At 41.3% G+C, this 72,089-nt stretch overlaps 1 protein-coding gene across 1 annotated transcript; it reads left to right on the top strand.

Moving 5' to 3' along the window:
• Positions 1-49,869: 49,869 nt before the first annotated feature.
• On the top strand, positions 49,870-71,544 carry nudt14 (nudix (nucleoside diphosphate linked moiety X)-type motif 14). Its single transcript, XM_030772903.1, has 5 exons — positions 49,870-49,950; positions 61,006-61,049; positions 66,000-66,064; positions 67,720-68,041; positions 71,295-71,544. Exons 1-5 carry the CDS (start codon positions 49,870-49,872, stop codon positions 71,542-71,544), a joined length of 762 nt encoding a protein of 253 aa, XP_030628763.1.
• The last annotated feature ends 545 nt before the right edge of the window (positions 71,545-72,089 follow it).

Raw genomic sequence — 72,089 nt, 5'->3', positions numbered from 1 at the left:
AGAGAGGGAGAGGGAGAGAGAGAGAGAGAGAGAGAGAGAGAGAAAAGGCCCGTTGGAATTGATTAATTCTGCAGAGATTGGCTCTCATGGTATTTTTTCCACCGACCTGAGGCAGATTCCTCGTTAGTTTAATCTTTCTTTTTTTTTCACTCTTTCCCCCATCAACCACAGTGAGGTATTTACCCTCTCTATATTCTCCATACTCTGCTTTATTATGGGGAGCTGGTGTGCTTTTTTAACTTTGTAAAATTAACTGATGTCCTCTTCTTTTTTTTTTTGACACATCAACCTAAGTGGGCATCCTATTTCATTAGTTAAAACCCAAAATAATAAAATTTCCTGTCCATTTATCAGTGCACTGACAGTTCTTGGTACCCTGAATCTGCACCGTGCTGTCACATAATTTTGAGAGGCTGTGAATTGAGGTGATATCTCTTGCCCTTAATAGCACCTTCCCAAGAGACACATGCATCACCTGTCCCATTGTGACATCAAAATCTGTGCTGCGGACAAGGCTCATTAACAGATCTATTTTGAGAGTGGCACTTTTCTGATTGGATGGCCTTAGCTGTCACTCAAAGGTTCTTCCTTTCTCTGGTCCTTTCTTGTTCCTGTGGTGGCCCCCTGGGGAGGGCTGTACACAGTTCAAGTGGAAAATGACAAGACTTCTCATTAGCATTTGTTTCTTCTTCACCTCTCTGGGAACCCAACAACCACTGAACGCACTGTGATAAAAAACTGGCAAAGGGAAAAAAAACTCACAGAAGCTTGAGTGACTTTGGCCCCCCTGCTGTGAAGAACTTTGTGGGAGAGAAACATTTATACCACAGTGGGAGAAACACATTACTTTTATGTCATCTCTCACCACACACACACACACACACACACACACACACACACACACACACACTCACACACACACACACATTTACACTCACACAGGGAAAATGGAGCCCACACAGAGACCAAAGCTAGAAAAGTTTATGCCTCGTGCAAAAAAAATCCCTTGTCATTAGGCATGTTTTGACAGCTGAGCATGCTGTAAAAAGTATGAAGAAGTGACACAAGCTGTCTGTACTGTACTGGAGGGATACGCTGTCTCTCTTGGGCAGATTCCCAGACGGAAGGCATGATGCTTAGAGATCCTGTTCTGGAAATGAAATCTACTCTTCACTTCATCCAAAGAGTGCTGGAGGTTGAAATAAGATAGCAAGGTCATCAGAACATCAACTGCCCCCAGTGTCTGTGACTTCAGCTCCAAAACGCCAGCCCAAGGTCGACTGCTTTTAACTGTCATACGTCACTGTCAGCATTGTGTATTATACCCAGGGACAGCCCTTAGAGAGAGAGAGAGAGAGAGAGAGAGGGAAAGAGAGGAAAGAGAGATGCTCAAAATAGAAATGTCTAATCGAAGACAGCCAGTGCTGTGGCTAAATGGAGAATCTGCTCGCTGTCATGTAGACTGCTTTCTGGTTGGAATGTGAACAGGACTGACAGCCACAGCACCGAATCAACTTCCCTTGTGGCCTGTGTGTATCTGTGTGTGTCTCCATGTCTGTGTGTGTGCGCTTTTGTGTTTTGCATGGTGTATTCGAAACATATGTAAATTTGAATCTCTGGTACATTACGGGTTGTGTATCAGCACCATGAGTAGAGAAAGACAGACTATACAAAATACAGAACTATTGCACCATGTCCTTCCACAGCCCGAGGAAAATGTGCGTTTAAACTGAACATTTTTCAAACTGGATACTATTAGGACTTTCAAATTTTGTTGTTAACTCTGTGGTGGTCAGAATGTCAATGCCGCCTTAGTCGTTATAGACTCTGGACAGTTTTAAGGGTGAATAGGTCAGAAACTGAACTGGCATAATGAAAGTGCAGAGATCTGATGTCAGTTTCAAGTAGAAGGTGACCCATAATGGCCTATTTAAGACCCATCTTTAACAATTACCTCAGTGAGACACAAACGTCTCTGGAACCCTACGTCTATACTAGCAGTGGAGCAATGTGAAACTTGCATACCTGGGTACTAATGAGATGTTTTCCCAGTACCAGGTTGAAACATGCTCATCATAGACTGCCCACCTTGTTTTGACTGACTGCATTAATTTTTCCACCTTCAGTCCTTCCTGACTGAGAAGAGTGCTTCTCAAGAAAAAGAGCAGGTCAAAGCAGAGTTGGAAGTTTCTGTGGTAGATAGACATGTTTAAGTTACTGAAATTACTGACATTGCCATAATCTTTTTGATGTTTGCCCTTAACGCAAAGTTCACCTTTTTTTTTTGAAGATCCATTCTATCACTTGTCTGGGCTGGTTTTCCAATTAGCAACTTTATATTTTAGTTTGTTTTTTCATCCATATCCTAAGTTTCTGGATTGACCTAAAACTACATAGATGTAACTTTGTCACTTTCACTTATGGTGGTGAATGTTTCAACAATAAACTTCCACATAAATGAAAAAAAAAAGCAAAAACAATTTTTGTCTGTGTCGGGTGAACTGTTTCTACACTGGGTGTTTTTGTGAATCAGACGACAGTAATAAAGAGTGAACCCAATCCTAGCTAACAGAAGGTGATTCATATGGTGCATCATTTCTTATGCTGTTCTCCTTCCTCACATGATGCTGGATAAAGTGAGTTAGGACGTAATGTTGTTTTTGTTCAGTCAGCTTGTAATAGTCACACACTAACATGCGTTCTGTTTTCCAAAAACATTGGTAAATATCAGTCCATTGCGGTAACGTTTCAGGAACAATTTGGGTGGAATGTTTGGATACAAAGAAAATCACCTCCTTGTAATTAAATGTCCTTTTATATTTTGAAAAGTTTGCTGCTTGTTCTTAGGGCTGACAGTGGAAAAAGTGCTGTTATCAACTGTTATAAGAAGGTTGGTGTGTTATGTGCAAGCTTCAGTGTAGTGCCAGCAAGAAACCATAGTCCCAATCTCATTGACACCAAAATATATGTCATATTCCTATACCAGTATTGTAGATGTGGTGTTCCTCAAAGTGAACCATAGAGCTATAAACTCTCCTTCTGCAAAACTTTATGACATCAGAGAGGGAGAGAGAGAGAGAGAGAGACCAAGATAGCACAGTTCATCTTTAGATATCTGACTGCTGCAACAGCATGATTTGCACCTGCAGGTGAGGAAAGGAGAGGAAATTTAGAGATGATAGTGCAGTGGAAGAGAGCAGAGTAACGAGCGGAAATCCTTTCCGTGTTTCAAACAACCCTTAAACTGTATTACGTATTACATTATTTATTAGCTTAACATTAAGACTGTATGCGGGTGTCACTTACGACAAGATACTGAATATTCCAACAGTCATTAACCTCAATCCAGCACAACACAGTTACAGAGTACTACCCCTGAACTCAGCTCTGTTTTGGCCCTAAAGGACCAAAGTCCCAACAACAAACGAAAACTAACTTCTTATGACATACATCTGTATTTTTACTGTGTTCATGTAGAGTTTTCTTAGACTGCGGATAGAGTGTTGACCTTGGTTGGGTTGTCCTGTCAGGCTGGTTTCTTGAGTCTGCACCGAGTGTGCAGGAATGCTGTAGTGGGTCTGTGTTGAGTTTTGTGGTATACTTATTTCTGGTCTGCCATACTGTACAATAGTCTCTGTGGATCACACCACATTGCCCCCATTTGTCAAAGCTGTCAACAGAAACACACCTCAGCAAACAAGCAAAATGCAATTGCTCTACATTCTCACACATAACTCTGGGCGAACTTCTCTCTCAGAGGTCAACTCAAGGGTAATGGATTGGCTGAGTATTGAATATACTGGTGACACTCTAATTAGCTCTAGTTTACTGCCTTCTTGATATGTAATTTATATTATAAACAAACAAGCGAACATAAGGTCACCTCAAAACAGTGCCTAAAGCTTTGTCGCCTGTTACCTGCTCAACTGAATAAAGGAAATAGTAAAACGATAATAAAAAAAAAAATCTATATCAAATTACTATGATCTCATATACACCAAATTATATTTTTCTACCCCCGTTTCCTTCTGTCTATTTGCTGCTAATATTCTGAAACCCTCTCATTTTCATTACTTAATACTTTCCATCTGCTGCTCTATTATACTTGAATTAGAGAGACTTATCAGCGGAAATGGATGATGCTAAAATACAAATCTAAGCCACAAGAACATCCTCTCTTTTAAATGACCACAAAGACTGTCTAGGAAAATTCATTCTGGTAATGAAGAGCGCTGAAAATACAAAATGTTCCCACCATCTGGTAGACTCACAATGACGACCAGTATTCAATCTTACTGCCTGATGAGACTGTCACTGAGGGCAAAAAAGTCCCTTTTATAAGCCTTTGATCCTCTTTGAGTGACATAGAGCGGCAACAGAAATATTACTTAAATTCCACAGTCCTTACGCATTGCTTCCCTTCATAATCACGCCTAACGCTTCATTAGTAGCTTTTTTACAGGAAGCATGTTGTCTCCTTCTGCTAATCCTTTGCAGAAATGTTCAAAGATGAAGAAAGACTCAATTTGAGCTGGTAAAACACTATCATAAAGTGTCAAAACTCTCTGTAAAAAGCCTAAAATGACATATGACAGCTTCTTAATGCGTTATGTGTGTAGACTTTGAGTGACATGTTACTGAGATATGTTCTCTTGACCTTCATTCCAAGCCAAGCGACCGAAACGTGTCTTTTTCCCCCCACTGGACAGTATGGAAAACCCACTGACAGAGGGCAGCTGAGTTTCTGTAAGTGATATCTACAGCTCTGACAAGTCTATAATAATGAATTACTCAAGTGGAGCTCAGAAGACTGAGCTGCTAGAGCTCAGTGTACTTTGACTGAAAGAGACTGGAGGCCAGTGTCTCGTGAGAAATATTCTTCTCGTTCAGTTTCTTAAACACAAACTGGAAATCTTCCACGTGTGACCACTATGCTCTCATGTTGTTCTGTCAGAGGTAATACTGAGGAGTGAAACTGAATCTTAATCTAATTTCTTATGTTTAAGTTTACAGATCAGAAATTTTCACTATATGGTAGGAAATAATATAAAACTAAAAAAAGTTATCTATGCACAATAAAGAAATGGTAGCATCCCGTCCTTTAAACAGATCAACCGAACCCCCAAATCTGAACCATCTCCAAACAGTGTCATGGTGACCGTTGCAAGGTTAATAATCCTTGAGCTATGGGAGCTCTCCGCCATGTTTCATTTTTCATAGTGACATTTTCCATCATTACAGACACCAAAAGATTCCCCATACGGTTTGTTTTGTGTGGCTTTGGGCTTTTTTTTAGTTTCTGTTTTTTTCTTCAGTGCACATGGCATGAAACATTTCTGCTCACTGCAATGGTAAGAATACTGGGACACATGCTAGGGAAGTCTGAAAGCAAGTTGCCTTTGAAGTAGCTATAGCATGAGACTATAGAGTCAAATGCTGTACACTAACAGTATTTTCCAATCTGGCCCCCAAGGGCCTGTAATTCTGGACACTTTAAATCTCTCTGAGCTTTAACTCATATGATCCAGTTTACCAGAGCCATGATAATTAGCTGATGAGTTGAATCACATGTGGGAGAGTTGGGAGAGTCATCAACTGTGTTGTGTTGTGGGCCCTGAGAGCAGATTGAGAAACAGTGATCTTGTATAATAGAGAAGATTTATTGCTATATTCACATTATGTAACCTCCCCGTTCCCAGCCCCCACCTTTGACTGAACAACACTTTTATACGAGGAGTTCTGTGTTATTAATAGTTATAAATGATGACCTTTGTCCTTGTGTTCACAGCTCCAGTATTTGGTGAAAATATTTGACTACTTTAATGGGATTTAGTCGTTTAATGAAAATAAGAGTTTAACTGATAGGTGAGCGAGTCTTAGGTCTGTCTCTGAACCTCTCCACTCTACTGTGCACTGTGAGATCTGTGAGAGATTTATTAGTTTGGATGCCTGCTCTTACCGAGAGGGCAGTAATTCTGATGATGTGTGTGGTCTTGAGTTTCTACCATAACTGGGGCCTTCCTTCAATGAGTCCTTGCTGATTTAGAGGTTAGAAAATCAGTAACCAGTGAATTACTGGTTTGTCTTACCAAAATTATATTGGTCTGAGTCCTTAGGAGCATTGCTGTTATGTTCTTACACATCACACTTACTCTTAAAATGGGATCATGTGACTTCCTGTCTACCACATCCATGAAAAGAACCAAAAAGGTGATTGACACCACATGTTATGTGGAATTAGTATGGGCACAAATATGTCTGACCCTTTTAGAGTCAGCGTGTGTTTCTGTATGCTTATACATGTGTTTTTCCAATTAACCATACATTATGTTGTGAATAATTCATGCAGAAACACAGATGAGCTGTTTGTTGATACCCTCAAGATGAAAGTTGTCTGTAGTGATAGGGTGGGTCCACTGAGGATGTGGGCTTTGGCTGAAAAATTCTATCAGTGCTTTGAATAGACATGTTTCTGTCACAATTAGTGTTCCTGTGAATCTTTGGTTACAGACTCACACCTCGGGGCATTCTTACACAATACATGATGTTTTTAAATATGTTTTTACTGAAGTATACCACGGTCCCACTCAAAGGCACTAGTTTAATTAACTCAAGAGCAAGCTGGGGGTCGCTCATTTAAACAATTCATTTTTGACTATAAACACAACATGTTGGCTGAAACGATTTGGGGGGTGGGGGGGGGGGGGGGGGGGTGGGGTTCAGGCCCGTGGAGAATTTGTTTCACACTCCATGGGCCTGAACAGGTAGTGTACAGTGGACAAGTAACTTCATCACTGGACGTCTCGCTTGGTTTCATTTGTCAAAACTGGGACTTTGCTAAGCAGTAAATACAGCTAACGTTTCGTCAACAAATTTATGGGCGCAGTAGAACTCATCTCAGCAGCAGGCAGCATGTCTTGTAAATTAAATTAAAAAGTCAAGTTCTTCTCTCAAAGTAAACTAAATTACTCTCATGGGTCCTTCCAGAGGACAGATTCATCATTTGACCTTTGAGATTTTGTTACATCTCTAGAGGCCACAAAACTGTCTGTACTAAGGCTTGTGTTTTTGCTTAGGAGACTTTGATTAGGCAAATGGGGTTTATAATTAGGGGATGTAATAAATGTTTGCTGACGAAAAATGTCTATATTTACTCCCAGTTGATATGATGATGCTCTGTTCATGTCACATTTTCACTGAACTGCATTTTCTTCTTTTAACAGTCATTAATAATTTGCTTGTTAAGTTGTGAGTGCCACAGTAAAGTGGTACATTGCAGGACTAGGCTGCAATCTATCTACCCTGTTGTATTATGGCAAATCAATACTAAAATCCGCTTTAATGTGATACAAAGTAACCCAGCTTTAGACACTTCTGATTGCCTTGGGCTATGTTTATGAGATTGAGCGTGTGTATTTTAGTCAACCGCCCGTCATGTGATCATCAAGCTAATCAAAACCAATACTATTGTTCAGTACCATGATGAAGCAAATTAAAGATGACCTTTGACTTAATTTCATGGACACAAAATAGTTTAATGTAATTCTGTGTCCTTACAGCAGTGCTCTAGTGAATGTTGGTGATGACCATCCACCACTTGTTGGTTTACTTAACTCCAAAAATGGGAGCAGCAATAACATCAGGAATCCCTGCATTTTTTTTCATGATCTGCATACAATGGGCTACCTGCTTCACTTAACATATTTAAAATATCTTAAAGTATATAACATACTCTCTCTCATTTATATGCTGACACTGCCCCTGTGGATAATGTCACACCAAGTGTAATTTTTCATAGGTGTTTGACAGCATATACTCATTTTTTTTTTAATTCTTTAAAGCATTATCTATATCATGGTGTAATGCCACAATATCCACACTGTTTTTGCCCAGAGGGAATTCAGTTAACTGTAAATATAAACCTTTGTCTCTGGTCGTAAGCTACCTTTGTTTCAGCCCAGAATGAAACTGCACAGCCCAGTGGTAATATAGCTAAGGGCATTACTGGCGGTAATGCCAAAAGCATATGTTATATATTTTAAAGCATATTTGTGTATTCCAGGATGTACTCGATATGGAGTTACCTTCCTTTTAGAGACACACTCAAGTCTTGGCACTGTTTGCTGGAACCGAACTGTTGGCACCAGAGAATGAATACGGTCCATTCCACTGGGGAAGGCCACATCAAAGCCCTCTGGATCACACCCAGGTTTTCTGTTCAAAGTCCCTAACACTAAAGGTTACATTAGACACCCAGTGGGCCTACGCTCTTGTTACCAGGGATGTGGACCATGTGTGCCTATACAAGTGGAGCTCATTAAGAGAAACGTTTGGGTACCTTGTCTAATGGGCTAAATGAGCTCATGACTACTGTCCTCAGCACTAGTGAGTAGCGTAGTGTCCTTATATCGCCTTTTAATGACATTAGACTCAAAGCCATTGGATTCAGTTTGCAAAAGATTGGAATTAAAACGATTCGTATCTGGATTCTAATTTAGGTGGTGCCGATTTTGTGTCACTTAGTTCTGTGTTTCTAGATGCAACATGTCTCAAACAACACAAAGACCTAGATTTCATAAAAACACAGTGTAGTAAACAACCTGGAAACATTGCTCTCTCATACATCAACGCTAACGAAATTCAGTTCCCCTAGAGGGAAAGTTACGAATCAGAATGAGGCAATAATGACATTCTCAAGCACTGCTAAATTCTTTTGCTGTTTATTATGTTTGTGGGCAAGGAGTCTGCTCTGTGTGCACAATATCGTCATCTTTTCAAGCCTGTTCTTCTATTTTCACAACTGAGACAAAGGTTTAGCAGAGCCAGACACACTGTCTTCCTTCAAAGAGATCATACCCACATACAGTGACAGATAAACACATCTTTTCCACATCCATGATAACAGATTTGTCAATGGTACAAGGCATCAAAACACTTTTAATGACATTTAACAAGTTATGCTGACACAACAGTAGTTTTTTTTTACATGTAAACTCAGATGTGTTGTGCTTACTTAGATTAAAGAAGAAGAAAGCCAGTGCTTTTATATCCCCCTCATCAGTCTTCACAATGATCTGGCTTATTTGTGACCGGCTCCATCATTGAGGTGGGCAGATGAGAGTTTATGAAATTGCTCAGATGGACCCAAGGATTTAAAATGCCTGAATTGGTTGTAACCCCGGTGCCCTCATCTGTGTGTCTAGCTTCAGCTGCTGTCACTCATACTCTAGATTTCTGAGAGAAAGCTTTTTTTTTTCTCTGACAGTGTAAGCCGGCATGCATCTCTAATTAACTCCCCCTGTTCACTTCCTTCTAATCAGGGTCTGCGTGGCTTTCCTTGCACCCCTCCTGGTTGTGAGTGTCAGTTTGGCATAAATAGTCTTCAAAAAGAGGCTAATATCCTATTTCCCTGTGTTTTAAGTGGCTTTCGAAGCCAATCAGACTGGTTGTGCATGTCACTCAATTAGGGGCTACTTCTCATGGGAGAGTCACTGCCAGCCCCCAGCGAGCCATAAGGATTATAATTCAAAATTCATTTCAATCTGGCATTAAGTGCTACACTCACAAGCAATTTAAATATCAAGCCTGTCAACGTGAAACATACTATGTGTATGCCTTTCTGTGAATGTCTATATTTACATCTTTTAAATAAACACACCCATGCATGACGTGTTTGAGTTTAATGTGCATAGATTGTATGAATTTTGTTACATGAATTTGGTTATGAATATGGATACGCACTGATTGTACAAACACTCTTTTCAGAGATCGCGCATTATTTTGACATACATAACACATAACTGTGGGCATGCCATTTTTGGTTGCAGTCCAGACACATAGTTCTCTGTAACCAAAGACGGTGTCTGTGTCTCTAAGGTGAAATAATAGGGATCTTAATGACTTTGTAAATGGAAAGTGAACAGAGACCTTAAGTAAGATCCATGAGGATTGTTCTGGAGGAGTGGGCTAAGAGCTGTGTTATTCTGCCGTAATGCCTGATTGATTGGGGTGCTGCATGGTGCTATACTAAGTCCCATTAGTTTTGCTGGCAATGTTTGGCCTAGCTCATGTGAGATTAAAAGCCAGCGCTATAACTTACACTACGACCTCATCAATCACCTGCGTCCTTCCAGTATCAGCACCGTTCAATGCTCTTCATTCAAGCGAGTCATTGAGAACGTCCGTCTATGTTGCAAGGATTTGTGTCCATTAAGAATGGAGCTTATCAGAATTTTCACAAAAGATCTTTTAAGAGCATCTGCATTGATGTTTTATAGGTCCATCAATCAAATGCTAAACACTTCAAATCTAGCAGCACTTCCAGCCAATAGGCAGAGAAGCAGGAGGTAAGAGGAGGGTTTTTTTTTATCTGTCCCCTGCATTGCAGATCTGTCATGTAAATGAAAGACAGAATGGATGAAAATATTCTGCAAAGGACAGCTTTTTCTGTGACCTCTCCCTGACCTCTGTATGAATGTAGTCAGTTTTGATAGAGTGACCACTGAACACATGCAACATTGAATTTTTTTACATTTATATTATAAGTATACTGGAGATAATCATTTACAATGCATTATTTCATTTATGTGTGAATGGTCATATATAAGATTAGTAACATTGCTATCTTTGATAGAAATTCAGTGTAGGGGCCCTTTTAATCATACCTCGGATTGTATGAGTGTCATTAGTATGAATACGATTTTTTTTAGCATTGGTACTATGAGGAGAACACAGCCTCTGTGAATATTCAATGACAATCTTTTCTTCTTTGAATGCCTTCGTAACCTCCTAGAATCTCAGTTGTAGAGGAAGTATAAAAGAGTGTGTCAGTGACATGACGCATTCGACTGAAACAAAGTTGTTCTTGATTCCAACCTAATTTGAATTTCAAAACTTGTGTGTGTGCTCACTTGCTCCCAAAACTCCGCAGCTGAGGTTACGTAACACACAGAGATGGAACACACTGAGCAGAATATCAAGAGCACAGATTTGGAACACATATCACCTTGCTACTGTTGGTGTTAACTGGTAAGAAACAGCAAAGAGAACTGACTTCCCAAAACAGGCAAAAATCTTATCAACCGACATCAAAACGTGTAGCTGAATAATGAGCAGCTTAAAATGAATAAAAAATGCAAAAGGTTACGGCATTCTCCTCTTCAGTCATGGGTTATCTCTAACCTACCTCTAACACTCCTGTTCTAACTTTCCACTTAGCACCAAGCTGAGAATTTCTTAAATAGAGTCATTATTATAATCATTAGTTTTAGCCAACAATTGTCTGTGGGGCAAAAATTGTATGACAAAACTCAGCAGGCATGTTGAAAGGAGGGCCACTTTTCAGGTTATCAAACTCAGCCACGACCAAGCTGATTTTGGAGAATTAATATATAAAAAAACTTTTTAGGCCCAAAAACAAAATTCTTTTATCTGTAGATTCCTTAAGCTCAGATGAAAAGCTCTCCAATTGCCATGTTTATTTACAATGTGATATATTTTTTTTTTCTCAGCCAAAACCATTACAAGATACTTCCCAGAGTGCTGTTTATGACGAAATATGGTTCAGTGGTGCAATGAAAAAAGGTTTATTTAAAGACAGTCAGGTATTTGAACTATACAGTCCGGCAGTTGCCAGTTAAGAACTGACTCCCACCTACTTCATCCCACCAATTTCATCACCTACACTAATTGTAGTAAATGTAAGCAAATAATCTCTCAAAACCCATTAGACAGGCCTAGCAATTGCAGACTGTCATTAAACTTGGCATGTTTACTGCACGACACAGTAGCACAATGTGAAATGTAAGGCTGGCTGCTAATGGAGGCAATAGGATTAAATCAAGCTTTGCACAAGTGTAACTCTAGCTACACTCAAAGGAAAGCCTTCTTCTTCAAAGAATAGGTACTTCTCGTTTTTGTGCTTCAAGAGTCCATATCTGCTTCCATCCCAGTTTTCATTTTGAATTTTCTCAAAAACCTGTCAAAGATGTTGCATTGAAAGCATTTGTTCACATTGTCATAAAATTTGGTGTATGAGATACCTTGTCTTTGTTTAAAAGTCACAGAAATCTAACCCATCAATCAAACCATACCACTGAAACAATATAATCAGTTTTACCAGGCGGCTTATAGATTGCCAGTTATAACTCATAGTCTTATAAACCAGCTAATTAAGCAGTAAGGTCAAATACACTAAAGCTAGAGTGCAAATGAGTGTCAAGCAGTAGTTTTGTGCAAACAGTTTTAAAAAGAAACATTCATCTGAAGCACTGGTAGAGACATCAGAACAGGTTTAATCAAAACTTGCCTGAATTTTTGCTTATTTTATGTAAATAAAACTGCAGTACAACACTGCACTCGGCCCTAAGCTCATTGCTTTGTGGTACAGCTAAATCCACAGTGACCTAGACTATGATTCTATTCAAATCTAACCAATGCGCTTGCTTGAAAAGCTAGACTATGAGTGAAAACATTTCTTTGTTTGCTTTCAGTAGGCTTATTAGGATGATTGACATTGGACATTCAGGTCTGTACAACATTAATGAGCTAGTCCAGTGCAGTGCTCTCCAGTTGTTGAAATAATGGTATTGTTGCATAGGGAACCAATCAGAACTGAAGTTGTACTAAGGATACAAATTTGAAAACCAAGACTGAAATTCTTTGGATGTAGAGTGTCTGGAATTTATAGTTGGCTTTTGCATTTACAATTCTGTAGGCCAGATGAAACCAACACCTGCATTTTTAAATTCATTTTCAACAAGGTGGTAGAGGCACAGTTACAATTCAAATTAGTTCATTACATGTAGAGTAATGTTTTGCCAAAAAAGTGAAAGGATTTGGCCATTTATATGACAACTTTGATTGATTATTTATTGATTTACAATCTTGGGCATACAGCAATTAGTCACTATGCTCTTGCCGTCATCATATTTGTGCTAGAGAGTTGAATCAGACCAGGTTTTGAGAGCAGAGTCAAGGTTGTGCAGAGGGAGGAGGACAGGCATAGAATATTTCTTTACCCAAGTGACTCACTCCTAGAACAAGTAACCATTGTGTATGTCCCATATTGTTATCGTTATCGTTAACTCGTGCAGTATTTGAGTGTGTGTGTTTGTGTGTGTGAGTGTGTGTGTGTGTGTGTGTGTGTGTGCCCACATGCATTTGCGTTTTCCTTTGTGTGTGTGTGTGTGTGTGCGTGCGCGTGTGTGTTGTTTGTGAGTGTGTGTGCGTGTGTGTGTGTCTGTGTCTGTGTATTTCCATTAATGTGTGCATGTGTATAGGTTTGTATTTATGTTGACATTATGCCAGATTGCAATGAAGGAAATAGAAACTCAAGATAGTGTGCTAGGTCATGTGGTATAAACAATTCAGTGTGGATGCTCCATTTTTTAAGGCATCAGAAATAGCTGTTAGCAAGTCAGTGAGCCACAGTTTGTGCGTCACAGTCTGCATATACCACAAAGAAACCAGGGACACTGATATATAGCTGTGTCCTGGCTAGTCTTATGATGTATGCATTTAATTTCTCTCCCTTGTCATAGGTGCATTTTTTCCAGGCTATTTATGACGGGGTGTGGTGTGGGGAAAGATATTTTGGTCTGCATCAGGTGTGCATTTTTTTAATCTTTGTGAATGTGTGTGTGTGTGTGTGTGTGTGTGTGTGTGTGTGTATGTGTGTGTGTTTGTGTATGGATGTGTGTATGTCTACGTACGTGTTTGTGTGATGTCCAAAATTGTGTGTGTGTGTGTATGTGTGTTGACGTGTGTGTGTATGACTGTTAGCATGTTTATGTGATGTCCAGATGTTGTGTGTGTGTGTGTGTGTGTGTGTGTGTGTGTGTGTTGTGCAGGAAGCTTTCCCTCATCACTGTTTAGTCCGCCTGTCGTCCCGGATGAACTCTGACACTTTCATAAATATGAGCCCAGACAGACAAAGGAAAATTCAATTTATTCTCAGCACAGGAGACCTTCAAAACACCTCTCCCTCTCATCACCATGATGGACATGTGTGAGCTTTGTCTGTGTGGGCCTCTGTATGTACACTGCCGTCACAAAACAATTACACCAGAACTTTTTAGAACCACTTGCTGCACCATTACCAAAAGATATTTTGTTTTTTTGTCGTTAGGGAATGCTTTGCATATTATTAAGTTAACATAAGAACTTGTCTTTGTTTGAGTGTGTATTTGCATATGTTTTTAATGACTGTGTTTGTATGCAAACAGGTGACCATTGAACCTTATCACTCTTTCTCCCCCCCTCTCTTTTTCACTCTCCCTTTCTCTCACCAGACACACACACACACACACCTATGTGTTCTGTTTACACAACCCTGATCAAGCACCTTTAAACTGCATTCTGTATCCATGGCTGATTCACTCATTTATCATACTGACAAGACCATGGTGGTTGTGGTGGCTGCGGTTTGTGTGTGCATATGCGTTCGTGTATGAGGGTGTTTGTGTGAGTCAACGTTTGTTTAAGCGTGTGTGTGTGTGTGTTTGTGTACATTTGTGCGCTGTACGCAAGCTTGTGTGTGCTTGTGGGATGATTGTGTTGCATATTAAAGGTCCTTATGAGCCCTTAATGAAATCTACAGTTGAGGTGACATGTAACACAGAATGTTTGTTTCAGTGAATGATATCTCCAGGGTTACAGGAGTCATATATAACAAAAGGAAAATGATGGTGTGACAGCTTATCTGCTGTATATCAGCTGGGTGGTTCTGTAGGCACAAGCACTCTTTTCACAGCCCAGTTACGTAATATTTTCACAGTGTGAATTCAGAGGAAACAAAAGAGAGAGAGAGAGAGAGAGAGAGAGAGAGAGAGAGAGAGAGAGAGAGAAATGTACACAAACACATCTTTCTTTTGTTGTTTGTTAAAGATTACAATGCTATAGATTTCCAGCTATTTACATGAACGCTAGTGGGTGGTGTTTGTCTGCTGTGTGCTGTGTGTTTTTCACTGATGTGATCAATAATTGTCACAGTAAAACCACATTGATCAATCACTGGCCATGTTGCATGTACAAGTTAAAATCATTTGCAAATGTTAAAGGTTACTTTCATTAACTCTGATCCCGTTATGTTTTAAAGTATGACGTGAATGTATTTCTATTGTGCTTATTATTGTATATAAATGCGTTGATTGATGGTGCAGCTTTGTTCATTAAATGATATCACTGTATTGTCTCTTTTCACCCGAGCAGAGTATTAATGTGGTGCTTCCATGCTATCACACACACACACACACACACACACAGACAGACAGACACATATACACACACATACACAGACACACACACACACACACACACACACACACCTGCATTATTGTCTTCCAGTCTCTGCGGAAGGAAGGAGAGTTAAGATGTGACTGAGTCATTATTAAAGTCTATGGCTGCCTGCACCTGCAATAAGATGACTGGGAGTCAGAGGCTGTTCAGACGAGGAGCATGTGTGTGTGTGACAGCCACTGTCTAATGACAGTCCCTCTGGGCTTCTCCTGGGAAATTAAAGCCTAACTCCCACTGTGGACCCGGAGGAGGTACGTCTCTCTCTCTCTCTCTCTCTCTCTCTCTCTCTCTCTCTCTCTCTCTGTTTCTTTCTCTCTTCCTATGTTGTGGTTTTGGAGAACAGAATCACGCTGGCCTGACAGTGCTTTTAATGATCATCCACAGGGGCTGGCCTTGCCCAAGCCTGTTGAAGGGGGCTGATTTTGGGGGGTTAAGTGGTACCTTGAATGCATTTCAACTTTTCAAAATTGCGTCTCCCCTCCCTGTGCCCCCCTAACAGGGACCTCTCTTAGAGGTCCAGCCTGAGGCAAAGTATTTAGAGTGAATCTGTATTCATTTGCTGTGTTCTCTGTTGCATCTCAGATTCACAGCACTGAGGGACTACAAATACCTATCTACCCAGAGTACCAATGAAAATACACTCTAATTTAGTCTGGTATCCCCTTCAGGGCTCGAGGTTGAAGCTTTTGGGTTAGTTCTGTAACAATTTCAAAATTGAACGTGTGCAAAGTAGGCTTTGTGCATATATATAATGTCTGGAGATTGTCTGGAGACCAATCGTTTATTTTCATATGCATCTTTTAATTGGGTGTGTCTGTGTTTACAAGAGCGTGTCCATGCTCTATGGAAATACTATCCCGTTTTTTAAATGAATCTTCTATCCTATCTTACCAAACAGATCTGTTATTGAGGTGGCTCATTTTAAAGATGAAGTAAGGGTGTTTAGGAGGACTATGTATAATGTTTGGTGTTAAATGTTTTTGCCCCACATAACAACTCATTGACTGGTGGAGTTAAGTGTAGTGTTGCCGGGTTACGGTGTGAACTTGTATATCAAACTCTTTCCTTCTTTTTGGGTCTTTAATTTGACCTGTCTGAGTTATGAAGGTTGTAAGAGACGGATGGATCTGAACTTTGACGTGGCCTCTCTGATGGTCAGCACTAACAACTCTGGTCGGTCTAGTCTGTACATCACAGTGGAAGAATGTAGTTCAGAGCTTGCTCTCTCTCTCTCTCTCTCTCTCTCTCTCTCTCTCTCTTCTTCATCTTCCTCTAACCACTAATTATGAAGTCCACAGAACCACCCAATACAGGCTTTACACAGGGAGCAAGCAGATTAGAACTCTGTGTGTGTCTGTGTGTGTCTGTGTGTGTGTGTGTGTGTGTGTGTGTGTGTCTGTGTGTGTGTGGGGGTATGGGCAGTAGGTGGGTGTGGGTGACTGGGTGTGTCTAATAATTTGTAAAACTGATAGGACTAATGCAAACCAAAAACAGTGTTATGTTACGGAAAGATAAAGTGAAAAAAATAGTAAAAAATATTTTCCCTATTTCAGTCAGATCATTTTTCCCATCTCTAACTACATGTTTATAACCACATTTTCGTGTGGTATCTCTTTGTTCCTCTCTTCTCCTGTATTCACCATCATCCTTTCATCTCTTTCTATTTTCCCAGTACCTCCCCTTCCACTCGTTGTTTGCCTGTCCTTCTGCCTGTCCCTGGATTCAAACAAACAGTTTGCATGTGTATGTGTTTGCGCACACATCTGTGGAGTTGTATACATCTGTGGGTATCTGAGTGTATACACATGTGCGTCTGTGTGTCTGTGTGTGTGTGTGTGTGTGTGTGTGTTTGTGGCTTGTAGAGAATCCTGTTCGTGTAACATTTACACCCCACCAGCTCTGTTAGCAGAGTGTCCGCCCACTGTAGAGTCATAAAGGACTCTGTAATGGGTGAATCATAGCTGTGCCATCACTACAGTGTCTACAGCATCAGTCACACGGCCCTGTCACCTCCCCTGCAGGCTCAGCTGCAGTCAGGATACCTGACTCACAAAGGGAGAGAGCAAAGGAGCAAAGAAGACGGGAGAGAGAGGGGGAGAGAGAGAGAGAGAGGGAGAGAGAGAGAGAGAGGTTGTGTTTTTCTTTTTCTGTATCAGTGCTCACTGTTGACACACGAAAGATCACACACACGTGTCTTTTGTATTCCCTGGTATGCATGCACACACACACACAGACACAGACACACACTTCCGTGTGGTTGGGGGCTTGGGTTTGGTCTTTGTTCTCCCCAGTGTTCTTAGGGTCACATCTGTCACTGGACTGGGCCTGACTGAGTGTGTGTGTGTGTGTGTGTGTGTGTGTGGGCAGGGGTGCTTGTCCTTCCAGACAGGAGCTCAGTATGGCCTCTACAACAGTCTCCATCTGCCTTGAATATCAACAGATGTTGCACCAGAGGAGTCTCCCCAACACACTCACTCACTCACACACACACACACACACACATTGCACCACACAGAGTTCTCCCTTTTACTCTTCTAACCTCTATTGTCCTAGCACACTTCATTCTTCTGAAATGCAATTACAACTATACGACTAAACCCAGCCCCCCTCTCCAATACTCCACTACAGCTGCTCCAGGTCTCAGGGAGTTTTGGCAAGCTGTTACTGGATAAGGTACTTTTAGGGCAGATGTCGTTATTATACACATACACACACACACGCACCCACACACACACACACACACACACACACAAAGAGAGCACTGCTCACATCATTCCAACACACAAGATTTCCTCACACAAGGGTGACAACTTGACATAACACTTCATTGCACACACAAAACTTTCCTTTCAAAACATGGGGACACTCAAACCCACAGAGAGGGCTACGATATGCAAACACATGAACTGAAAGATTCTCTTTCTCTCTCTCACACACACAAATACACACACACAAACATACACACACACACACACACACACACACACACACACACACCATTTGTGTTTTAATTTTCATTTATCATTGAAGATCATAACAGGTCTGAAAACTTAATTAGAAGAAGCAGTAAGCAGTAAATAAGAGAGTGCTCTTTTGTGAGATCCAGATCGATCAGTTACGATCTGAGCAAGTCTGACAGATGAAGGTATGTGTCTAAACACATCTGCACACAAACAGACAGATGAGGAATTCAATGGTTTAGGCTGCAGGGAGTGTCTAAACAGTCCTGTTTTCAACAGCAGGCTCACTCCCCACTTCATCCAAGCTCCTTTTTTTGTTTCCATACAGGGGGAACAATCCCTCTCTTTATCACCGCCCACCCTCCCTTTAACGACCTTATCACCTTTTTCCCAGTAGCCCCGTGGGTGCTCAGCCACTGATTTTGTCATGAGGAGTGGATGAGTCATTGTTCCATTGAACTCAAATAATGGAAACTCTGGACTTGAAAATAAACATTTTCTGTCAAGTATGGTAACCCCATGCTCTCTCTCTCTCTCTCTCTCTCTCTATCTCTCTCTCTCTCTCTCTCTCTCTCTCAAAGAAAACTTGTGTTACTTGTGAAATAGTTGTGTTTACATGTGTCTGAATCTATACAGGCAGAAGAAATTTATATTTTCAGAAATATTCTGAATATTCTGGTTTTCTGGTTTGTAGATTTACCATTTAAAAGTGAAGGTCTGAATATTTATAACTGTTAGCCTTGGCAATTCTCAGCCATTGTCAATACTATTCCATTCCATTTACAACAAATCGTTTTTAGGAATTCAACTGAAAATCCATAAACGTACCAAGAAATTAACAGATACATTTGAATCGAAGAACTGAGATGCTATTCATTGGCTGAAGTGAAAGTGAACAGTTTTAACGTTGGCCTCTGTTACTATAACCCCAAAACTCACTGACTCCACATAAACCCCCATTTTCAGTGCTGTATTGTTGTAACAAACGACAGAATGAAAAAGTTAGTGTGAAAGACAGCTTGAGAACTTTGCAGTGTTAGGTCTGGAATTCCCACTGTTTCCTTACAGTCTTTTGTGATCTTGACCTCCTCTGTTCTTGGCTGATCGGCTGGGGGCGTGACTCCAGTGTGGCTCTGTCAAAAGCACCAGAGCAGTGGGCCCATACATGATTGGTGTGGGGTTTGTCCTATCAGAGGTAATTACAGTTTTTTGTGTCAGTTGGATGCCCACACATAAGGTGGATTTTTCACTGAGCGCAGTGGACGACTGCATTTGCTTTATGCGTGCAGTTTAGAAAGGCTATTCCCCAGGGAAGCTTTTTACCACAGCTAAAAATGGTCCACAAATTACTCTTACATGGGCGGCTAAAAATGCCCTGTATTTATTGTGTGCAAAGCGTATGAATTCAGAAATTGATTAGGTTAGTTGTGTGTGTGTATCTGCTTAGGTCTGTGTCTGTGTGATCATATATGTTTTCAAATGCTAACGTATCCACAACTAACCTAACCCAAAATATACATTATAACCCTGGAATGTGTACTCTGTGCTCCCCTCTCTCTCTCTCTCTCTCTCCATGTTTTCTTTACATATCTCTCTCTCTCTTTTTTTTCCTCTATTTCTCTCTCTCTCTCTCTCTCTCTCTCTCTAACTGTTTGTGTGTAAGTGAATATGTGTGTTTTGTGTGTTCATGTTTACTTCAGAGGCTCATCGGTGTGTCTTTGTCAGAGAAGCACTTGAGTGAGCTGAAATATGCAGTGCCACTGTTTGGTGGGACTCATAAAAGGAGCAGCTTCCTTTGAAGAATAAAGCATTCAGAACATTTGGAATGAATGCTGTGATGGCAAAAGAATATCAAAAAAGGAGGGGAAAAAAAAGAGAAAATGAACAACGGAAGCCTTTCGTACTAGCAGTAACAAGTCAAGGAAGAGTTGGCCCGCTTGGGATGACTGAACTTTCACAAACGTTTGGTCTGTCGGCTGTGAAAGAGAAGAGAGAGAGGTGAAAGGATGAGTGGAGGCTGAGAAGAGAAAAGGAGGGGTGAGGAGAAAAGAGGAGAGGAGATGAGATGAGAGGAAGGCGGGATGATGTGCTTCAGATTACATAATATAATTCATGACAAAAAAGTCCCTTTTGTTCAAACCCTCTAAAGAGACTGCTGTTGTTTTTGGCCTTCTCCTGCTTGGTATCCTGGGTTCTGGTACAGGTTTGCTATAACAAAGAAACTATCATTATATATATATCATAAATATCATTAAGTTCATCATTATTCTCTCCCTTCCTCTCTCTCTCTCGCCTTGCCTCTTTCTCTTTCATTCTCTCTCTCTTTCTCGGTGGGACAGTATATATAATAGCCCAATGTAGCTGTTTTGTATCCTGCCATCTCTGTTACCTGCATTTTCTCTCTCTCTCTCTCTCTCTCTCTCTCTCTCATTCCTTCTTTCTCAAAATATATTGATGAAATTTATTGCATTTTTCTGATGCAAAGCACAGAAAACGTCCACGTGTCTGAGGCAATGTCAGGCTGTACAGATGATGACGGTCTCTTTTGGTTTAGAAATTGAAGAGTAGAATGATTTATTATTTAATTCCATTTGATTTACAGAGTGGGATGTGTCTGTGGGTTTGTTTATTTCTCTGTAGGGAATACACACAAACACATGCTCTCAAAATGTCCATTATGTATTTTATACTCAGTGCAATGTTCCCCCATTTTTTCCCAGGACCAACAATCAGTGATTTTAGCATGTGTTGGCACGACGACAGAGTGGAGACACAATACCATGGTGATTTATCGCCATGAGAACGGGAGGCTGGTTCTTCTCAACGGATGACAGTGGAAGCAGATCTAACAGACGGTCGATAGGGCTGTTTCTTTGTGTCAGAGACATTGCAGGACTTGTCAAATAATGTCTCTTGAACCCACATGTCACAAAGTCTTCAGAGGAGACACAAATAACAGAGGCTAAAACTGCAGTTGCAAACCTGAAATGAGTCAAGAAGATTTTCCATCCAGAGAATTTGAGAGTTTTTTTTGTTTGTTTGTTTGTTTTTTATTATCCTGCAATTTACTGTAATTTATGGGAGGCACATAATATTCAGTTCTTTATTTTTGTTGAGGAGGGCTTTAATTTTGGATGACACATTGAGGGTCGTGGTTGAACAGTACAAGACTGGGAACTGAGATGCTGTCATTGTTATGTGGTTATGAGTAAGGTTATTATGTCTTGAAAATTATAAAAATGCTACACATTTTAAATAATAATATGCCATCATTTAATTAGCACATTTATTAAAGGAATGTATCATGACGTTAAAAAATACAGAAACATGTCTACAATGAACAGAATGGTCAGATAAAGATCAACACTGAAGGATAGAAAAGAAATTAAGAGAGGCTTTCTCATAGCAGATAAAAAACAATGCAAATATCATGTATATTTTTGCTTTATGTCTTATTTAAATAGTACTTTAAATCATTTTAAAATAAGCTGAGGTGTCTAAAAGAAGTCATGTCAATCTGTCTAAAGAAAAAATTTCAACCCACAATTTATCTCTGTGAGGTGAATGTCTCTGACTTTGAAAGATATTGCTATTCCTTTACTCTTTTGACATACAGTTTTTATGTAGCAGTCAAACATTTGATTTAAACTTCGGTTACCGAGCTATTTTTGGGTTCAAAGCTTAATGTCTTTAGCAGAAGGAAAAAAGAACAAAGAAATTTCTAGAATAGAAATTTGAGGAATACCACATATAACATCTACATTCCTTCAAGGAATGGCCCATCAAATTTTCCTTTTTTAACCACTGTGTTCTCATTGTGGGCCAGCTCTATAATGGATTCCACTGGCAGCAATAGCTGAGTTTGAAGATCTCAACCATTAGCATCCTATACCTGGAATACGTTCAAATATCATAGCCAGTAAAATGCATCTAACTGCTGTATATGGAATTTATGACGAAAGCATGATGTTGAACAGATGAAAAACTGATTATCCTTTGCTACATTGAAAATCCTGTAAACCCCCCCCAAAAAAGTATACATTTCTATATGTTGAATAAGAGTTAAACTATCTAAACTAATGCAAACACATTTTGAAATTGACAAACGGTGGTTTTGCAATCTTTTTTTTTTTTTTTTTAAATTAACCAGATAACCAAAAACACTTCTTTTAAAACTTTTTTTTAAAGAAAAAAAATATCTTTTATGATCCTTTGAGCAACGAATTGGACTCATGACCAAGAACCGGAGGAATCTGCACTAGCCTGTATGTTTAGCTGGAAGTCATTTAGTACTTTGATGCGAGCAGAGTCAGTAGATTCAGATCTTGACAGCAGAATGTTTAGGTTTGATGTTGTTATGCTTTCCGCAGGCATAGTTCATAGACTGAGCAGCTCAGCTCTTGATCACAGCGCGTGTGACATCTGTGCTCCTCCCTTTCTCATCAGCCTCCACGTACCCATTAACTGAAGATGCCTGACTGATCAGAGGAGACTCTGGAGAGCTGATCAATATCTTTCAGCGGGTCCTCTGGATGTCACTGTGGAGAAAGAACAGAGACAGGTGCACACACCAACTACCACACCCATACTTTGTAAAGACGGTCCTCCAGCATGCCTTGAGAAGAACCGTTCATGAATTTCAAGGGCTAAAGGACATAAGGAGACCAGTTCATGTATTTGAGCAAGGTTACCGTGTAGGAGGATTTATCATCATGCTTAGAGACACATTCAGTAATGCAATATAAAATATGATAAAATATGCAATATAATTCCCAAACAAAGATAAGACAGGTCCATGAGCAGGCACCAAAAATACAGTACCTAAACGAACATACCTACACTTGGATTCAGTTTTTCTCTGGTTCTCCTTCTCTCTCTCTCTCTCTCTTTTTATCTGTTTCCTTACAAGGGTAAATCATGTCTGAAATCCAGTAACTGAAACTAAAATGTAAAGTCCAGTAACTGAAGACACCTCATTCTCATCTTTTATCAGAATGACTCCCAAGAGTGAGTGGATTAGCACTAAGAGTGACAAGATGAATATGAATATGTCTAAACAAGGCCTATACTCTAGGAAAGTCATGGCCCTGTCGCTGCTTTGAGTAATATATTTAATAATTGAAGTATCTGAAGCTTGTTACTTACAAAATATGCCATACTCAGGAGTATTTTCCTATTTCTTTTTTTTGGTTCGTGTCCTCTGTGTCCCGTAAATGACTATTTCTCTCTGTCTCTCAATATAATTCTCATGGGATTCACATCTGATGACAGGCAAGGGATGATAAATTTTGTTCAGAATTGAATTGACCCTCTGGACACCATGTAATTAAGATAGAAAACAACGAGCAGGTCACGTGACGAAAGCATTTCTGGGATATTTTCTTGGTGGTGAGAACCTTCAGGAATAAAGCTACAAACTAATGAGTTTCATAAGTGTGGAGGACCTTGAAAGTGCTGAAAAGAGGTTCTCTTTTCTGAGTATCGTCTTTTTGCTGTTCTAAAGCCAGACTTCAAAAGTTCTTTTAAGCACTGGGAGTAATTAGAGGATGACAAATTGTCCCGCTGTGTAAACAGAGTTGAAAGCGAAGATGTTCACTGATGTCAGGATGAAAGGATGCTCTGAATGAGAGCGAGAGAGAAGTTACCTGGCCACACAGGTCCAGACGCGCTCAGAGACTGACCGAGGGTATCGGATCATCCTGAAGAGAACCACACTGGCTATCCTGGTCTGTTGACCTCTGATATAAGGCAAATGAACCTCATAAGGTCAAATAGTTTTCAGTGACCCATTTATGAAAAGGACATTTGATGTACACATCACAAACATTTTTACCTGAATGAACTCAAAATTCAGCTACTGGATATTACTACTACCACCACATCCACTACTGCTACCACTAATACTGCTACAACTAATACTATGACTGCTAATAGAGATATTTGTAATTTGTAGCCAGTTGACACAAGCTTTCACAGGTCATTGTTTTCTTCAGATTTTAAATGCCACAACTATAAGAAATGAGAACAAACAACACCACTACAAAGTTTCCAATTAATCCATGCTGCTTGCTGTCTCCTCACTGTTTTGAGCACTTAATGAGTGTGTGTGTGTGTGTGTGTGTATGACTGAGAGAGAGAGAGAAAGAGAAAGAGAGAGAGAGAGAAGCAGGTGCCTGTGTTCCCCTTGAGCCTGTCCCCTGCAGGGTTCTGTCTTTGAGGATTCCTCAACTTAAAAGAGCAGCTGCCTCATTCCTGAACACACCCCTCCTTTATGGTCCTGTCTTCCACACAGTGAGCATCCCTCACTTACTGATGCCTTGAAACAAATAATCACATATGTGTCTCTGTGATGATAATAAGGCTGAAACAATGCGTCATTTGACACCTTCTTTACATAAGTGACAGTTTTATTTGCTATCCCAACAGTCTCCATGTCATGAATTATGAAGCAGTCGCAATTCAGAAATGGAACATTTACCGTATATGGTTCAGTGTCCATATTCAGGTTTCATTTATTAGTGCAGACAGGGCAGAGTCACAGCAGTAGCTGAAGAAATTCCTCTCTGGCCTTCTCCTCCTTCATCCCGTTGTGTCCATTCCTTTTTTTTCTGTATCACATCTCTTCTCCTGGAGCTACTGACACACATACACACACACACACATACACATACACACACACACATACACACACACACACACACACACACACACACACACACACACACACACACACACACACACAAACCCTGGCAAGCCAGTGTGTGGTGGTAAACCTTCTCTGTTCATTCAGCATAAAGCATGCCTAGAATTCATATGGGACACCATCTTTGTTTGGGCCCAAACATTCTTACTACTCACCCCACTCCCTCCAGGCTGGGCTCTTCTCTGATGAGGCCGATTGGCATTAGCACCGTAGCAACCACATTCCACACCATCTCTGAATGAATTTTCCAGCTGCCGATAATCAGGTTTCAATTAACTCATGTTTCGGGGCACCAAGAAATTAACATAGTAATGCACGCCACATTCAAAAAATTAATTCATTATGAAATTAATAAACACACCGTCCTTCAAAATGATAGAGCGTAAATGACCAGAATCAGCAGCATGAGGAGGGTCAAAGAGAAGACTGAGGTAGACTAACAGCAAGGTTGTTTTTTGACCATTAAAAAATAAGTATTTAGTCTGTAAACATCTCCCATCTCCAGCAGATATGGTTTGAATAAGGGATCTTACAGATATTTCCTGTCATTGCAGTTGGGTGGGGGTTCCAGCTCATCCATCAGCGGTCCAAACATTATCCTATGTAATACATGATAACATCTCTCTTTTTTTGTCAATCAGAATTTGGAAAGGGGCTTTTTTTGGGGGTGCTGGTAGTACTAGGATACAGCAAGCCAGTGTTTGGGAGGACTGAACCATTTGTATTGTTAATGTTAGTGAATAGGACCATCTGCCTGCTGCCTGCTGATGGCTGTCTTGGCTGGTTGTTCTTCAACAATAAGGACATGAGGCCGGGTTTTTGTGGCCAGGCGTCAGGCTGGACAATGGGCAGGGAGGGGGGGTGGGGGGTGGGGCTAGCTAGGGTCTAGCACACAGGCATACTCCACAAACACAAGTTTAGATGAGACCTTTCATTGACAGATCAACATGGCAGTCCAGAACAATGTGAATGATGCTAATTACTCAAAGCTGCATGCATAACACATACACCGGAGCTCTCTCTCCCTCTCTCTCTCTCCCTCTCTCTCTCTCTCTCTCTCTCTCTCCCTCTCTCTCTCCCTCTCTCTCTCTCCCTCTCTCTCTCTCTCTCTCTCTCTCTCTCTCTCTCTCTTTTTCAGATGCTAAGACACACAGCTGAGACCACACATGCAATATTTCCTATTCCTCCTCTTCTCTGTCATTCAGAAGACGTCTGTATTCACACGCTCAGATGTCAGTGTTTGGAAACACAGACATACGTACCATGTGCCTGTCCACGTCAACACAGTTGCGTGTACATGCGGTATCTTAAATATGGTGTTCTATCTGTTTCTATCGTAAGAGCCCAAATCTGCTGTTGGCCTCCTTAAAGTTTCAGCGAGATTTGTCAATGGATTTAATCCTTCTCACATCTGTTCTTAACACTTTCAAACACAATCTCATTCTCTGTCAGCTGTATCTTGTCCATTTCGTGAGTTTTCTGAAGCATTCCAAACCCTCTAGACAAGTTTAGCATTTTATTTTCCTTTTTTTTTTTTTTTTTTTTTTTTTTGCACAATCTGTTCAATCTCCCCAGTCCTGAACCCCAAACTGAGGTTGTCATGTTTTGTGCTTTTCCATCCAAACAGAGAGCGGGTTGTGAGGAGAGCAGGTTCCCCACCTTTCACCGCCCATCATTGTCATAACCAAACCTCTCTGAAACTTGCTGAAACAGGAGAAAAAAACCCCACACTTTTCTTTGATAAGAGGTAAGCCACGCCATTCTAAAATGGAGGGTCAGCCGCCTCCGTCTACCGTTGTGACTCTAGGTGCCTGCGTTTGCTGCTGAATTATGTATAAGACCAAGATGAATTTTTCATCTACCTCGTATCTGGGGGTTTTGGTCAGCAGGGGTGGGGCTGAGCTGTATGACCCATGCGACTGTAGCCTCTTCATTTTTTATTGATGTCGCCTTTTAGCTAGCATAGGCTAATGATCAAGTCACTGCATGCTCGGCCCAGTGTGGGTCCTGTGGCAGGTGGAACAGAGCTTCGAGATTCCAGAACCCGGAGACTCGTGGATTTATCAAGGCGGCAAGAAGCGTGTGTGAGTCGTTTGTACATGCAGAACTGGGTTTTAGTTGCCCTGTTACGGTCAGTCTGAAATCTGCATGTTGCTGGGAGTGAGATCTGGTCTTTCGACAATAAGAGACTTAGTGTGAGGGAAAGGCAGCTAGAACAAACTGGGCTCTCCTTTTTTCAGTTCCCAACATTGTCCTGTGTGAACTGAACAAAGCCCATAAGGTAAATCCATCACTGGACGGTCTGTCTATTTAATTGGGGTAGAAAACATACTGACATCACCGTATCATCAAATTACTGCCACAGACTTACCCACTCACACCACAGGCATACGCGCGCGCGCCCGCACACACACACACACACACACAAATATGCACGTATTCACCGCCCCCGCTTTGTCCTTGAGTGGTTAATAACTAAACCTGCACTGAGTGCAATTAGTATGATTGACGGATGCCGAAAGCCTCTTCGCTGGCTTTCCGATTTAATTAATTCCATTGTTTAATCAAGCACACCATTTAATCATCGGACTTCAATAGTGCTTTTAGATGTGGGCGGCGTGCAGGACTCTTTGAGGGACACTGTGATGACCGCATGCTTCACAGACCAAATTAACATCTCTGTTCAGACCAGACCATGATCACAGCCCATCAAAACAATCTTGCACAAAAAAAACTCAGCTGAAAAGAGACCTCATGAGCAGTGTTTAGATCCATTTCACACTAGGAAGTGAGTGAGGTACTAATTGTACGAATTTGCGCCTTTTCAGCCATCAGCAAAACTGCTGCAAAACACTTTTTTTTTATGTGAGGGTAGTCTTTAAGTCCAAATGCTGTCAACAGCTGCACAGCAGGATGTCATCAGAGCAAAAGATATATTTTACCTGCTCTTAATCATGATATTTCTACTGAAAACAACATTTTTACACTTTCACTGAATCAAATCAGGGCAGCTGTTTCATAAATAGGCTACAGAATTTAATCAGATCTACAAACTCTTACACACAGTTGAAAGACACATAAAGAGTTCTAAGTGCTGAACCAAACACAGATAAACTAAACTGGCTTCATCAGGGGAGAGGGCAGCCCATGGATCCACCGCTAAACCGGGAAGTCGTGGGAGTGTGTCGGGCTATTAAACATGTAAAAATGAGGGTAAAAGACATGGCTTGCCCTAAGTAGAGTATTTCTCTCATAGTTGACAGAGCCAAGCTCTGAGACAGCTCTGAGTAAAGGAAACAGACAGCAGCAGTTAGAACCCAGAACACAGCTGGCTTACTGAGAGACAGTCAGGAGAAAGACCTGTCAGGATTCAGTGAGCTAGCCTCTTCAGTACAAACTGTTCCCTCTCTCCCTCTCTCCCTCTCTCTCTCTCTCCCCTTCTCTCTTTCATAGGAGAAATATGATACTGGCTAAAAGGATTTTTCCTTTTCTGACTTTGTGTCTCTGGATGAGTCATCCATTCTTTCATCCTCTAGCATATAGGGTATGTATCACATGAAGGAATTTTAGCCTTTTGGCTTTTGTTCATGTGACAATGCAGATTTCTTGATCAGTGTAGTCTGTAAGCTACAGTGAAGTACACACTGCACCACTGCCTTCCACAGGGAAGAAATGACAATGGCTGTGGTAGAGACTGACTGTGAACATGTGACAGAGGTGATAGATTCTCCTATCTTGTATTATCTATTCTTTTTGTTTTGAAAATGATATGCTGTGAGTTGAAAGGAAGACTTTTAATCCTACCAACCTCCTTCCCACAGATCCCAGGCTATTGACATGTATATACAGCCAAACTGAGCAACGATTAAGCGATGCTCACAGCCACAGGATTAGTTTGAGAAAAATGTTTGCCTTTGGGACAGAATGCCACCTAGTGGACAATCTGAATCTCAGTCGTCACTTATTCGTTTACTCTCTCAGATTTTATATTCAAGAGGGAAAAAATACATTTTTTAAACATCCATTTAGATAATTGTTGTAGTAATTTTATTTTACATTGATTAGACCATGAATTTGAAGTGCTGAGCTCAGTATTTTGATGAAAATATTGGATTGGTTGATTGCATTGTCTTTGAAGTATGTATTGCACAGTCAACAAATTCTTTTCAGATGGTTTGTTTATTTATTTTATTCATCTCAGGGGAATCAATATTGTGGCTCTAATCAAAAAATGCAAAACTAATTGAAATGCAAAAGTAATTTTGAATATTCAGTGTGGCTTTTTTCCTGCGGTGTGTGTGTGTGTGTGTGTGTGTTTGTGTGTGTGTGTGTGTGTGTGTGTGTGTATGTGTGTGAGTGTCTGTGCTTCTGTTGTCCTGTTTTCCATGTCTCACATATTCTTCTGTGATAATTAAGCCCCGAGGAATGAGTGAGCTAAATATGGTTATTCCTACACACTCACATGTCCCTGAAGACTCCCTGACACCTCATGTTTGACACAAAGGAAAAAGAGCAAACTGAAAATGAGAAAGACAGCAAAAACAGCAATACTAAAATGTGTACAAGCATTGTTTGCCATTGAATTTCTTTGAATTGATCCACAAAATGTGTTTATTTGTTGTAACTGACTAATGTCTCCATTCATCCACAACTGATTACTCTATATTCCACTTGTAAACAAACCAACAGGATGCGCAGAGTAATTGCTTCTGCCTGTGTTGTGTGATTTAATTAAGTCCAATGCATTTACCAAAACTGAGCAGACCGTGGAGTTTCCATTGTCCTGTTGTGTAGAATACTCAGCATGTTTAGCGCAATATTACATTCGCCTTCACAAAATATTTCACTGATAGGACCTTTTTTAACACTCAAAACTCAGACAATAAACATTTTCTCTCTTCATTTAAGAAAAAGTAGCCATTTCCATAACCAATCTATGATATATCTTCCTTGTGTTCCAAAACAACCAAACAAAGGCGTAACACTCCAGGCAAAACAAAAATATGCAAGTGAAGCACCAATTAAGCAAAATAATGAAATTCAAGCAAAAAAAAAAAAAATCCCTTGGTAATGAGGTGTTCAAGGTTGCTTACTCTATGCATAATTAACTCTGGGCTGAAGATTGCTATTGTGTCGACTTAAAGCGAGCAGCTCGTTAAGGAATAGTCAATTATGCCCCTGGGACAAAGAGAGCCACGCAAAGTGTTAAAGGGTTAATGCGTTCAAATTTACTGAATATCATTATCTACCCACACAAAGTTGAAAGGAGGGGGTGCAGGTACATATCTGAGGAACACATACCTGAGTAAGAGCTCCTTCAACATTCAGAAATAGTAAAAACCATTTAAAAAAAAAAAAAGAAGAAGAGAAGGAAGAAGCACATTTTAAAATTTGGTCTGTAAGTTGGAATCTCTCATACAGAAAGCAGTTATCTGTCATAGTGTGCAGGCTCTTTCTGAGGTGTAGATTTGCCAGCTGGCCAGGTTAATGACGGGAGACTAACATGAAATTAATGACGACGAACATGCTGATCACATCGACATTAATCATCTTAATTTACCACCTGAAAGCTTTTATGTTAAAAAAAGCAACAGAAACAGATAAAAGGATAAGCAACAGGACAATGTTAAAAAAAATTAGGATACAAATAGTTTTTGACAGAAATTCAAGCAATTGTTAGCTTATTATGCATTTTAGTCATTCTCACCAAGATGACAACACATTATTGGTATGCAAAAAAACATGTATTTTGTTCTATCTTATGGAGACCGAAGCGAATCTTTAAACTTCCAATTCCGAGTCTGCTGGCATCTCCCTTTGAAGCTTATTGCCGTTGGTGATGCAGATAAAAGCTTTCAAGGTCATGTACAGATAAAGGGCATTATGGAGTCAGGGGAAGGTACAACAACTATGTCACCAGTGAGGAATTTCTCAAATTTAGTTTGGTAAATGTATGAAAATTCTAGGAAGGCAATCCTTCTCCTGAGTTACTCTCATGTAGGACTTGTTTCATTTCCTTGTGACACGCTCAGGTCCAGAGCCCCTCAGGATACGGATGAACTGAGCGAGGTGTGCTTGCGTGGAGCTGAATATTTGAAATACCTCACAGGCACAATGGGGGGACTTCTTACCTCTGGTCTATGGGTTCTCTTCTTTGTTTCTCAGAGCAAGGGTTGTCCTCTGAAGTACCTCAAGGTTTTGCTGATCATAGCATGTAGTTTTGACACATTGCATGTTCTGTTGCCTGTGTTCTCATTTCTTGCTTGGTAGAGTGAAAAAGCTTCTCTCCTCTATCGAAAAGATCACTGCCCTGCTGTCTTCATCCCTCCTTTTTGATTACTTGTTTGTACTCTATCTGCTTTGAAGTGTTTGTGTGTGTGTGTGTGTGTGGTATCCACTTTTTTTTCCTTCAGTCAAAGCAAGTCACTATTGACTTCTGCTTAATAGTAGTCCGGTACTTTGGTGGTTGAGTCTATTGTTGCTGCAGTTTTTCAGACAATGGAATATGCAAAATGATGTTGCAAAAGCCCGTACAATCAGTCCTATGCTCAGCGTTATGCTCAGGTCAGTATGCACGCACGCACACACACGCACGCACACACACACACACACACACACACACACACACACACGGATGGTTTTACATTTGTGTGATTGTGTAGACAGTATCTGTGAGACCTTGAATGTTTCACAATGTCTGTGAGATTATGGTCAGTAGATATACAGCGTGTTTCAAAAGGTCTCTCAAAAAAAAAAAAAAAAAGATGTTTCTGCCAATTTTCATCCTGTCCCCCTTCCCCCCAAAAAAGCACCCTCAGTTCTGCTCCAGTGGTTCCTCTCCTTAACCCCGATCCACACATCAGACAGCAGAAACTGAGACATTAAAATGTAATTTTATCCAACCACCAGGCATCTGAGGACTGTCAGGAGTCTGAAATCATCCGCAGCTCCGCTCTGATCTCACACACTGTGTACCGTGTAAGTTCCATCAAAGGCTGAGGTAATCTCCGGAAGGTTCAAAGTCCAGAGAGTTCCTCTAAATTTTCCCCTTTTTGTAACCAAAAGATTCCCTGTTCTGTGTCAAAATGTGTATGATCTGAGATCTCTCTGTTGTGGAAACACGACAAAGTATCACCTTAGCATTTCTCACATGAGCTGAGCAATCAAAAGTGAGAGGAAAATACTAGAGTCTACCCCATGGCGTCGTTACCTGACATATCTGTGACCCAAGTTACTACATTAGCTATATTAGTAAATAACTCCATTTATTATTCGCATTAACTAATATTTTGGGAACCTTTTCTTTAAAGAGAGCTATAGAAGAATAAGTAAGACTTGTCAAAGCAAAATGGGCGGCTATAATAAATGAATCTGTGGGGTGGGAGAGGAGCAGATCAAAGAGAAACTATCAGGTGTTTCAAACAACTTGCTGTATTCCATAGACATGTTTCTAAAACAGGTTTACATACGGGTATTTGAATAGATCTGCTGTGTCATACAGAGTGGCCTTTATGCTGTCATTTCACTAAGACTTCTGACTATAATCTGGATGACTGTGTCACATACCTAATCCACACACCTGGTCCTCGGCATCCTTGAGCCAGCGCTTCTAAAACAAAGAACTGAATTCAGTTCACTTTGATTCGTTTGTGATTCAATAGCACTTTTCAGAATGAAGATTTTCTCAAAGAAGCTTAAACCAAATCCAGGGCCTGAGATTCCCGGTTTGAATGCCTGCAGCAACAGTTCCAAGGAAAAACTCAATTAGGCTATAAATAGGAGGAAATCTTGAGCATAGCCGAGAATAAAAAGTGGGAGGCTGTTCTCATCAGGCTGGCCTTAGGTTGACCAGCGAAGAAAGAAGTGATCTGATGTGTTTATTACTTTCTTTCCCTGAGGTAAGACCTCAGAGAGGGAAGAAGGGAAACTTTGTCAAGAGCTTTTTGGCACTGCTGTACCTCTCAGCTTCAGCGCTCGGTATTGTAACACAGACTGGACGCAATGCTTCAGGCAAAATATCCTGCATGAGGTTCTTAATCCTGAAATCATTACTCACCAACTGTGTGTATCAGGACATCAGCTCTGATGGAATGATGAACACAAGGGCAAAGACAGTAGGAGCCTGATAGGCTAACCAGTTCTCAGTGGGAAGCCTGATTGGTTGCTCTGATCTCCATGGGGACCCTGAATGGCTGTTCAGGGAAGATAATTACAGTTCATTCACGGTCTCTAGCGTCTTTATCCTCTGTCCTGTTCTCTGCATAAAATCACTTTGAGATCAAATACAGATGAAAGAAGAGGTCAGTGGAAACTCTCAAAAAATGACTAACTAATTAACCTTTTGGTAACTTTTCTATGATTACACTATGAAACACAGGTGACTGTGACCGAAATGTCTTTATTTAAAGGGAATAACCAGATGTTGGCTTTGATTCTGACAGTTGCTTTCTCTATCAGTGGACATTTTGTTACATTGTTGGTGTCAGTCTGTTCCACACCTTCTCAAATCAGTTAAATAAGTGATCAAGAGAATCTAATGAATCCAGCACCCTGTTGAACATGTGGTCTAAAGGTTAGAGAACTGGGATTGTGACTGGAGGGTTGCCGGTTTCATTCCCAGTCCCAACATCCATGGCTGTGTGCCCTTGAGCAAGGCACTTAACCCCAATGCTCCCTGGGCACAAGGAATGCTGCCCACTGCTCTTGTGTCTGGTGTGTGTGTTCACTACTGGTGTGTTGGATGGGTTAAATGCAGAGGACAAATTCACTGTTCACAGTGTGTGTGTGTGCAATCATGGAAACTTAAACTTAATTTCTGAGTTAGTGTTCTGCTCTTTTTCCAACCTCACATTCTCATTCCTTGCTTTATAACATAAGGTCATACACATGTCTGCACCATACAAGTCCAAAGTGTATTGGAATTTCACTGAATTCCTCAAAATATCAACATTCATGAATCTGTATATTTCCCTGATCCATATTTGGAGTTAATACCAAGTCTTTTTTGCTGCATGTTTCTTTGTTCTCATTGTTTCTTGGCTATTAACTAAAAACAAGGCATACGACAGTGCATTGCCCAAGGTGGAGAATTTATTCATAATCTTTAGTTTGACATTATTAACAAATACACTTTATGGTTACATATAAGTCACACATATCGACAGGCTGTGCTATGCACTTATAATAGGAGCAGAGTGATTGCTCCTCCTACTGGACAAGAGAGGCAATGTTTCAACATAACAGACCCATCATCCTTAGTCAGTAATGCAATTTGCATCAACCAATCCCAGTCAGTAGTCACTGCAGTCTTGGTTCATGACTTCATGACTTTTTAACAATTAACTTACTAGCTATCAAATTAACTAAAGAGTGAATTCCAGTGGATTTCCTTTTAGTCACTACATTAATATACTTAAAATATGATAATAAACCAAACATTTGTATCATTTTTTTTGTTTTAGTCATTAATAATTTTGCAGTTGGTATAATACATTATGGAACAGTTTCATTATATATTGTAGTAGTCACGCACCATTAAAGGCGAGAGGAAATTTGCTCTGGGTTAAATGGTGTAACAAAACTTATTGAGGATGTTCAGTTCTTAATTTACTTCTCTGTCTCCCCACCCAGACAACCCCCCCCCCCCTCCCCCCAACACACACACACTCACACACACACACCACCCACGCATTCCCTGCTCACCCACTCCCTGTTCTCTTCTTTCCCTTCATCTTCCTGCTGTAACTTAATTTCCACCATTAATTCATTACTGTTGGCTGCTGAGCTGGAAACATCCTGTTTGCTTGCTGTCTCACACAAACTGCCTCATGCTTTTAGAGAGCAGACAGGATGAAAAGGAGCAGGCAATACTCAAGCTGTTTAAAACTTCTAATGTGTGTGTAAGGAACTGGTAGACAGATAAATAGAGAGAGAGACAGAGTGGGAGAGAGAGAGAGAGGGACGGAGAGAGAGAGAGAGACGGAGAGAGAGACAGAGAACGTGTGTGCCTGAAGTTATCAGTTGTGTAAATGTGCAAACAGATATGTCTGCGCATTATTAGTTCTATGTCTACATTCTTGCTCTAAGCCCCAGTAAGATTAAGGGATTGTTACTGGCCAGAATGACCATGCCTTCACACTCCTTGCTTTATGACATAGCGTGTTTTTCAATAAAGGTCAGTGACATACAATTTCTAAACATGCCAGGCCTACAGAAATTCTCAGAGCATCACTGGAGGATATTTAATTCATGGATCTGTTCACTTTCCTGATCCATGTGTGAAATTCATATTGTACTACCAAAAATCATGGGATATCCATTCAAGGGTTTCTCGGTATCTGTGCTACGGGAATTTTGTACCATAATAAGCCTTGTTGCCTTTAGCACTTTTGTTTAATAAAATCTTTGCTTGTCTTCTTTTGTTAGAGCATGTGTGTGTGTGTGTGTTTGTGTGTGTGTGTGTGTGTGTGTGTTTGGGTGTGTGTGTGTGTGTGTGTGCATGCTCGAGCAATCATAGGAAGTTTAGAGGTCAAATTCATGAGTTAAACAGCAGATAAAAGTCACATGCTCTCAGTAGTTTGGCTGTGTACGTGTGCTTTCCTGCATCAAGTCGTGGGAAACCTGTACAAAGGGTCTTTGTATGATCACCATCCTGTGTTTAATTGTGTTTTATACCCAGACAGAAACAGTGCTGCCCAGACCTTTAGGCTCTTGGTCTTACTCAACTAGAGCCAGACCAGTGACTTTGTGTTTTCCTGATAATTTGTCTATGGTCACTTCTGTCTAGTTCTTTGTCTCAACATATTTTTACTTTAATTTATTAATTAATTTATTGACAATAATTTATTGTCAGTACATGCTTTCGGAGCTTAATAGTGACCTGTTGAGGATGTTACTCTTCAGTAAATAATGGTTAACATTTGCTTGTCTAAGCAGATAAATAAAATTTTCAGTTATCAGCCGGGTTACATTTATTATGTGAATAAATCAGTGCTGCCTACTGAGCAAAAAAAGAGCAAAGCCCACAAAGCCATCACTAGGTGGCGCTATTGCCTAATCAAAGTGTGACCAGCTGTCCTCTTGCCTTATTTAGGCTCCCTTACCATGTTTGTGATTGAGGGAGGACATAGCCTGTGTCTACATTTGGATCTCTCACCATACACCCTGTCTGACATGATGCATCTTGTCTGACCTTTTGGAATGGGATCATATCAAAGATTGGCACTCTTGGCAGGTTTATGTGACCACTCATTGACACATTGGGCTTTACTGCAGTTAACTTCATTTGTGCAGTACAAATTTAGGAGAGCAAATTGTATGGCACCCGTTGCTTGTTGCAGCCTGCTCCTTTGCCCCTGGATGATAACTCATTTGCATTTATCATGAACCGTACCCATCCAGATTTGCACAAGATGAAATCATGGCCAAGCATATTCACCCTCTGTTGCTTGGCGTGTCTCCTGTCACCTGATGTATTTCAGCTCTAAGTGAGAGCGTCAAAACCCCACCTGATCTCACCCTCCTGTTGCGTTCCCTGAACTGCACTTATTGTTTTTTCCTGTGCTTTCATTAAGCGTAAGCCAGTGACTGATAGATGGGCTCGACTGAGACATGGCCTTGGTCAGGCTTGTAATTAGCTGCCTGTTGTTGAGTCTTTTTCCAGACGGTGAGGTCAAACTCCATTTCTCCAGGGAGGGACGTGATGGCCCCTCTAGATTCTTGACACGGCTCTCTCTGCGGCGGGACAAAGGCGACCGTGTTGTTTGTAATGTATGAGATAGATAGCTGTCATCGCCGTCAAGCATCTGGAGATTGCTCAGCATAATGTTTATGCCTTATTTGAAAGCGTGTACGTTTATTTTGTGAACACTTGGGATGGGAATAGGGGTAGAGGTGAGAGGGGGTCTTAATCCAGGCACACCATAGATACCACTTGGACCACAGCTAATAGATGGCTATTAAAACTGACGGAACAACTTGTATGGATCCAAAGAGAGATAGTTAGCATAGTGCGACCTGCATTTCAATGACTGAGGGATTTAGATTTCAGGTTGATGTCTATGGCACAAATGAACTCAGTGACCCTCTTTAGATGAGAGACATACAGTTGTGTGGGAAAGTTTGGTCGTCCCTAGTAAACATGCCTCAGTAAATTTCTAAGCCAACAGAAACTAGCAGTACGAAGTGGAAACATGACATGTTATGCAAATTTTGACGCAGAATTCCTGTGCTGAATTTTTTCTATTCATTAGAGATGTCTCTCCTCTGGCTACTCTTTAATGCAGATCACTGTCATGTGAGGGCCACTGTATAGTTGATCTGTTAACCTGGTAACCAGTGAACCAGTGTTTGTCAGTTAAACACCTGTGTGGGTCCTGAGCGATGCTTTGTGGTGTCTGGTTTACAGATCTGACTGATATTAAGGCATATCTATCAGAGATGATCTTTTATCGACTGCAGTTGTTAAATTGGATAGGATAATTAAATATGGATAGGCTTTACCCATATTGTGAAAATTTAACTTTATTTTCACAGCCTAAAACAGTCTGACAGTTATTTTGATCTAATAGATTAGAACATACAAAGTGTTTTCAGACTAACACTTCAACCCTGAAATTAATGTCACCTGTTTTGTGGGTGTTAGTAATCTCCTTTTTAAAAAGCAGAGGAATCATCCCAAATGATAGGCAAACTTTTGCACATACCATACTAGTATAAAGCACACTGTTTTCACGCCACCCCGTCAATGAAAAACAAGAACAATGCAGAATCAGCCACATTGCTTACAATACAGAAGACCAACAGACGCCAAGGTAAGGGTTTTAATGGGCCCATATATCAAAATTTCTCCTTTAATCATAGCAATCACTGTGTGGTTGCTCCACCAGAATGAAATGATTTGATTTTCATATAAAAATCTGTGAGTAGAATATCAGAAGGATGTGGCAGCACAGAACAGCTATTTAATGTGGCTATGGAATGTAATATTTTTATAACCTAACGTTACACAGAACATATAGAAAAGAAAGAAAGAAAGAAAGAAAGAAAGAAAGAAAGAATCACAGCTATTCTTAAAGTTTGTTTTTATAAATTAGAATACAATACAAGCATAAGGTTTTCTATTACTGTATTGTTAATGGGAAGTCTCAGGCATTTGTTTGGTAAGAATTGGAAGGATTCCATTCCCTGCATGCAGTTGTAAAACTGCTCATCCTCAGAATGGGGAGTGTATGGGTGAGGATGAACTCCTGTTACCCTCACAACATTCTTCAGTGCCTACCTCTGTCACAACAGCAGTGTATAAATAAATATATATTCATCAGTTTCTCTTCCATAACAATTTTGAATGTTTTTCTTTTACGAGCGACATGTCTCTAACTTGGTCTGACCGTGATCATAATTGGGTTTTCGTGCCTGTTTAGTTTTGGTTTTTGATTATAAACTGGATTAGACCTCTGTTCACCTTTAACGCAACCAAAGCTCCGCTCATTTAATCATTCTATCAGTCTGATTGACAGGTGGTGCTAGTAATGATTATTCCCTGTTAACGTAATGTGCTTTCTTCAGGTACAAGCCCTCAGTGTGCTTGGAGTGTGCCAGTGGATTTAGGATTTCTGAGTTTCCTTGGTGCTAATCCCTTTATTCAAAGACAGTTCTGCTCCATAGCAAACTGTCCGCCCGGTGCCCTCCTTCAACCGGGGAGCAACGTGAGAGAACACGTTCCCCTCTGGCTCCCGCCCACGCCCTCTCCTTGAAGTAAGAAACACCTGCCCTCTTTTTTGCTCCCACACACCATGGCAGCTGCAACACACTCTTCATACTTTTCGTTCATGGCACGGTTTTTTGGTGTGTCTCCACTCTGTGTTACAGGGATTACAGGAAATGACTATTCATCAAGGAAGTTGTCCCCCATCCTAGACGGATGTACTTCCTTTGGGCAGACTACAGGACAAGCCCTCAGAAAATAATATCCTCTTAGAGATTTAGACCTTCCCTGCTCTCTCTCTCTCTCTCTCTCTCTCCTGTATGAGTATGAGTATGAAGACTTTTCAAGATATCTTTATCACATTAGGGTGGAGAAATGACGCAAATAACCACAGCCACATACTTTTTCTTTTTACACAACATAATGTTTGTGACACAGGACTTTCTCTTTTACAAACTCGTGGTCTGTGGATGTTGGCTGTCCTCACATAGTCGCTTCTCATAAACTTTCCCATGCATACTTGCACATAGCATAGAGCTTGTCACAGTTTTGAAGACGTTATCTGTCGTGAATCTGTAGAATCAAGGGCTCCAGCACTAAACACGTGTTACTGATAGACGAGTGGGGTTGGGAGGTATGTTTCAGTCTTTAGTTTTCTTTCATTTATTTATTTTTTTGTTTAATTGTTGTAGTTTCTGACTGGTTAGTGGGGGCGTAAAGGAATGGGCTATTTAATCTGCAGCAACAGAAGAGTACCAAAATGTTATGGCAATGACCAAAACAAACTAAGACGAACAAAACCAAACAGCAGTTTTTTGGTTTGTTGCTCTTTAGGTGCATGACTGTGCATGATTTGTGTGTAAATTAATGGATTTTTGTCAAAGAGTGAGCATCCTGAATGTGTATTTGAAGGAGCTCAGAAGTCTAATGCTTAAGCATCCATTGTCAAAGCAAGCGTGCACACGTTTGAGGAGCACAGGAAAACACATATATGGTTTGAATAAGAACTATCATTCATTTATGTACCAGCCCTTTTTTTTTTTTTTTTTCGTTTGGATTTTTGAAAGTGTGGTTTGATTCTGTGAAGAATGTTTAGCAAGCACTGACAAGCTCTCTGACCCATCGCTTACTTGTGGGCACACACACAGGTGTGTCAGTCTTCAGGAACCAACCTAGTATCAAACAATAGTGTTAAGCTCTATCCTAAGGCAGCAAAAAAAGAACACACACTCATACCCATACATACTGGAAACAAGCTAAATTTTTCCAATTGTGTCCAAAAACCCATTCCGTGTTTACGATTTCTTATGCTTGTGCGTAGACCATAATAATTCATTAGCGTGTCCTTTGCTACTTGCACACACATGCGCTGCCCGTTTGGTGAACAATACAAAAATGTTAGGCACATTACATTATTACACATCTCATCAATCTAGTACAATGCCAACAGCCATTCTAAGTGTTGAACTGCTATCAGAGTTATCATCGAAGGAAGTGATGAAAACTTCGTGTGTATTTTAATACCCTCCCCAGTCGTACTTTGTTGAGACTTCCCGCCGGTCGCCCAGTCCCTCGTGCTGCCGTGTTTGTTCAGAGTGCTGGTCTTATCAGGTCTATCTGACAGCACTGGCGGAGCCTGGCGACTGACAGCGAAGCATGTACAGTGGGAGAGAGATAAAGGCAGTGCTGTTTAAATAAAAGCAGGGACGGCAGTAAAGTGGGCCCGGAGGAAGGCTTCCATTCTACCTCCAGCACAATGGGCTCATTCTTTAGGCCAAGGGGCAGAATAATATTGGCCTTCTAGAATGGGTGGCACAGGAAGAGAGCCTCCTGGGAGTTACCCGAAACCCGCCGGCTTTATTTACAGCCATCCACTCCGCCACATACTGTACACCCCCATGGGAGGTAGTCTCAGGATTCAAAAGCAATGCACGACCAAACAGTCCAACTCTGCATAATAGACCTTGGCCTCAGCAAGCTTTTCTCAAGGTCTTGTGCTCACAGCTTCCTGGTCAAAAGGATTGTTGGGGGCTCCTGGCATTGAATGAAGGTTTTGGTGCCGCGATTGAAATGCAGGTATTCTTAGAAGAGGGTTTGATGGATTTAGGGCCACCAGTGTGTTTTGTGGGGTTTTTTGTGTGTGGCCCAGATGCATGCGAGTAAATGTACGAATGTGTGTCCGTAGGCTCGGGTGGTGTTCCAGAGCAAAGGAAATTTGTTTAGTTTGTGAGGGATTCTATTCTTCATGGATGCATAAACACTTGTGTCCAGAAGAGGTCGCTTGTCCCTCACCAAGTGTTGCTCCCCTCACACAAGGTATTCCATTAAAGAGAGTGGTGGAAAAATTGCTATCCGGAGCCAAGGGAGTATGTGACTGAACCACAGAACCATTTGAGTTTTTCAGAGATTTTTGTCTGTTCTGCAAAATTTGTCCACTGAGCCATCTCATCTTTGTGCCAAAGTCACACCTTCACTGAGCCTGATGCTTCCGGAAGACTTTATAGTGGTTTCCTCAATACTTAAATCAGTGGATTAAGCACAGTTAGTATGAATTGAGATGAAAGAGCTGTAAGCTTTATAGCTACAGCCCCTATATATGCAGAACTCCAGAGTAAGACTATTCCAGGCCTTCATAACTGTTTACAGAACAAAATGCTACTCACTGTTGGGAGAGCACAAGTCCTTAATGCAAAAATAGAATAGGAAGCATGAACAAAATCAGAGATGGGGGAATTTCACAAAGACAGAAGATCCTTGTAGATTACTAGGAAACAGGAAAGGCTTCAAAAAAGCATCCACTCATCTCCAAATGTATTTTGTCTACAATGTGTTTCATCATCCTCATTCCTGTGTCTGGTCTAACACCGTTTCATATGCCATATCGCAAGATTTCTCTTCCTTTTTTTTTATATCACCAGGGGTGGTTTGCTCTCCATCTCTCACTCTTTCTCTCTGAGCCAAAGGTGAAAATGAATGCTAAGCGTTTAATGAGGGTGAGAAACTTGTCTTTCACACTGATAATGAATTCTCCCCCAAACTACCAAATACTCAAATGAGCGCCTGTTTGACACTCTGTATCGTTAATGAACTTGACAATCTAAAAGTGTCTGGCTTTGCTCGTGGAACTATGATATCCCTTGTACATAGCAAGACAGACAACGAAAATCCACTTCACAGTCAGACAGTCTCATAGGTGTAAACAACAGTCAGGGAATGATAGGCCTGGTGAAATGCAAGATGCCCATTTTTAGAACATGCTACTGGCACCGGGACAGGTTTGCTAATGATTCCGCAGAGATGTCAGCCCATACCTGGCAGCACCTGAGTTTAATTGCCCCAGGGGTGTCTGCCTATCATCCCTGCAAATTATTTAAGATTCTGGAAAGTTTCCAGAATGTTGGGAATTTTACAAGTGAATGTTATGGAAGTGTGTGTTGTTTTCTTGCAGTTCCCAGTACACAATAACATTCACTTGAAAACGCTTGACATGTCTTTGGGGCCTTCGTGTCCAAATGTTTGCCACTAATTTTATAAGACCATATAAAATGACTTCAAACTTAAAACATCTCTCATTACCTAGGCCTGCTTTCCATAGCTTGGAATCATGCATTGTTTGTGATCCCGTAGTGGCATGCCCAGTGCAACAGCACAGTGCTTTTATCACAGACCTCTCAAAGCCACCTTACACAGCATGGCGCGCAAAGACCCCCCCAGTACTGCTTCTCTGTTTCCACATAGCTCTCTGGCTTTGCTGCTGATCAGGTGACCGCTACAGAGTGTGTCATTAACATACCACTGCCATGACAAAAGCACTAATTATTATTCTCAGCCTGGAGTTAATGAACCCAGCTGCAAGAGAAGCCTCTCTGTCATTGTGCCTAAACCCTCCTCCACTATACCACCCACCCACCTCCAACCACCAACACCACCACCCCCCACTATAACCAAACGACCTCACCAATATACCAGCTTACTATGTCTCCCTCCCCCACCGAGGAGAATAGAAAGGCCCCTGGAATTAGAGACGGGAGAAACATGCCTCTGTCATGCCTCTGCGTTTGGACAGTTGGTTTAATGTGTCACACCGTGTCGCCTTTGTGTGTTTCCCTCTAGTCACTTTTTCCATGTTTCCATTTAACCTCATCGCTCCATACACCCAGGCTACGCCCTCTTTGGAGGAGCTCGGGTTCATGGAATTGGGTTACGTGTCATTAACAGTGTCTCTATAGGCCCATTCAGCCGAGTAATTAGCAGGAGAACGTGCATTCCCATGGTGACACAAACCGTAAGCCATCACATAAACACCCAAATATGCATAAAGCCAAAGCTTCCATCTAAAGCGACACCCTCCCTACCAACCAAGGGGGGGAAAAAAAGTAATCATGTTTCTCTGGTTTTTGAGAGGCCATGCATGTGTGATGTGCCTTGAGTAAAAACAATAGGATTTAAGTTTCAAGGTAGTTAAAATAGCTCTTCTCTACAGGGGAGGGTGGGGGCAGCTGTCTCACAGTAAATTGAGAGAGAGATCAAGGTTCAGGGGGGCTGTCAACTCTATGGCTCTGTAATCCCCTCAGACAGCTTCCACTTCTGTCTGACGTGTGTGTCCTTTGCCCCTACACCAAAAATATCACTTGCCCCCCAAACCCCCCTCACCCCACCCCCTTTACTCTCGATATACCACCTACCCCTGTATCACAGACATGCATTAGGCTAACCGTTCAACTTCTATTTGCGTCCCTCGGTAAGATGAATTGGCGTCAGTGGTACTTTACGATAAAACAAACTCTGGGCGTGGTGGCCATTCTTGCACAGAATAAAGATGAGAAAAGCGAGAATCCTGGCCTTGTTGGGATAACACATCCAGGGGTCTAAGAACACAATAATAGCCCTGCCTGAAAATACAAGGAACAAAATAACAGTGGAGGTTTCCATTACAAAGGCCTTGGATGGACAGCAGGCCTGCCGCTGTTGAAGGCCTATTCAGAGGAAGCAAGTTCCACAGGGATCGGGTTGCCTTTATTTAGTCCCTACCTGGAAATGGAAGAGAGGCAAGGAGCTTGTTTGATGTGACAGGCGATGGCCCTTCTTATCCCGCCACAGCCGTGCGCCACACACCTGCCTGAATGGTGTCACATTTATCAGCCCCCTCCCCCAAACCCAAACCCTCCCACACACCTTACCCCCTCTACCCCCTCCCTGCCGTGACCTCTCTTTCTCTCCCCGGCTCCTGTTGTATCAGCATATTACTACAGCGTCTAATGACACACCAGAACTTGGACAACCAAACAAGTAACAGACGCTCCGTCTCTAGATGAAACTAAACATGTGACAGATTTAATGCCCCAGACAGTAATTAAATTTACGCTATCCTGTTTTAATATTAATATTGTGATGGTGTGATAAGGAGATTTTGAATGAACCTATACCTACACCCAATGAACGTACAGTATCGATTGATGAGAATATTTCAGGTGGAAGAGAGCAGAAGAGAATGCACGTGAAGTGGGAGAAGTGTTGCCGTGAAGGAAAAGGAAAAGCGCCATGGTGCATGGAGAGAGCGGCGGAGACCATTTGACCCCTTTTTGTCACTCTCGGCTTGGCGACTGACCGTCGAGCCTGCTGTCTGTAGTGGTTGTCCCGTCAGGTCCGACGCCCTGTGACCGCTAACAGAGATGACACAGGCACCTCGGTTAAGTGCATTCCCAGAGGCCTGAGCTCTCTCATCTATGGCCACAAAATCTGTGCTTGACCTGTGCTGATAAACTCACTATGGATAGACTGTCTTAAGAGACTGAGAGGGAGAAAGAAGGAAATCTCAAAAAAGGATGGCAAGAGACTTCGTGGCCCTGACATGCTGCTAATCCAGAAGTGTCCTGGTTTGTGTCAGAGTGGCTGTGGTTCCTAATTTGGAATGATGGGATAGTCCATGTCATAGTCTTACCAAGGGGTGCACAGAGGGTTGTGGGATTAGCACACTATGCACTCAGATAAGAAACTAAGACTTTTTTGGGCGCATCTGAAGGGGCTGATTGAGCATAGGGAAATACAAGGGAATCCGATATTCACTCTTTCTCTCCTCATTTCTGAGAATGGCTAGGTCAGTATAGGTGTAATGGAGTCTAACTCCTCTTCAGTAATCCTCTGCTGTCAAATAGGAAACGATAGTTCACAACTCACTCTTTAAAACACACATTAATAACAAATTTAAGTAAACTGTGGATCATAAAGAGTTAGCAGTTACCAAACGTTTGACCATATGTATAAGGTCTGTTCAGTTTTTTGACGCATACTTACTTTGATCTATGTTTAAGAACGATGGGTCATTTTGACTTCAGAGGGGAATGTTTGAGAGAAAAGATATTTAGACCATCTATTTGGTCAAAATGAATGGATTTTCACCCATTCATAGAATGATGTCTATGTCACTAAATGACTGCAAACATTCCCTCACATTTTTTTTCCCTTCTCCTCTCTAACGGCAGGCCTCTTGACCCCTCTGAGAACTTTTCCTTCATCTCTGAATGGCACCAAGGACCGTTCTGTGTCTCCAGAACTATCCGGCCTCTCGGGGCCAGCACTCTCCTCCCACAGTGCTTATCAGAGCCCGCAGCCTGGTTCAATTATCAAATATCAATCGGCCAGGGTGGAGAAGAAAGAACTGTAGGTTCCCGTCCAGTTGCACATTGTTTCGTCTGGCAGTGTTTATTTAGATGTAAATCAGCCTGCAAAAGTGTTACATCCTGCTTGTGTATGGAGGGTGGGAGTCCTGGACTGCTTGAGGAGGAAACTGGCTCGCAGAGATTGGGTCCCAGGGAATGTTTTGTGAAGGAGTGCCACAGTTTGAGGTGGGTGACATCATCCATTTTCCCTCCATCTTACAGCTTCAAGGCCAGGCGTTCAGGGGGTGACACACCTCCTCTCCTCTCAACACCTTCACAGGCCACCACTCTCAGTCCTGTTATGATTGCACTGATTAGTATTTTCGTTAGCGGGACTACAAGACCACACCATACAGTACTGCATCAGCTGCAGAAAGATGTAGGGAAAGGTGTATACTTCAAGTTAACTGGTTTAATTTCCTTGCCACCTTATCAGACTTCTTTCACTCAACCCTCATCAAAAGCTCATGCCTCAGTTGGTAGCAAGATGACACAATGATAAAAACCTATGGTAGTGGGTTGAATATGAATGGGTGGTATCTGTTTTAATGGTTTGGCAGAGTGGGAAAAAATGTTCTCAGAGTTTTGATTGTTAGTTGGCCATGTTTGAAAGAACACTGTGAAGGGTGCGGAGAGTATTGTGTATTGTACTGTATTAAATCCCTGTTGTTCTTGAACTGCAAGGCTGAAGTCAGACTTAAGAATTGCCAAAGTGGATGTAACAGAATACAAAATTGAATGACCGGGGTGTAAGCACTGACGCACTATTACGACGTATAAGCACTCAACGAACAGTGTGTTACTGTATGATAAGACACTGTATGAAACATTTAGGGTGAAATAATAGATACTCAAGATGTTCAAAACCAAGCACATGCACACATGCAGATGCACACACACACACATACACACACACACACACACACACCATCAAGATATACATGTATGCCATAATATGACCTTTTGGAGATGAAGAAGAAGAATTGGTTATCTGCTTTCTAATGTGACTCTGGGGAGGGAAGATCAATTACATCCCCTCTGTGCCTCTGACCTTGACACAGGAGTCACAATAGGTCCTCAAGTGGCGTCTTCAAGGAGCAATTAGCCGTTGGCCTAATTCTGTCTCTGAAGTCATATCTGTATTCCTCCATCAACACAGACACTTTATACCTGACACAGCCAAGGTCGTCAAGAGGGATTTGACTGTGACACTTACTGTGAAAGTAAATTTTAAAAAGTACTATCAGTTCAACAAATCGGCAGTTGTATGGTTTTTGTGTGGTTCTCATCAAAGTGTGTCTAAAATATGCTGATGTTTTGACAAGGTCAAATTTCCAACACCATCACCTGCTGGGGACACATTGGTTCAAATGCTGTACTATTTTTATTTCTGCCTTGAATGTTCCTTTACAGAAACTGGGGCAATTTAAGCCTATTTTCAGCTTGTCCTCAGAGGGCCACACCACCAAGTGTTTTAGTGTGCTGTGACAGCTAAATTCATTTCTTTACCCACGAAACCGCAGTGTGCCGCACTGCCACAAACCACATTCGATGTGCAGAAACAAGTGCATGTGTTTCACAATATCTGAAAAGCAAATAATCACAAATAATCAATGAAATTTCATCATTGTATCCTCAGGCACATAAAGTGTGTGTGTGTGTGTTTGCGTGTGTGTGTGTGTGTGTGTGTGTGTGTGTGTGTGTGATGAGCATGTTAAAGGAAGGAGTAATTTATCTCTATAGATGGACTAAAAGAGGAAGAGTACACGTTTCCAGCTGGTTCACATGAACTTTATGCCAAAGCGGGCAGCAACTAATTCTAATGATGTCTTACCCTTGAGTCTTACATATATCTGATCATGTGCAAAAAGTAATCATTCACCCTTCTTTGATATCGTATGCATTTAAAAACGGTCTTCTCGTCAACGTCAGAGTCATATATTATTAAAAGAAAGGAGGGGCTCAATACCATGCCAGTTTTGCTCTAGCATATTTAAAAATCCATGATTGCATGGCAGATCTTACTACCTTCAAACAAACATTTTTCCCCAAATATAATTCCTTTTGATGGAGTTGTTGTCATCAGTGGTCTTTTGAAATAAGACAGTTTGAACAGTGTGAAAGTTACTTGTAAAGATGAGCCAACATCTGGAGAGACTTAATGAATTAATTCACATAATTTCTTTATTGTGCTGGAATTACTAAACAATAATGTTAGAATGAATATGTAGAATTTCCTTTACTGTATACAGACAACCCTCTGAAGTCTGTAGCCTGTGCATTCAGTTTTATCCATATTTTACATTATTTCTTAAATGTTGAGGAAAACTAAACATTTGCACCTGTGTACCTGTCACCCTCAGAGACTCTCATTTTTTGTTAGAATACCTCTTAGTCACACCTGAGTAGCTTTTGATATGTTCCCCAGGTTCTTGTCATGCTAAAAGATCAGTGAAGACTTTCCTCAGGGAAAATCAGGCTTTGTTCTGTATCCAGCATGTTCTTCTCTAGCCTGATATGTGGCCCTTTACATGCTGATGAGAAATCATAACATCAGGTCAGTGCATGTTTTGCCATAGGGAAGGTGTTTTATGGGTAATGTGTTGAGTGCTGACTTTGCGTGATGTCTAATGCATATCTTTGGTCTAAGTTCCACTTTAGTTTGATCAAAACAACAACAGCAAAATAAATTGTGCAGCTGCAGACATTCTTGAGTTTCTTAATTCTTCAGAATGGAATTTAAAATAAATTTGACTTTTGGATTTGTATCTTTATTGCTTGCTGTATGAGCACATTCTATATAGTTTAACTCTGATTTAGTCTGAAGCTCAAACATCTTCAAGTGACTTATTTGTGACCAACATATTTGTCCATTCAGAGATATATGAATGGACATACTGACTTTTTGTGATATTACATGGCTGAGAATGCATAAATAGTGTCCAACAGTAATAGCATACTTTAATAAAAAAATCTTTAAATTATAATATTTCTTTCTTTTTTGTTTCTTTACCGTCTATTTTATTTTTCATGCTTTACAATTCTACTGTATCTAATTCAATATGAATTTGAAATATCGAAGTAAATGTGTGCTGTGTCACAAAAAGTAAGTAAGTAAATAAATAAATGTCCTTTCAAGTTTTAATTCCTGGATCTCTTAAATTTATGTTTATCCACGAGCTGTGTGCGAACATCTAACCGCTCCGGAAGTGATTTGTAGTTGAGGAATTGATTTGCAGCTCTCAAGGCCACCGGGATTGCTGTACTGGACTGTAAAATAAATTTCACTGGAGATTAATCATTTGTCTAATCAGGCTTCTAGCACCATGATTCTGAGGCGTACTTGGAGTCTTGGAGTGACGCGGCAGTTCTCCTGTAGAGGCGGGAAGTGGTTGGGTAAGACCAGCAAAAGACCCTCGCACCTGAATTGGCGCGACTAAGGTGCGATAGTGAGTACCCTCGGCTTGGAAAAGGAGCTCTCTTCCAAATACCTTATAGTGGACTTAGACCATACTGATAACCAGTTTCAGATGCTTATTTACAAAAGAAAAAATTGCCACCTGTCACTTGTACCTTTTTCAATTTTGATACACTAACAACGTTGTATCTCTGTCTGGATGTAGCACTTAAGGCACTATAAATGTAGAAGCAATCTATAAATGTAGAAGCAATAAAGAGACATTAGCCATAGTACTATTGTTAGCAAACCTGCTGCAGTATTTTATTGGAACAATTTGTCTCCTGGTATAGACTGGCAAAGTTCATGGTTATTACCTAGAAGTTTTTTTCTTACAAAGAGGGTACGGGAAGGCGCATTGAAAATACTGCAAAGATGTCATCCTGTCAATTAGAGCATTGTTAAATTTAAGTTAAATATTGTCCCTCTTTGTTCCTTTTGTAACAATGTGGATGAAACCATAACCCAATTATTTTGGGATTGTGCTTTTAGTCAGAATTTTTGGAATGACCTTAATATTTTTTATAAACAAATTAGGTGAACGACTCGGTTTAAAATTTAACTTATATTGTTTGGTTTTTATAATGATGAGTTTTCCGCTAACAATGTCTATGTTATTAATGTTATTTTTATTTTTAGCCAAGTTCCATATACACTCCAGTAAGTTTGAGAGACAGAAGCCTAACTTTCCTGTTTATATGTCCTATGTGATATCATATCTGGATACAGTAAAGCATTGCTTAAATCCCAAAGCCAGTAAGACTAGTACTCCATGTAATGAATATAATATTTAGTGCTTTGTTGTTGTTTTTTTTTTGTTATTTTTTTTTTTTTTATATATAACCTCTAGCATTTTCTTTTTCTCTCTTATGAACATATGTACCGTATATTTTTCTCACGTGTACGTTGTCAAAACCAGTTGTGACTTGCATTCTGTAAATAAACTAAAAAAATCTATTAAGGTCACAATATATTCGGTTTTATTATGGCCTTAGCAGGCTTCCGTAGAAATTTGTCTCACTCTCAACTCTGCTCTGCGGTTGTCTTTTCTGTTGTGTGAAATACCGGTTGGCAGCTATCTTTTAACGATGGAACAAATTAATAATATCCAGGTCGTTCCGTGCACCAACTCCAATTACCTGAAACCATTCAGGGTGCATTATAGCCAGGTGAGTTGATAAAGCTCAGTCGCTATCATCTGTATGAGATGCGAACACACCATTCATTTTGTTGTCAGTAGCCCAACCCCCATTCATTTTGTCATTGCCATTATTCTGTAACATTGTCTCTCACATTTCGAGGCAAAAACACCAACGGTATGCGTTTCGAAATGTTCCGAGTAACCGTTCAAGACTCTATAGTACCGAGATATTATATTGTTGGCTTTGAATAATTCAGTCATAGCATGGATAGCCTAACGCTAACCAGCTTCTCTGTGGTGAACATCACCTACAGTTAGTCTCTGGAGCACATGCTTTACATTACGAATCACAGTCTTACCGCTCGACCGCAAGCTGAGAATTATTTGCAATAAATTCGCTTTTTACTTTGATTTGAAAGTGACTCGTTTGCTATGTAGAGTTAATCGGAGATTACGCCTGTAAAAGAAACAGAATTTTACTGTTTTGCAAAGGCTTAGAAATGGTTATAAGTACGTAATAAATAATCAAATATTTACCCATGCTGTGTGTTCGCGGTGGTGCACTGAGTTGTGTTATTCATACTTTTATTGTTACAATGATAACTGATTCTGTACAGCCAACAATAGCATTACCTGCACAGTGCATACGAATGAGCAGTGGTCGTCTGGGTTTCAGGAGATGAAGTTGCCTAATACTGAAGGTTAAGTTTGTCATTAAAGGTTTTCTAAAAATTAGTTTGGTTTACAAACTTTCTGTTATCCTTTGACCTGTGTTATGTGTTTTAGAAAGTCCCTGAAATGTCCCGTTAAAGGGATCTTGCTTTTTGTTTGCTTTCTCTCCATTTCTGTGGAATGAGGGGGACCAGAGGGGGACTGACAAGGGGATTTCAACGCTACTTTTATGACTCAAAGTGGATGTTGCATCAAATGCAATTTGCCTGTTCCTGTGTTAACTTAATTTTTCCCTCTGTTATCCTAATGTATGGAGAGTATTGTTTTTTGGAGGGGGAGACACCTGCATGTGTTTCCTCTCTGATTGTTCCTCCCATCTGTGTGTTGCAACCAAATCAGTAATATTTCCTTCTACTGAGCACTGAGACTCACTTCCCCCAACCCCCCCATTGTTGCTTATGCTACGTCTTGGTCATCTGCATCCGCTTGCTGACACGAATGGAATGCGTGGTGAAATCACGCCAGAGTCTCGTGTGATTGCAAATCGCTGGAGTCAATGAAAGTGTGTGAAGATGTGGGGTTGAGGGTGACTGTTATACATACGAGTCACTCCCAGATCAGTCTCACCTAAAACTCATCTGCACTGTCCCCAGGTTTGGTTAGCTCCAAATCAGAACTTGAGGAGAAACCAATCAAAGTGCTCTTTAGCAATTAGCAATGAGTGCTAATGTTGCAAAGATTCATAATCCTACACAGCAATGGCAAATACAAAGATGCCAGCCTTTATTAAAAATGCACTCTTTAATGTGTTTTTAAAAAAGGATCCATCTTTTTTTTTCACACCTTTGATATATGCATGGTTTGTACTTACAGTATCCATTCTGTTTCTTATGGCACCCCCTCGTCTGCATTAGAGCATACACCATCACACAGTATTTGGTATGCATTTTTTGTGATTAACATTTAATATTTTAATGGAGAAAACACAGCGTTGGGTCTACATTGTACATGGACTGAAGGGGACTAGAAGTTTGTACCTCTGGAGTAATGGGCTATGACTGTTTTGATTTAAAGTTTGCCTTACCTAGACATTGAATTGTATTGGACACAACTACACATGAATGGCAAAGAATGCTTTTGAGTTTTGTATGTATTTAAGGTCTTTATTTACCAAGCAGTATAGCAGTGAAATGAGGTTTCAGTTGGAAGGGCCCAAGGTAAAAGCAGGGACTGTAGTCAAGTTCATTCTGCTTCCAGATGCTGATTTGCAGAGGCTGCAAATATGTGTGTTAAAAGTAACACATCCAAAAAAAAAAAAAAAAAAAAAGGGTTATCTAGAAATGGTGGGGCTGTTGATAGTCCTTGTCATTTCCACATGGTGAATGATGAGTTACATTTTTTGTGTTTTAACCTTTTCCTGCCTACTTTGTCAAGGATAGGAGTGATGAAACTTGTGGAAAAAGAGATAAGCTTGATAACTCAGCCTCATAAACTGATAGCCTAACAATGCCTCTTTTTTTTTTCTTACCCTGATTGGAAAGTAGCGATAAAGAGGAAGGAAAGTAGGAAATGTGACATCTTGGGACCCTAGTCCTACCCTCCCCTGTCGGAAGAGCCTGATTTTTGCAGCAACAGCAGCCGCAACACTGAGTCACAACGATATGCCACCCACTCGTCCCTGCTGGCACTCTTTGTGACAAGGCTTTAGTCTGCTCATCTGTAACCCCTATAAACTATTGCCCTCCCCAACCCACACACACACATGCACACACACACACACACACACACACACACACACACGCCATACAGCAGCACTAACCTTACCCCACACCTTCAGCATCAGTACCCACATTTACCCCATGTGATTTTTTTTTTTCCCAAGCTGTTTTTTTTTTTTCTCCCAGAAGCTAAGGCATTAGGACTTAACCACTCATTCCGTCACAGTGAGGAACCATTGCCAAGAAGAAGCCTTTATCCTGGATTCCTTGCATATCCTACATGTGCCTTACTTATCTCTTTGTTTGAGGCCTACTGATGGGATCCGGCCATGTTCTGTGCTCAAAGCTTTGATTGTGTTTTTGCAGTCTTACATAACTATGGGAGAATTCTTTTCAAGCTTTAGGAGTTTATTTCCCAGATCTTCCTTATATCATCACTGCCTTTTAGACTGTTTATTTTGCTGTTTACTCTTGATGTTTGTTTTCAGAAACCTGTTATTTATTTTACCTAAGTTTTTTGTTGCCTCTGAATATCAGTGTTCTGCGCAACTGGAAATAATGAGAAGGTTTTAGCGAACAACCTATGCCATGCAAATGTATGCAACACACGGGTGAATATCTATACACAAAAGGATTCGGGAGTCGCTGGTACTTGTGTTTCAGGTACAGTAATCATCAAACGCTGCACCACCAGGGGTTCTGCAGTGGATTAAGACTTAATTAATTAGTTGACTGGTCGGATAATGAAATTTGTGGCGTGCTGGGCTCCCACAGTGGTTTTCGTGCGGAGCGCAACCAGTCACGCAGGTCCCTGGAGCCGGCAGCTGAGCCAACACGGTCAACCACTCCAGCTGCCAGGCTGCTGCTTTAGCCACAGGGGTTCTAGCCGAGGACAGGGGGGTATCAAAGGCAAGTGTGTTGAAGAGAAAGGGGGGTGAGGGGGGGCTGCGGAGGTGCAGTTTGGATTAAAGCAGGGGTTGGTGGGCGGACAACAGTGTGCACTGGGAGGGGAAGAACAGATGAGGAACAATAGGAACTGGGAGGCTGAAGCAAGCAAAGGGGTTAGGAGGCCATGGGAAACGTGTGGCGACCATCGCCCCAATACCAGGCCGCTGGTCGCACTCAATAGGCACAGGAAATGGGATTTGAGCGAGGCAGATGTGAGGGAGAGAGAGAGAGATAGATGAATGCATTAGTGCCCAATGAGCACGATAAAGGTGACAGTGGCCGATGTGCGATTCCCATGAAAGCATTCTCTAAGCGCGGACCACTTCTCTTCAGGCTACTCAGCACTCTAAAACAATGAGAGCAGAGGAACAAGAAAAGACAGAGAGAGTTGCCTCAGTCCTACGCTGTAAGGTTGGCCTGTCGGTTTCTAGTGGCTAGCCTCCCCCTTTCTAGTGGCTAGTTGTGTGCTGCTCTGTTGAACCTGTTAAAGAACCCGGGAGATCTGACGGACAGGTGGTCGGTGTGGCAAACGGTGATCTTTGACTTCTCCTTTAGGTGGTCCATGTGCTCTCTCTAGACTGTCTCTGTGGTCCTTCTTTTTGTAATCAGGGAAGGTTGTAAATTTACTGGCTGTCCACTGCTACTCAGCTAGGCCTGTGCTGCCTTTCTGTATTCGTGTAGAGGGAACTGATTGGGAAGGACATTAAATGACTGACACTTAGTTATCTCTAATTAGATTTGTCTACACATCACATGCACAGATGTTTGACCATTAAGTCTTTCACTGGGCTTGTCAACAATGAAACCTTTATACAGAAATTGGTGCGATTTTACAGCTTTGGTAGATTGGAGGCTTGGATCTACAGTTGTCATGTTGAAGAACCAGTTTTACTGAAACCTTTGCTGTAGGCACATTAGTTTAGCATGCACAGAACTGCTAACATGGCCAGTCATTGGTTTAGGACTTGCAATGAAGCAGTCACTTGTCATGCTGTTGGTTTTTATTGGCCTAATAGTGTTGTCATATGCAGATGATGTCTGAAAATCTTTCCTTACGATATATACATTCTATGTTATCAGAAATTTTGTCTGCAGCCCCTTTAATGGAAACTTATTAAGCTTGCCAAGTGAACGTGCTACTCTCCGTGGACGTCTCACTCCACGTCTGTAGGCACAGAATGTGTAAGAGAAAGCAAATCAATTAGTTTTCCCAAGATTGTATGTGGGTTTTTTTTTTTTTTTTCCAGCTAAAGCCCGTCCCTTCCTACAGCTGTCTCCTCCCACCGTTGTCAGAGATGTCATTTACCGGGGTTGTAATTGCGGCCAGGAACATTTTCCCACTGTATGGCGTAGTTACTGTTGTGTGCACGGGGGTTTTTCTCTGACCATTCAGGGCATTGTATTTGCGTCCTGTGTGTCACTTCCCTGTGAGATTGTGGATTGTTCATTGGAACAATGATATGTGGTTCTTCTGAAAGCTTCATAAATCACTCATGCGGTAATGAATTTAAACTGCATGGGCTGTCTCGGTGTTGGATGGAGATTTTCTACGTTCTGATTTATTTTTATTCCCTCTGTCCGGCAAAAGCATAAACACTGTGATAAACAACAATGCCCTGAAATAGAACGGCATAATGGTCACAGGCAACCTGTGACTTATTACACTGATATATCAAAAGAACTGAACAGCTTTTTTTTTTTTTCTCTCTCCCCTCAATCCATCACCCAGCTGTGTAATTGAAGGTTGTGGAGAGGTGGGCAGTGCTAATGGCAGTTGGAACATGTAGAGGTTGAGTTGGGCAGTTTGCCCTAAGGGCAGTAGGCCCTCTTGGGGGTCATACCAACCCCTGAATGGGTGACAGAGTAGAAGGACAGAGAGTCTGTGTCTACGTGTGGGTGGGGGGTCATTTTGAGAGGTAGGCTTACACCTGTGAGAAGGGGGCAGAAGGAGATTGGAGTTTTGGAGGGGGACTGGGGGTGGGGGCAGCACAGACAGCAGATGGAGACAAAGAAGTTGAGCTCCCTCTGTTCTTGTCTCTTTCATCCCTGCTTGTGGAGCGCAAGAGGAGGGGAAACTAAAAAACAAAGGCTTTTTTTTTTTTTCGTTTAAATGAACTGTGAGCATCTCTTCCCAGGCTTCCCCTCAGCCTTTCTGTATCACACATTTTAACGCCTTTGTGGAGATTAAAGAAAAGACTAGCTTCTCTAAATGTCACCAAGACCCTCTCTACCATACACATTAAGTCTCTCTCTCTCTCTCTCTCTCTCTCTCTCTCTCGCTCCTCCTCTCCCCCCTCTTTTGCATGCGCGCATGCACACACACACACACACACACAAACACATGTGGTGTATTAGCTTGTAATAAAACCTGCCCTCAATTAACATTTATTGCTTGTTTTGTCACCTCCCTCCAGTTTTGTCACAAGGCTTTTGATTGTCCATGTACACTCTGCTGGAGCAGCAGAGATTCTTGTCAGGTGGTGTACTTTGATTATTTACACAGAAAGTACTTTGCACGATGGCTACTGGGTTCAGTTGCACTGATTGCCACTCGATGTAATTAGTCCTGTTATTTACTGTGGTGATCCAGATTGTTTATGCTGAAGTAGTTTTGAGGACTCAATTAACCTACATACCCAAATTAAGTGGTGCGTGTGTGAGAGAGAGAGATTTCCCTCTAACTCATGCTACAGAGAGTGTCATTGTGACATTTCGAGGAGCTAAGAAGCACTGTAGTCTTTTTCATTTCTTTAATCTGCTTGAAGGCGTTAAAATCCTGTCACTGCACACACACACGCACTCTTTCCCTCTCTCTCTCTCACCCTCATGATCACACATTCGTAATATCAGAGTGGCTCAACACCTGATTGCCTGGTGGGAGTGGAGTGTGGAGAGGGGCTTAAAATCCGTGGAAGTTGAATAGCACATGGTGGGAATTAAAAGGACGGGATTGTAAATGGCAGCGTGACGGCAATCGAATTCTCAGCAGCTGCTGGGGTCACAGCATTATAAACAGAGAGCTGATGGTAATTAGACTTTAAGCACCCAAAAGAACAAGGACTCCCTCTCTATCTCCCATTCACTTACAAGCCTTTATTGCTAGCGTGACCAAGAGACCACATTAATTTCAGGGTTGTGCCTCCCCAACCACCCACTCCTTTTTCTCCGTGTAATCTGTATCATAATCCATGTTGCCGGTTATTCTCAGTGTCCTAGAGGGGCTTTTCATGCTGAACTAGTGAGTGGTTCTCATAATGAGGCATCCCTACCATCTGTGTACGGGTCCAGTGCACCAGCAAAGAACTAAAAGTAACCCGAAGAAAATCTCCTTCCGAAGTCGGGATACAGAAATGCAAAAGTGAGACCTGAGTAGGTCTGCTCTTACACGCTACTGAATAGGTCTGCTCTTACACGCTACTGTAAAGGCGAGGTTATTGGTTAAGGTGGGAATTTACAGTAACCAAGCTGAGACCGTGTTAATTGAATTGAGCAATTGTTCTGAATTCAGCGTTGATCGATAAGATTTAAAACAGTGTTTAACATTGTATTGCTCTATGCTCGCTTTTCTATTGCGAGATTTGGTAGCGGTCAGAAGCACTCGTTTAGCCATTACGCCTTTCAATGCCATTTCCTCCGCGCTTTGTTGGATGTCCAGTGTAGTTTGAACCCAAAGCTGTCAGTGAGTTGTTTCTGAACTGGAATTTCCATGAATGGCTTCTACAGAGGACTCTTTCTTCAACTTCACTTTCTTGCCAACTCGCATATGTTATCTGGAGGCAGCAAACTAAAACACTACAAAGGTTTTTAAAAAAAAAAAAAAAAAGAAAAACCAGTCTCACTGCTGCTGACATGGTGTTAATCTTCCATTTAAAACATATGGCAGTCTATGCTGAAATACAGTAATGATTAAAAAAACCCCAAAAAAACTACAACCTCCACATGTCATGCCAGTCTTAAAACAATTTTACCAGCCACTCAAGGAACTATGAGGATTAAATGCTGACGTGTTTGTCTTGACACACTTACTTTTGCACTGGTAATTATATATGAAGTAGCTGCGGTTTGGAAAGCATGAGGCAGAAGTGTATGCTAGACACATTTGTGTCTGTTGATGCTACAACATCCCAGGGGCAGGGTGATAACAGAACGTAGACATTGACCTTAAGTCTGATGGACAAAATCCGTGGTCCAACCTACAATGTTTTTTTAAATCAGTCTTCTATGAAACCCTTAGAAACCCATTGTATTTTTTTGTCTTTTTTCGTTTCCTGTTATAGCATGTGCCTAGAAAACCACATCATGCACTTTCGCTTTCTGGACTCGTCATAGCCCCCCTTTCTGTGCTGTGCATGAACTTGTACTTGCCCCCCCCCCCACCCCCTGCGTGACGCTCCTCTCAAATTGACACAGTGATTGTGGTTAAGAGGGGCGTGAGTGCCAGAATGCAAGCACATATTTTGAGGTTTGCATACCTGGAATCTGAGTTCTATCTAAACCTAATCTAGTTGGCATAGCCAAAAAAAAAAAAAAAAAGTCAGGTTTTGCCTGAGTGACCCAAGCGGTCAAAACATAACCTGGCGTGTCCTAGACTGTCCTGGAAAAGTTGCATGTTTGGTCATCTCAAAAGGCCCCCCACCCAGGTCCCTCTTATAAACATGTCCACCTCCGCAACTATGCACTCAAGTACGTGCTTGCTATGGAATGGTACTTTTTTTTTTCCCCTCTAAATCCTCACTTCTCTCGCCCCGGGAGAGAAAATGATCGAGTACACACCTACACAAATATGTCTGAATCACATTTGTGAGGTGATGAAGAACACACACGCCCCTGCCCCGACCTGTGTTTTTTTGTTATGTACGTCTTAATTCTTAACAACAATTTTTTTTTTTTTGCGATGTGTACAAAAAAAAAAAAGAAAGAAAGAAAATGAAAGATGCACTGTTGGGACGATGACTTGAGCCTACCTTGCGAGTTCTGCTAGTGTAAGTTATACCAGCTTGTAACTGGCACACTGAAAAGGGCCAAGGATTTTCTAAGACAACTGCACACGACAAAACAAACCAAGCAAACAAGCCTGTCGTTTCTCACAGTGAATTTAACATCCTCTTGACATGGCGCGTCTCCTCCCTTCATAATGGCTAAATGGCTTTTATCTCCCCAGCCAGGAGTTGCTATGTTTTTTGGTTTTTTGTTTTTTGGCTTGATGATGGTCATTTGACACTTGTCTGACACTTAGAGCCTGTTCCACTACTTCTCAGCCTCCCTCCAAAACCACTACACTCTGGAGCCAAAAGTCACAGGTCAGTGGCGCTGGCATGGCCCAAAGCAAACATGACCCCATCAGCATTGCTGGCTGCGCTTCACTAGCTGGAGGTGTGTGGTATGCACGCTCACTCTCCAAGCTCTTCATTCACTAAAGGTGTGTGGTATTCATGCTCACTCTGAGCTCCAGTTTTACTCTAGCGCTTCTGGTTAACAATACCCCTTTGCCGTTAATGGAGCTTTGTCTCTCATTAACTGAATAGCTTGCTCACCTACACCTCTGTCTGTTTGGAACATGGAATAAATCTTTTTGTTTGGAATGTAGAATAGCATTTCTTTTAAACAGCAATTGTTTGAGCATTGAGCATTGTTTGAGTGCTATTGTCTGAAAACTGTTTCTGGTCACTGGACATACTTCAGTGGTCACCAACTGGCCCTGTAATCTAACTTGTAAGTGAAAAGTCCTTTTTGATTTTTTTTTTGTGAAGAGACAAAAAAAAGATCAAATGGAGTTTGTAGGTTGTTGATTGTTCATTGGTTGAATGAGATGGTTGAGTAATCTCTTTAAGGGAGGTTTTATTTATATGTTGTGCAGTATTGAAACTAGGGAGGTACACATATGATACAAGTGAACGCCCATATAAGGCATGTATGGCAGCCACTTGTATTGTTCTGCGTGTGTGTGTGTGTGTGTGTGTGTGTGTGTGTTTATGTGTGCGTGTGTGTGTTTGTGTATTTTTGCCAGTAAAGAGGTTAAGGGTGGTTAGTTTCAATAAGGTCAAGGTGTCAGCTACATCAACCCCAAAGTCTGGCTCTTTTTGTGTTCAAATTATAATAGCACTGTTCGACTGATGGAATTTTTGGTGGTTTTGTTTGGTTGAATTTTGGAATTTGTGGTTTCCACCCTTTACTCTGACATGAATGGAAAGTTTGTGTAACATGCCAAACACACCTTGAAATAGTCAACCTTACATCCGAAAGTAAGTGGCCCTTTTCGTACTTGCTGTGTGGGATGCCTGAAAATTTTGTTGTCTTTGTCAGTGCACTAAAGGGCAGCATTTTGAAAAAAAAAATCATGTTGCTTAGAATAACAAATATACATGCTTTAAAATAAATTCCTTCTCAAGGTGAGTCCAGCTCCACTTCAGGAGTGGACAGTTGATACAGCTCCAGTGGACAGTTGGTTGTTTTCAGTTCTCATGATTAGTTGGTTTTCTGACACTGAAATTAGGGTAAGGGGTTGAGTTAAAGTGTCCTTTGTGGCCACTTGAGTAGGCAGTTTATCTCTTACACTGAATATGTTACAAATCAGGTGAGTTTTTATTTTTTTTGTCAGTGTTGCATCTTGGAAGAAAAAGCTTCTTCCAAGGAAACTTGTAAAACCTCTCCTCAGCATGCCCAATGCACTTTTTCATCCTGGAAGGACTGCTTTGTCATATCAATAATCAAATAAGCACCTAGTTGCTTTGCTGACATTCTTGCCTTCTTGTATTAGTGGATCAGCATTAAGGTGTGTTTGCATGATAATACACACACACACACACACACAGACTCTGGGGTGTAAGCCCAGCTCCTTGGCTGCAATCTTTTCTTACAAGTCTACTCTTGTGAGTTGCATGTTTGGCAGAATCCATGTCTCAAGGCGGCGAAATGATCAAACATGCCAGAGGTTTATTTAACCAAGGTAGAGTGCTTTGGTGGTTAGATTTAACATGGAGGCATACTGTATACTGAAGAAAAGCTTTCGTATCTTTGTGATTTAAAGAGAAATAGCACTCTCATTATTCAAAGTTCATACAGCATTGCCTCAGATTATGTTGTCTTTTCATGTTTTAGAAGACTTGCCTCTTTGTTAACTAGTTGATGCATAGCCAAATCAAGACCAAAAGGAAAATGGTGCTGTCCTTCAAACCTACTCTATTCTATACAACTGGTTTCTACTGGACTGTTAAACTGAAGGGTTTTAGATTGAGGTTGAAAGATGAGGTCAGTAAGTCTCTCTGAAAAATAGAGGGCATATGGGGCAGATGTTTAGAAGGTTCAAGATGTCTTGACACAATTTTGAAAAATTACTAGGGCTTCAAAAAAGAGATCAGACACGTCCCTTTTAATTTGTTCTTATTGAGATAAGGACCATCTAATTACGTTAAACTGGAAATGTGTCCTTTTTTGTTGTCTTTTTTCAAACATTTTTAACAGACCTCCTTTTCTGAAGCCAGAATTCTGTTGAAGACCTGGGCACAGAGTCATGAAAACATCTTTCAGATTTGTAGTATTACTCTAAAAGTTTGAATTAGTCACCAGATGCTTAGATGCTTCTTAGAGTGTGTATCCATTGCAAATGCTATCATATTTTAACTTTTAAATGAATATGTGCTTTGCTTTGGATACAGAATCAGTAAAATGTAGAAGCATAAAATGGCCATGTTCTCACCTATTTATTCATGTCTTTGTTCATTTCTCTATCTCCTTTTTTTCTACAGAATGGGACCAAGAAATCCTGGGACTTCATGCGAACCCATGATAGGTACAGATTTTACATTGTGCGAGATTCAAAACAAGTTGAGATTCCATCCTCTCGTAGACAAAGGAATATGTTTCAGTGAATAAAGACATTGCTTGACTTGCATTTTCATCATTTACTCTTTTGGTCATGTAAGAACTGACATTTTGATGCATGGCTCAGATTGATTGGAAGCAAATGTATCAATCACACACACACACACACACACACACACAAATGTATCAAACACACACACATTCTCCCTCTCTCTCTCTCTCTCTCTCTCTCTCTTTCTTCTCTTTCCTCTTTCCTCCCTTCTACCTCTCTCCCCCTCTGTCTCTGTGTCTCTCTCTGTCTTAAACCCGAAGCCTGCCCTGAGATCTCAGTTGATTTAAAGTAGTGGGTAGGCAGTATTCCAAAATGCTAATGGTTTGGTGAATACCACAGTTTTGGGGCTGTGGTCTGGAATGTGTTTGGCACAACAGAAAAAAAGGAAACATCAAATGTAAATTTGTTGGCTGAATGACATGCCTGTGCTTTCTGAAGTATTCTACTGAGTTAAGAAATTTGCTGAAATGTTTGAAATGTTCAGGACTCTTGCTTTTACTTGTTAAATCAGCAGGGACATGTACCTGCTTTTCAGGCCCTTGGAACTGGAATAATAACACAGTCTATATTTTACTATGTTGATTAACCGTGAGAAAACCGTATTCACACCGATGAATTTACCCCTTTCCAGAGGAAACATTGTTTTGGTCACAATGTATACTAAATCCACCCTTAATTTAAAGGTATTTGAAAAGTCTTTTCGTGTAAGAAGAGGAAACAAACAGTCCATCTGGGAGTTCACTGAGAAATGCTGGAGAGAGAGAGACAGAGAATAGGTCCCCATTCCATGACTCCTGACAATTCTGACTATTGAGAGGAGTCACTCCACCAGGAGGTCAGTTTCTCTTCATGGCACTCTTGTTCCGATTGATGGAGACGTTATCTCAGCGTGTGGTTCAGACCTTCAGGGCCTCCCAGCACTTTACCAGTCCTGAGGGGGAAGGAAAGATTAACCTGTTCCGTAGCTCATATCCTGTCATTTCCATAGTGTTTTTTCTTTTTTCAGGTAGCCTTTTTTGCATTGTTTAAAGCGTAAATCAACTGACAACTGAAAAGCAGTCATAAAAGTTAAAGGATTAGGAGTCAGCAAGCCTGGAATGTCTCACCTCAGTGTTACAAGAGGAAAACTCCTTCCCTCTCTCTCTCGCTCTCTCTCTCTCTCTTGCTCGCCCCCCCCCCCTCTATCAGCTCTATATGCTTATCCTCTTCAAACAGTCCTTGTGCTTAGAGACTTACTTCTCCCAAGTGTACTCATTTCTGTTGCCAGAACAACTGAAGAGTTCAAGAGAGTATCAGGAGCAGTAAAATTCAAGTCCTGTTTCCCATAGAAAGTAAAGCCCCTCGGTGTACCTTGACTGGCTCTTAGGCACTTATGTCTCAGAACTGCCCCTAGACACTCTAGAATTTTCCATTTTTGCCCAGACGGGCAAAGGTGGACGTGTTTTAGTGGTTGAAACTTCCCAGAGGAGAAGGATCAGCGTAGACTAGCATGTTTTATTTTCACTGTCAAAAAAAGAGCCAAATGTTCTTTCTTAGAAAAGAAAATTGTGAAGACGTTGGCTAATCAGGAGAGTGGATCAAATGCCTCATTTATGCTCTATGGCAGCGTGTCAGAGCGTATGTTCTTTTCACTTTTATCTGTGGATTTTTTGTTGTGTTTCTTTTAGCAGGAGAGCGTTGGCTATTGCGTGTGGGGGTTTTTTTTGTGTGTGTGTGGTGTGGGGGGGGACTTCAGTAGAAAGGTAAAAACATTAAGGGAGTCATCTGTTGAGCTCATTAGTGCCATGGTAGCACGACTGTGTGAATTCTGGATCCTTAGGAGGTAAGGAGTGCACAGAACTGGTGTCAGCTGTTCTTTGTAAAGAGTAGAGTGTACAAGGGGAACAGGGAAAGAGTGTTGATTATTGTATGTGTGTATGAGACAGAAAGAGAAAGAGAGAGAGAGAGAGAAAGGACTTGCTTCAGGGGGTTTCAGGGAGAGGGTGTTGATAGCGTATGTGTGTGAGAGTTGACTTACGTGCGAGTGCGTCTTCATGAATATACATGTGTGTGGGTGTGAGTATTGAGTGTGTGTGCATGTGTGTGTGTGTGTGAGAAGGTACAAGAGGGGTTTCTGCATCTCAAATTAATATCCAGTGCCATATACTCGCAGTCCTCAATCTTTCCATGTTATCTTACAGTAAAAGTAAAAGCCTGCGAACAAATCACCAGCTTAATGGTGCATGAAATCTCCTGCTTCTCTCTTTGATTGCGTTCCCTGAGCAGAGAATCAGTGCGAAGCAGCTCAGAGCGAAACACTAACATGCCAAGGCTGGCTACTACAGTCAACCCAAAGCTGTAGGTCGCGTCCCATTTTGCTTAGCTGCTGTGAACAGGACATCTAAGAGGGAGAAAGAGAAAGAGAGAGCAGTTTGAAAGCTACTTCCTCTTTGCGGAGAACTGGAGAAAGGGAGGAGGAGGTTAAGAGATGCCAGTGCCCTGATAGAGCTCCTTAAAATGGACCTGGGCTCTTAAGCAGGAGCCATAGCACAAATGAATCACGCTGCCTTCAGATAAAGGGTTTTCCCCTTCTCTGAAATTCTGTGTGTGTGTGTGTGTGTGTGTGTGTGCGTGCGTGCGCGAGTGTGTGTGTGTTAGACTGACCAGGCTAAATGGCCCAGTTCAATGCTTTCACCAGGAGAAAGACAGGGTAGGGCTTCCTGCTTCTTCAGACACATCCGCTTTCCCAACACCGCTCACTGGGCTGAGTCTCCACGGCCATCAAAACACACATGAGCAAACACTTTATACAGTACACACACACACATAAACAAACAGTTTAGACAGAATACCCACAGCAAATCCTTACTCATTTACTGATCAAATACCGGCACTTTGTTCAAGACAATTCGTGCAAAAGTTATCCTCAGTCAACCTTCATGCTTGTAGATCACCAATATTGCATCATGTGCTGTTCCAGATAGCTTTTTGTTATCCTTAACCACAGGAATGTGCCAGGCTCATAACAGAATCTGTGTAGCACAGTTATTCCCCAAAAGGTCTGTTGTCCAATGCACTGCACATGGTTCCTGCTCCATGTTATTTTTAATACTATCTTCCCTTCTTGTGTGGTGCTTTTTTTTTTTTTTTTTTTTTTTTTTTAAAGATTTTGATTTTTCCCTTTTTTTTTTTCTTCAATAAACCGAAATTTTCCTGAGCATCGTCTAGATGTCAGAAATCGACAGGCAGAGCCAAACCAAAATATGGATGGCTCACTCAAATACCACTTCAAAAATGCTGAAATGCACACATGTTCATGTGTGAACATGACCTATCATTATCGAGCAGTGTTTCCCGGTCCTCCTTGCCATCAGCCTTTTTTTTTAATTGTTTACACTGGCACTAAGAAACCTGATTCAGCTCACTGACTGATCACATAGTTCACGAGCAGTGGAATCGGTTACTGCTGAGTTAAAACATGAACGTGTAGAACAACAGGCCCATCAGCGAGGTTTTGGCACGCAAATATTGATATAGGCAAGTTATGTCAGGGTTAATGAACAACCACCGAGAAAGATGTAAAATGGTTTTGAAACACTGCTGTATTTTATGGTTTTGTTTTGTTTTCATGACCAGAAGAGATGGACAGATGGATGGATGGATGGACAGATGTATGGATGAAGCGATGGATGGATGCATGCACTCAGCTCATAGAGAAGAGTTGAACCTATAGAACAAAGCATTGATCCCTTGCTCCACTGAACGATTAGCTTGCAACATGCTGTGGGGGGATTTTCTTTGTCCCACTCTTAGAATCCTATTATCCTGAGATCTTTAATCTGCTGCTGTTTGTTCTGATCGGTTGTAGGAGTTTGCCTCTGTCTTTGAGCCGAGTGTGACTGCAGACAAAGGCCAGAGCAATGATGCCATGCAAGGGTTGAGTTTGAATGGAGAAAGACCTGAAACACAATGTATTTTCCTTCTCGCTCTCTCTCTCTCTCTCTCTCTCTCTCTCTCTCTCTCTCTCTCTTTCTCTGTCTCTTTCTCTTTTTCTCTCTCACACATACATACAAACTGTCTCTTAATTCAGGCTATGCAATAGTATTTTTCAGAGCACTGCAGTTTCTTCACTTGATATGCTGGTGAAAAGCAGTAGGTGTTGAGATATGGAGTGCAAGGGTTGCTTTCCTTACATTCCTATTCTTGACCTGCATATTAAGCAATACACTAAACTAGGTCAGCACCCTGGACTGAAACTGTGCCATGTTACCTCTCTCCCCACAAATAGTTTTTACTGTTATGATGCACATTATAAGTAAGTCATTCCTCAATCAATTCACTCAATTCACTTCACTTTTTTATGTTTTTTTTTTTTTTTTTAATATCTCACCTACAGTTGTTTTGTTTTTTTTCCACTTTTTTGAAATGTTGTTTGTCTTCATCAGTGTTGCTCATGGTTTGCTTATAGAGAATGGAGTTCTGTCAGGAGTTATGAGTGTGAGAAATGAGCTGTGTCCACACAGGCAGTAATTCAGAGCGTATCATGTTCACCCATCATACAGGCTGGCTATAGTTATAGAAATGCCATACATCTCTACCCTACAAAATGCTAGCATCGGTGCCATTTGACAATGATTAATTAGGCACATACACCTGGTTATGTCAACTAACTGGGAGGTTCATTTCTCTGAGGAGATGGAAATAATGACAAGACACTTGTTGCTGTGTTTTTAGTGAGACGTTAATGGAACATAAACCCTTAATGTAGCAGATTTAAAGATAAAATTGCACACAAGGCAAGAAAGTTGTCAAGGGATCTATATATCTCATGGCACTCTCTCACCCCTCTTCCATTCCTCCCTCCTTCCCTCTCTCTTTCTTTTCCAGTGTCTCCGTGCTGATTTTCAACACTACCTGTCACTGTTTTGTCCTGGTCAAGCAGTTCCGTCCAGGTAAAATATCACAGCACAATTCTTTTTTTTTTTTAATTCAAATTTTAAGTAATTCCCTAAAAGTGTTTGGTTTTCTCCTCATCTATATGAACTTTCTCCTCATCACAATGTCACCCCTTCACAAAACTGCCCATCTTTTGATCCTTAATGACATGTCATCATCTGAGAACAAATTTTAAAACACCAAGTTTAGAGCCATATTTCAGCACCCTTTCCATTGCCCCCAGAGTACGAGTAAAAGACCGTAAAGTTATTCACGGAGAAATGACTTTCTCTTTTGGAACGGATTCTTTAAGGAAATCCAGATTCATTCGGCATGTGCTTGTACATGTCTGCACATCTTCTGAAAAGAGTAGAAGGTGACTCACACTGGTTCCTACACTTAAATTCTCGCTAAAATGACACGGGATATGCGAGCGGCATTTATTTTCCTTACTCTTCAGTGCTCTGTGCAAAATCTGACATCAGCAAACTGTGCCACAGCAAACTGTGAAAACAGCTGTCCCAAAACATTTGATGAAAGACCAAAAATTGGAGTTATGTAAACCACCTGAGCTAACATATGATATTGTGTTTTTCAGATTCTCTTGAATTCTTTTTATATACAGTTTACATTGATTGTACTGTAATTAATCAACCATTTTGGAGACCTGTGTAGACTTGGTCTTTTTGGAACGTGAGGTCATTATAGTTTAGCATTATGTATCAGATTTATGGTCAGTACCCTCCCCTGGACAATTACAGTTCCTCTGAGTAGATGGCTGAGAACCGGGGGTTTGGTTGTTTGGTTCACATGTGCAGCTTACATGAAACAGTACAGTGCAGTTCGTTTGCATTAGAGTTGAGTCCTACTTCTCAGCAAATGGTAGAATCAGAACTCTCTGCCCTGTTCATAGACTATGGGAAACAATGGCTTTCTCAGAACAGAACATTTTTCACGAGGGGAGTCACCTTGTGAGTAGAAGGCTCTTGGCGCTGTATGTGAGTCCATAGCCCCCACGGTACGCCGCTCTGCTATTGTTCACCACTCACAGCTCAGGGACGGCGCCCATGGTCCTCAGAATGGGAGGAAGGCTTTGCATTGAAAAGGCCTTTTTTTTTTTCCTCTCTTCTCCTGCTTCTTGAACAATGCCTGAAAAAAAGGCCTAAGCTTTGTGGTGAGGTAATGTAATGTTCTCAGAGTTGAAACTATGCTTTGAGTATTGTTGGCCTGTTGATTTTCATCCATCCTCCCCCTCACATATAGCCTGATCCGTGACTCCGCCCTGTAGCTTAGGTCTTTTTGGAAAATCGCTCTTACTAAGGTGCACACCTTTAATTGAGAGCTTCAGACGCCTCGTGCCATGTAGGTGCGGTTCATAGAGCATTAAAAAAAAAATGGATGATTGTCGTTGCATGTTGAAAAGTCACCTTTAATAACCTCAGCCCACTTTTTCCAGTGAAAGAATATTAGCCCACATGTAAAATGCCAAGATCTTCTGGTAGATTCCAAGAAAAGATCTTCTGGTAGATTCCAAGAAATGTTAGGAAATGACATTGCACAGTACAGAAAAACAGTATACAGCCAGAAGGAAATAAACCCATTATATTCACCATACTGGGTTGTTTGCTGTACCTCTTAGCCATAGTAGTCTTTTTTTTTTTTTGTTTTGTAGCTGTGTACATGTGTGAGTGGGAGAGGAGCAAGTCCCAGCTCTCACAGCCCCCTGAGCAGCCAGAGGGGGAGGCAGGAGGTGAAGAGGGAGCAGAGGCCACCCCAGCTGAAGCAAAAGCTCCAGAGGAGGGCAATGAGGGAGAGAAGGGGGAAGGAGCTTGCCCCAACCAGCCTCCAGCTTCAGCAGGTGTGACCTATGAGCTGTGTGCAGGACTGGTGGACAAACCACATCTGTCACTGGAAGAAATTGCCAGACAAGAGGTACTGGAGGAGTGTGGCTACGATGTACCAGTCAACAAACTGAGGAGGATCACGTCATATAGGTACACACGCAGACACACACACACACACACTTTGGAAGTGTGTGCATTAACCATACATCCACACAGTTAAAATGATGAACACACATTTTTCTCAAGTGTTTTTTTGCCCCCGCGCGCGCGCGTGTGTGTGTGTGTAAAAACTTAATTCTACAAGCCATTAGAATGCCGTGGTATTGTATGTCTTCTCATACATGACTCCCACAATACAACTGACATACAATCACATATTATGGGCCTATGGTGCTGAACCTAAAGCCCAGTTTATACTTTTGTGTCTACACCATCGAAGCAGACCACAACAACTGTGATTGGTCCGCTTGGTAACATCACCCTCTTTCTGCTCAACCGGTTCAATGGTCGTACACACCATCTCCTCCGATGTCTTCTCTCTTTTCTGTGTTGCAGTAGTTTCAGTAAAAGTAACTGTTGTTCAACATTTATTAGCTCCAGCTCCAACATGATCCACTCAGTTTCAGTCACAACTGAAAATTTTTGGCAAAATGGCGAACTGGGCACTCGTTATTTTGAGAGCTCCGTTTGTTTGTCTCCCAAAGTTTAAAAACTAGTCCTTCTTTTGAACGCAAAACTTGTTTTACAGATATTGCTGTGCAAGGCCTGAATCCCAACTTTTTATTTAACATTACTCCATCGTTTGTAATGCACAAGGAAATCAACACAGTGGCACAGAAATCCCACCGCAAACTAGCGTTGTGAAGGTTTCATTACAGAACGACGCAGACACACCAATGCAAAAGTATAAATGCTCACAGCGGTGTAGGCTACAGTGTAGGCTCTGCGTAAAGCTTACACAGAAGTATAAATCAGCCTTAACTCCAGAACTATCTATGAGCAGACACTGCTATGTTTATTAATCAGTCTGGTTAATGCAGATGGATATTGCTGTTCTGTACCTCTGAGGTGACACTGTGTGGAGGTCTTTAGGTGAGGTCCTCTAAGGGTATGCTGTTAACTGCATTTACAAAGGAGAGACAACAAAGCATTGTGCTCTTATCTGCCCTGAATTAGGAGAAAGTCATAAACCTTCAGCATCTTACACCTGCTGTCTTTCTATGTGTGTATGTGTGTGCATGTCTATGTGTGTGTTTGTTTGAGAGAGATAGTGGACACCTGCTTGTTTTGCCTAACGTTGACCCCTACTCCACCCTCTTCTAAGCACCACTCATTACAAATACACACACACACACACACATACAGATTATGGTCACCTGTATGCATGATGCGGTGTTGCACCTGCTCTGTTTATGGGCTAGGCAAGGAATTATGGGCCACAATTATGAGTCAGAAGGTAACTGGGTTCCCTGTACTCTACAGATATGAGAAGTGCACGTCATTTACCCTCCAACACAGGTCTGACTTTTTTTTTTTTTTTTCATTTACCAGCCCCCCTCTCTGTCACGCTGAGCATCTGGTGGCCTATATTTATTCTGGTCTTTGCCAGTTAAGTGGATCATTTTTTTGGGGACTGCCAACTGACAGATTTTAACGAAATCATAATCGCCACACTATCCGTATGTTTCTGAATTGTCCCTCTGGGAGAATAGAATCTTGTCTGAATTTAAAGAAGCGCCGACCAATACCCATATTTTAGAGATGAAACTGGCAGCAGAAACATCAAACGCCGTTCCGATGGTTAAACATTTGCTATGTCACTACCTCTGGATAAAAAAAACAAAACAAAACAAAAACATCAGAGACCAGCTAAAGTTTAAATATTTTGACCCACGTATTTTTATCACTTGCTAGCCCACTGTAACACGGTTCATTGGTTTGTAGTCATGAGTCCAGAGTGTACAGAACAAGCATTTTCCATTTAATTTCCATAACCATTTGCATGCTAGGGTTGAGTGTGAATGAATGCATATGGGGCTATTACTACCTCTTTTTTTTTATAATACACCCTGCCAAGGTTACTCAGTTAACAATAACATTGTGTTTGTTTCACCTCACAGAAAGTGAGTGAACAACAACCCCCCTTTTTAATGAAAGAATTTGCTATTTCTTCACCTTAACTGTTTAAGCCCTTTACCCCTCAATACAACTGACAAACAGACCTTTTGAATTGCAGTGGTCTGGCTAAGAGCTAACATACCTTAGCCTCCCCTTTCTTCTAAAGGTCTCTGGTGGATAGATGTTTCCAAACGGGCGTCTGGTTGCTTAAAGGAGCACCAGCAGCGGTTGAGGATTATATTCTTTCTTGTTTTGATGTCCTTTCTTCCCCCTTGCCTTTTGTGAGAGTGTCATGAGAGCCAACATACCCGTATGAAACAGAACCCAACATGACTCTTTAAAGTGTTGAGCTGATGGGCCTTTGCTTCCACAGGCTCCCGCAAGTCTGTCAAGACACATGGCACATATCTCGTGTGGTCAAAACATTATCTGGCTAACAGCAGGGATATTTTTCCATAGACATGGTGTTACTGTCAAACAAGCCATAGTTCCATCAATGAGAAATCAGTCACACCTACTTCCTCAGAAACATTTTAATATCCTCATAAGCATATTGTATTCCATTCATTTCGAGATGTTTGAACTTGTACGTAACATTCTCTGTATGAGTTGTTAAGGCTTGCACTTATGTAAGTGTAACAAGTTACTTTGGTGCTGAGCGGACGCTCACATTAGATAATCTGGTGTAAGCTTTATTCCCCGAACGCATTTTAAAATTCGTTTTTAGGAACATTCTGTTCTGGGAGGTTTCCATGACGCCATCGCCATGGTAGTATCTCCGACTCAGCCCCAGTGTACGTCTCAGCCCCAGTGCATCAGTTTTACTCTTTCAGTGTAATGAAAGTGCCACCTTCGGTATGAGGTGGCAGTCTCCGTACGTGGGGGGAAGGGGAAGTGCCCTCATTGTAGTTCTTGTCACTCTACAAGGATCCCTCATACTCACCAATGTCAAAACATGGTGAGGAAGCAATCTTATTTGGCCATTAGGTCAACACCTTAAGCTAGGGGTACAGCTGCCAAGGGAAAAAAAATCCCTTCTTCAGGGAGGTCGTCAGGAACATGTATTCTCTTGGGGCATGTCAGGAGTCTGAAATGCAAACTATACTCTGATGCAGGACGGAAACAGGAAACTACTATAGACGGCGTTTAAGCAGAACCTGAGGGTATAAGTGGATTTATGTATGGAAACATCAGACACTCCTATACCCTACATGTAGCAGCTGATCCGATCAGGGTGGTGGCGCATCATGGGATAACTGGCTTCCTCTCCCTGTGTGTTTTCAAGGTCTGGGGTTGGCGTAACGGGTGCCAAGCAGACGATGTTCTATGCAGAGGTATCAGATGAGAACCGCGTGGGTGAAGGAGGTGGATCGGCCCAGGAGGGGGAACTAATTGAGGTGGTCAAGGTGCCCTTGCACGAGGCCATGACCTTTGCCTTTGATGAGAGCATCCCCAAAACTATGGGTGTCATCTTCAGCTTCATCTGGTTCCACAGCAACATGTCTCCCAAGTATAAGATCTCAACCAACGTGTAAAAACAACTCATCCAGCACCTCTCTCCCCCAACTTTTTAGCACTATTTACCCTGGTCATTTATGATACTTTTTCTCTGGTTTGTTTCTTTCGCTTTCTTCCTACCTTGTGGTCATTACTCTATTTCTGAATTGCCACAATTTGTTGTTGACAGCACTTATAGTCACTTGTTTATGGAGTTGACAAGCCCCACACTGTTGCCATGGAACTGAATATGGTCCATGTGAAATTTTTTTTTTGTTTTTTGTTTTTTTTGGAATGGAAGCCGTTGCTATTAATCTGACTGGAATTTAACTTCGTTTCTTGAATAATGTTTTTGGAATCACACAACGATCCTTAAAGATGATGGTGAGTCATGTTGAACAAAAGGTTTGTGAGCAGGTGTTGATATGATTTTCTGTTTTAAGATGTGTACAGAGAGAATTTTTGCTCTTGAAGTGGAGTGACACGGGCAGTCAAATGGCCTTTTTATTTTGCCTTTTTTTCCAACCATTTTTACAATCAGACACAACAACCAATTGAGTTAAATATGGAGAATAAACAGGCA

The sequence above is a fragment of the Chanos chanos genome, chromosome 4 (genome assembly GCF_902362185.1).
Source record: "Chanos chanos chromosome 4, fChaCha1.1, whole genome shotgun sequence".
Lineage (NCBI taxonomy): Eukaryota > Metazoa > Chordata > Actinopteri > Gonorynchiformes > Chanidae > Chanos > Chanos chanos.
The sequence above is the reverse complement of the archived record's forward strand: the minus strand, read 5'-3'. Positions and strand labels throughout refer to the sequence as shown.

Coding starts and splice junctions, on each gene's coding strand:
- nudt14 (XM_030772903.1), top strand. CDS start 49,870: ATGGAACAAATTAATAATATCCAGGTCGTTCCGTGCACCAACTCCAAT. Junction 49,951..61,005: donor TCAGGGTGCATTATAGCCAG/GTGAGTTGATAA, acceptor TTTTTTCTACAG/AATGGGACCAAGAAATCCTG. Junction 66,065..67,719: donor GGTCAAGCAGTTCCGTCCAG/GTAAAATATCAC, acceptor TTTGTTTTGTAG/CTGTGTACATGTGTGAGTGG.